The following is a 60280-nucleotide window of genomic DNA, read 5'->3' on the forward strand; positions in this document are numbered from 1 at the left end:
TTTTAATACTAGATCCCCCCCCCAAAGGCTAAAAATCCGTCAGCAAGAAGAAATGAAATACGTGGGCGAAAGAGACACTCGTGGGTCATTCGAGTTTGGTCCAGAGTGGCCACCACAACAACCACTACGACCACAACCACCACCCACCACCGGTCGAAAATTACCTCAGACGGGTTTTGCCTCATAAGAAGAGGATCATAGTCGAATTAGAAACAGGAAACAGCCGGCCACTCATGATTCGGAACGAATCAATCATCCCTTTTGCCCCCCTTTTATGTAACTTCTCCGTTACATGTTAAGCATGCAAGATGGCCGGATGACGCTGATTGGGAACGACGGCGACCCACGGAGAGGGGCTAGCAAGATGTATGATGCGAAGACTAGTGAGAGGGTTCGGCTACAAATAGGAAAGGAGGGGAACGGACCATCTCCACCGACAGGGCCGGGGCCCTTTCATGCATCCAACCAACGACCGAAGGCGAGACACTGATGGCTTGGAACGCTGGTTCTGGGGCGTGGTGGGCGAAGACTCTCTCCATCATCTCCATCTCCCATCTTCCGAAGCTCGTCTCCGGAAGCATCCATCCAAAAAGTTTCATTAACCCCTTCCGACACGAACGAACCATATTACGGAACTATACGGAGTTGATATAGTTACCTGACTCAGATCGTAATCCCCGACGCCATGATCGAGACAAAAAAGGAGGCAAGATGTGATTAGACTAATTAATGATATGCCCACAGTGGATCGCTTGGATGAGTCAACCCTACATGAATCCTGCCGACATACATACATACATATGTATACATTACATCTGGGGTGGAGGAGAATACCAGAAGCCCAAAAAGGGAAAATTTCTACATTTTACAATCTTATACGGAGTACAATTTTACCATTGTTGCCTTGTCGGTCACAAGGCAAGGATGTTTAAGAATTTGGAAGGTATGGAAGGCAACGGTAAAACTACGAGTAGTTCGTACCCTGCCGAGTGGCCCAGTGGCCCCAGTGGCTGTACTTGTTGATCGACTGCGGTAAGAGCTGTTAGCATACTAGCATGCTAGTAGTCACGTTGATTTGCTGCCTGGGGAATGGGGACCACCACTTTACGTAGCGGAGCCGTTCTGTTTTTGCCAGTGTGATGGAATGGTGGGGTCTTTTTTTTTTTTTCTTTTCTTCCCTTCGTCAGGATTCCGGCCTAAGCCATGAATCACTTGGTTAGGTAGGAGAGCGAGGCGGTGTGGGAGCGGAAGTGTGACAGGCCTGTCGCAGTTGCAGATTTTGGTTTCTGTTGCTCAATAGCTGGTCCGAGCGCATTGGCTGAACCCGGAAGGGATGGAAGATGAATCCGCCTGGAGAACGTCCTGATTGGAAAGTGTCACCTGGACCTGAAGGCGGCAAATTTGGATTGTCAACGATGGGTCGTCGAAAGGTTCCATCGTCTGGTCTTCTTTTTCTGGACGGTCGAGATTCTGATCTGACGGAAGAACGTCCATCCTTTCCTTTGGCGCCCCCCACACACAACCTCGCCAACCCCCCTTTCGGGACAATTTATGATTTCATGGGAGAACAAAGCCATGAAACTCTGTTTACTGAACCGGTGGTCATAGTGAGAAAGGTGACAATGAGGCTGGGGAGGGCGCCCGCGTTGACCCCACCGCCTTTGGACTCTATTGATGAGGAACATGGACGAAACGGTTTGTTTTGCCTCACTGACCGACTCAATGAAAGCCAAAAGCGATGTGCAACCCGAAGAAACCACCCACGGATGGGGTACGACGATGGAACCCATAGGGTACCTTGACAGCCTGTTAACCTTTCCTCTCCCGGTAGCCTGCCGTCCGGGAGCCTATTCATTCTCAGTGCCAAACGACACAAGAGGGAGGGAGAGAGAGAGAGAGAACGAGGGAAACGACACAGAGTGCCAGCTCATCTCATGGCTCCACTGCCGAAAGTAACTTGCTCAAGATGGATAACTTTCAATCTAGACCTCGGGGAAGGGGGGAAGTGTCCCAGATTGATCGATAGCCTCGACCACAACAAACATCGTCCGTCACCTATCAAGCCCCTCCCAGGCCATGACAGGGCCAGCAATCCGGACGGGAAAGGTTGGTCAGGGGGGGCGTGTTCGACCAGAGGACCGTTGGACTAATGACCTGTAATCGGCCAGAAACGGTAGTCTCTCGAACATGGGTTGGAAATTGGCGCTTAAATTCTACTCGTAGTTCGATATGATGCTGACTACATTGCGAGGCGTTTTCTGTTTTGCCTTGTCTTCCTTTCCCCCGTCGCCCATGGACTAGTAAGAATATCAACCGAGAGGATCCAACGCTACCAAGTATGTATGTACCACCTACAAGTCACTCTCGCCTCTCTCTCCAGTTTCGCTGTGATAGCGGAACATTTCCACTTCTCTTTCCATGGACTCCACCTAGAATGATTTAAGTAGTTAGACACAACACACCGCTTGTCGCAGAAACCTTATAAAATATACACAGATAATTAATGCCCCGTTTAGCATAAATTAGGCCCCTAAAGGCGCAGTCCAATGGCGAGCGCGCAGGACGAGTAAAGAAAGTCAAGGAGTGAGGCAAGTTCATCAAGCCCAATGACCGCGGATCTTCATCCACTTCGAGAACATCGAGTGACAGCCCCGGCGGCTGGTAATTGGCTGCTCTGCGCTGCCACGTTTGCCGTTCCGAAAAAAGTTCCAAGTTTCCTGTGGGCGGTGGGGATTGGTCGGTGAGATCCAGAAAGTAAGGCGGTCCGTGGCTCCTGTTTCTTGTGTCGCGCGCGGCTGCACGGGCCAGAAAAGCACACGCACTTTAGCTTAAGTTCTAACACTTCATCTCATGTTCAATATCAATCAATGCTCAACCTGGTCATGGTCCCCCGTCCACCGACTGACTTTCGGTGGTTTGGTCCACTCGATTTCATGATAGACGGATGCATTCCTACACTGGAATCACGAATCACTCTACTTGGTCAGAAACTGACACATCATCTCTCCCTTCGATTTTGCAACTCGGAAGCATAAAGTTGAGGTCGAGGGATGAGTTAAGACTTCCCCCCAGATCTCACATGATCCCTACTTCGACGCACTCAAGGCGGGACCTGAAAATTCAGGAAGCCACCTGAAGCAACTGGGAAAAGCATCCCTGTTGGCACTAATGGACAAGTCGGAGATTTCTTCATTGGCTCGGCGGAACTTTGATACTCGTAACTCGGTCCATGACGACGATGAGAATCAGAATCAGAATTAATAATAACGACTAGCCAAAATGATAATCTAATAATAAACCCCCCGATCCAAAATCTCGGCAGACATGAACATCCGAAATCACAACATACTCTGTAGGAACAAAAATAAATAAGGAAAATAAAAAAAAGATCGCCTCCACAGTAACACCGAGAAACGAAGAAAAAAGGAATCCGTTTAAGATTACGATCATCGTTCATCGACACCTTTTTGCGAAACTGACTTGCATTCTGTACCCCAGACACGATAAGAGCAGTCTTAAGAACGGATCCCAATCTAGGGTCCCTCCGCAAGGGGCCAAACAAAAGAAAAGAAAATGAATCTGCATTCCGGTCTGATAGGTCTGCAAATATTGTTGCTTATCCTTCTGACCTATACTCTAACGGTCGACGGATGAAGACCGAAGCCATCGGGAGATCCTGCAATGATGAAGTCATACTGACTGCGATGGCCTTCGTTCCTTCACTGGTCCCTCGTCATACCGACAGGCTCATTATTGAAACGAGAGAGGGAAGATTCAAGGGATAGACGTGTAACATGAACGCCTCCTCAACTGGGAGTTGCTGACATCATTCTGGACGGCTTTCTTGCATGATGATTTGAGTCTCTGGCCCTTTCCTTTTCTCCACAACTATTGTTTGCCTCGTTGCGCCTCGCGTGGATGGAGGAGCGAGACTCGTGGTGGTGGTGGAATCGAGGGATGGGATACTCCATACCGACCCTATCACCGTCTCACATTCACGTCGGATCCTTGCATATAGACTCACACAATAACAAAGACCAACTCCCCCTTTCGTCAGCGACCATGGATCGGGATCGGGATCGTCTTTGCATCATCCATTGAGTCAGACAGCCTGATGTTTGCCACCACTAGAGAGGAGGTGTTGGCCTGGACAATGCAAATCCCTGCTCCACCCGGCAATCAGATAAGTGGCAACTTCGCCCGATGGACATGGGGAACGGTGGTATATTCCCATTGGATTGAGTAGACACAAGTATACTACGATGACATTATACTATATACAAGGAACGGTGAGTCGGAGCTCCACTCCAGGCAACGAACTAAGCCTTCGGCCGCAAAATGAACGGATGCTTCAGAGCCTCAGCCGGCGTGCACCGCTTTTCCGGGTTGAGACTCAAACAGCGATCCAGCAGATCCACAAACAGTGCCAGCTCCTTCGCCTCGCTGTCCGTCATTCCGCGAGTACCTTTGCCCATCAGCCTCGTTTTCAGATCCCGAGTGGGCTTTTTGAAGTCAACCACCCGCGTGACCAGACGCCCTGTGATCTTGTCTTCTTCGGTGCTGTGGAAATTCAACATGTCGTCAAAATGCATGTGTGTCAGCGATCCCTTTCGCAGAAGCTTGGGCGGGTATTTGCCCCGACATTCCATTATCGACCGTAGCATCTGATTGTTATTCCGCCCCGTAAACAAAATCTTGCCCGTGTACAACTCGAATAGCGTACAGCCAATGGACCATACGTCAATGGCCTGATCGTAGGGGATACCCAGGATGATCTCGGGGGCTCGGTAGAACCGACTCACAAGGTACGGTGTAATCTCGTTCTCCGTAGTCGAGGATGCAGAGCCCAAGTCACAAACCTTGAGAACGTTTCGCTGTTCGTTGACCAGCAGATTGTCGGGTTTCAAGTCCGCATGGAGGATATTACACTTCCGAAGCAAACTCAGCCCGAGGAAGATCTGCTGGGCGTACGCCCGAATGGCCATTAGATTCAACCCCACATCTCGTCCAAATTTCTTCAACACCTCACGTAAGTTCATGCTGAGATTCTCAAAAACCATGCAGAGATGTCCCTTGTGATCGAAATGGCGCTCGAATTTGATAATGTGCTTTTTATCGTCGGGATCGGCTTCATGAAGCTGTTCCAAGATGCCAATTTCCTTCATACCAGCCTTCCTCATGGTGTCGTTTTGTCGAATAATCTTGACTGCAACCAGCTTACCGGTTTTCGAGTCGGTCGCGCGTACGACCGATGAGAACATTCCCTTGCCGAGGTTCTGCTGTACATGATATCGCCCGTTGATCAACTCACCAAGACGCACATTGTAGTATCCTTCCGGATCATCCCAGTTGTCCATCATGCTGATATCCAGCTCCTGTGGCTGAGGCACGGCGGGCATGGCCGAAGCGTGCGCTGGCTGTGCTGTATCCTGTGATTCTTCGGCAAACATGTCATCATCATCCTCTGCAAACATGTCGTATGGATCCTTCGCCTTGGGCTGTTCTTGCTGCACTGGAACAGCATCGGGGATTAGAACATCTTGTTTGGTCGTTTTTGTCTCGTCGTATGACGCCGCAGAAACGTCCGCACTGGTATGCCTTTCCCTCTCAGCTTTCATGTCAAGGGTGGGATCATAGTCCGCTGCAGAAGGTTCATCTTTATCAGTTCCATCCACGGGAGCATCATCATTAAGCAAATCAGCATCGTTGCCGATCTTGAAGTCGGAGAAAGCCTCTCCAGTACTGTTGTTTGGTGTTTCGGAAGCTGACAGCTGCGAGTCTGCAAAAGAAATTTCGTGTTAGTTTAACAATGCTCTAGGGCACCTCGGTGGAACACAGGTGAAAAAGCCACATACCTGACGCTGCATTGTTTGGTGCAACTGGCTCGCTATCAGGTGTAGACGAGCCCCCATCGCCTGCGATATGGAGTGCCTGTAAACGTAAAGGCGTAGCCTGGCCTCTATACTTAGCTCTAATAGCTTCACGCCGTTTCCGACGAGCCTCCAATTGAGTTGCTTCGTCAACCGGCTCGGCCGGTTGAGGCTCTTCGTGGGTGTCTTGCGTCGTTGCGTTTGTGCTAACAACAATCAGTAAGAGATACTCTACACACACAGCAAACAGTGACAGCATACCTTTCTTCAGTAAGCGACATGGTATCTTCAGAACCTTGCTGCACCTGATTCGTTCGAGTTTCAGTATCACCTTTGGAATCTCGAGCGACGGGTGTTTGCCCTCGTTCGCTCACTAACTGTTCAGTAGACGACCTTCTTCTAGCATCTCTGGAAGCTACACTTTCCTCCCTAGGGGTTTCCCACTCGTCGCCCGAGTATTGCCTAGGTTTCCGGATTTCGCGGTACGGCGGTGTTCGGCTTCGAGTACGAGGGCGCTTATCCCGGCGTCGGTCATAGTCATCGCTATATCGAAGACCTCCGCCGTAATCCTCCTCTCGATCATAGTCGTGATAGGGTCTTGGCCGTCTATGGGAGGAACCGCGGTTATAGTACCGGTCATCGTACGGATATCCGCCGCGTCGTGAGAGGTCGTTCCGGAACCGTCGATCATCATAATCATCGTCAAGTCGACGCTTATGTCCTCTGTAACTTCGGTAGGGAGAGCGGGAACGGGAACGCGATCTCGTCCTCGATCTCCGGCGACGAGACGATCTGCTGCTTAGAGATGCTGGAGATCTGGGCGCCGGTGATGTACTGGCTCTGGTGGGACGGTCAACGCTGTTGCCATTAAGAGGAATTTGCGACGTAGTTGCCTTCGTCTCTGAACCTGATTCGATGATCTCACCCTCAGAAGGGGTCGATGGAGACCTCGACCGACGTGAAGCCATGATGCGACAGGTCCTCCACTTGACGTATACAAGAACAAGACCAGAGGTGATTTGTATGTAGTACGACTGGCCTTTAGAGCAGCTTTAAAGACAAGAAGAATGATCCTCGGTTAGCAAGAATGCTTCCGATGATGAAGTTTAGGGGGAGTGTATTGAGAAAGTCCAACCGGCTAGAGATGCCACGAGCCCTTGCCAACTTCGACTACCGTCCCGAATTGAACATGAGTCTTCTCCAGGAAGCGATTTTATGTGAGCGTGAAATGATGACCTGGACGCCAAAAGGAACAGATAGAAAAAAACCAAAGCCGAATGACACGATATCGGGATGATAGGTCGGGATGAGAGATGGCTCGACGCGGTACTTTCCCGGTCACTTTATCAAGAAGTTGATGAAGGCGGTGTCAAGGAGGAGATTTTGTGCCTAACCAAATCCAGTACTAGTGCCACCCCGCACATGGCGGTAACAAGATAAGCTGTGTTTCGCGCCATCAATTTTTTTCCCTTTCCCCCCTCCTTTTGTTTCCACTTTCGATCAGCCACGTTGTTTTTTCGCCCGTCGGTTACTCTTACACCTTACGACCTATATCATTAAATCAAAATGGGCGGTGCAAGCAGAGAAGGTATGTCACACATTTGCTATCATCATACAGGGCGTCTATTGACTTGGAACTCCCAGGTGGCAAGGTCAAGCCTTTGAAGGCTGCCAAGAAGGAAAAGAAGGAGCTCGATGACGATGATCTCGCATTCAAGGAAAGACAGAAGGCTGGTATGGATGTCGAATTCCATCGTCTACATTTCGCTTGTCCATACTGATCGTCTTCACTACAACCAGAGGCCAAGGCCAAGAAGGAATTGATGGACAAGGCCAAGGGTAAGGGCCCATTGAACACTGGTGCTCAGGGCATCAAGAAGTCGGGAAAGAAATAAATCTCTCTTGAGGACGGCCCTACGCTATTTTCACGATATACAACGAGCTACGAGCTACGAGCGCAAAGGTGGAGGGTTGCCATATAGGCCTCAACGCTATTTGCAGTATCTGAACAAACTCATATATTGTTATTGTCAATTTCAATATACCTCACCGAAGCCAAAACCAAACAGGGTCAATGCTGCCCACTTGGTCGACTCGGCACAGGCTCGTTGATTAACAGAACCGACCAAACTATGAGGTTCCATTTACAACCCAACTCGTGGCCTTGGTGTTCTTTGAATACCGCATAGTAACTGCTGATCATGCGCCGTTTGTATTATTAGACTAATGTTCAAGATGCGAATTGGCTTTTTTTTTTTTTGTAAAACGCTCATTTAGGGTATATGCAACGCTAGGGGTATGGCTTCGCCGATAGATCTTGAATAACAGGAAAAGACAACTCAGCGCAGAGAGGGAGAGAAACGAAGGAAGAGAGATGCCAAAAAATTAAAAAGTACCTAGGAGAGAAGTATGTTGATGAGAATAAGGGAAAATAAAAGGAGAAGGGAAAGAATGTAGAAGACCCAGAGAACCGCCCTTCAGCTAGTCACTCGTTTAACCCATAAACCGCTGCTGCCACCATTGCATTCCTGTTCGTCACGCTTCCTCCATGCTCGGAATAGTTTCATGCCAATCTCGTGTTCTTCTTTAATGATATCAGCCAGCTCGTTGTTCAAGCTGGCGACCGTTTTCTTGACCTCGTCCCTTGCAGCCAGATCGTAAGCAATGGGGCTGGGCTGGATGACTTGCGTCAACTCGTAAATCATAGTATTGATGCTTGCTTTGCGGCGTGCAAGGTAGTCTCTCCTTGCTTCCAACATTTCGATGCGATTTTGGGTTTGTTGCGCTGGGGTACAAGGCAGAAGTTCGTTCGTTTCTTGAGACGGGGTGGGCTTGCGCGATGGCTTCTTCCCTGGAGCTACCGAGCTGGGAACGGGACGTTTTCTGGACATTATGGAAGGTTGATACTCGGTAGACTGGGAAGCAGCGTCGATACTCCCTCGTGGACTGCCTGTCGCGGTTGAACTGCCTGCTTCTGTGGGCTCGTAGGTAGTTACACTGAAACGGCTCGATGGTAGACCGAAGTCATCTTCGTTGGTGAGTTTTAAGCCAGCAAGGGTACTGGTGAGATCAGGCTCCGGTAGATTGACGCGTGGCGGAGCACGGCTGCTTGCGCTAGTCGCAGGAGGGGTCGGCTCCTCAAACACTGTTCGGTGGATATTCTTGCTTGGCGCATGCATCTCCGGAACATTCGTGTTTGCTTCACCACTCGAGATAGTCGTGACGATGGAAGGAAAACCCCCAAGGTATGCGCCACTGGGTGATGGGCTCTCTCGACCTCTTAACTTAGAGGAACTCCTCGACAAGTGCACACGAGATGATGATCTGGCTCTTGGCTTTTCCTGCAAGGGTTCCACGATCGGAGATCTTCCACTAGCACCCTTCCAAGGCACTCGCATATTGGGTGGGAGGAAGAGGTCACTTTCTTTTGGTCGGCTACGGGCTCCTGAAAGCTTTCTTTTCTGCTCCCTGCCCCAGTTGAGAACGTCCGAACTACGAGACTCTATAGGTCTAGCGTCCGAGGATATGTGAGTTTCGAACGTGCATCCGGGAGCCGCATGCGCAAATGTATCTATGTTATTCTGTTCACGGGAGAAAGTGTCCCATGCGGTAGCAGGTCGCGCGAAAGACGGAGTGGGATCTTCTTGATTATCTGCGTGCTTGCGCAAAACAGGTATGTGGCTGGTGAATGTCTTCTCCGTCTGTCCGCCCCCGAAGTACTGCTCGAATTCTTCCTCTAGGGATGAGACTCGAGAGCTGCCTAGACTAGCAGGTCCATGGCCAAGGAAAACCGGCGAGTCAGGAGGTGAGATTGAACGGCTGTCCGTTCGACCGGGAATGTCCGAGTCCTGAGGGAGAAAATGCGTTAAACTGATCGAGGGTTTACGTCGGCTGTCCGCCATGGTATCTTGCGAATATGGGCCTGCCATCCCAACCGTGTCCGGCCGGCGCGGATGAGAAGAGTTCCTAAAACGGGTTAGAGAGCGTAGAGTTGTGCTATTTCCTAGCTGGCACATACTTTGGCGGGGTTGGCAAGGTTTTTGCATGATATTTGTTGTTTTCTTTCTGCACACCAGAAACAAGAGGAAAGGACTGGTATTCATTATCATCCCAGGTCTTGCCGACCAAAGTAGGAGTTCCAATTACCGGCTTCTTCGACCGATGGAAATTCGATGAAACCTTCAACCACATTTTGATCTGAGACACCGCGAGCGATCTTGCTGCCGCTAGGGATCGCGATGATCAGTGGATACAGCTATGATGATGCAAGGGCGCAGTGACATACCTCAAATGCCTCCACTTATCCAAGGAGGATAGAAAAGGAAGAGTAGGGGGTTAGAAGAAAAAAGTCCAAAATGTCGAAAGTAGGACGTTGAACGTTAAAGGAGGATGAAGAAAATGATCCCTGTCACGAACAGGCTGGTCTGATTTTCAATGTGGATTACTGCAGAGACATGCCAGCATGTCATTCAACACTGAGAAGAGGAAAAGTCGGCCAATCCTTGTTCGGTATGCACTCCAACAAAGGGAAGGTTTGGCTGACAGGCACTCAAATGCAACACGGATAAAAAACCGCCCAGTAAGTAAAAGAGGGGATTTAAAAAGAGAGAAAAGAAACTCCGACACAGAGAGAAAGAATGGAAGCAAAGAAAATCCAAGAAATTACACAGTGCTCAACACGAGTGAAGGAACGAAGGAACGAATGAACAATTGCAGAAAGAATGAATAATAATGACTATCAGGCTCGCCTGATTGAGGGGACAAGCAAGAGAAAATGAAAGTCATGGCTTCGGAACAAGCACATGCCCTGAAAGGGTCCTGTTTCAGCGATTTGCAGGATTTCTGGTTGACTAACAGTTCGTGGTTAGTCTCCCGTTAGTTGGGTTCATCAGGTACTATCATTAGTAGTCAAGGTTAGCTCCATGACTCCATAACGATTATGATGATCTTCACCCAGACCATTGAAAGCCCCCCAAGTCGTCCGAGGTGTGGATTTCCTCGGTCCTGAACACTAAAAATAACAGGGATATAAATTAAAAGGAGGAGAAATCCCGTCTTCTCGGGTGTCTGTGCAACGGGACTCGAAAAAGATTTGGCATCTACAACAAGCCTGTGGAGTTGGATTAAAGATCCGTGAATAACCCTGGGTAAACCATGGATGAGTCGATGGCCTGAGCCCTCAGGCTGCAGTTGGGACTGCAGCTGCGAATGGTTCACGTGCGGTAAGTAATACCGCTGTCAGCATCGGCTTATATCTCCACCTTGGGCTGGGCACAGAGCTCCGTGAATTTTACATACGGTACCGTAAGTTCAAGTAATACCCAACGCTCTCTTCCGTCATCTCCAACTTGACCAACTTGACCCTCCGTCAGCTTCATCCTCCACATCAACTCCTCCTTCTTTCAACTAAAACCACCGATCTTCCTCACAAACAACTATAACCATGTCGTCTCCACGTATGTGTCTTTCGATATCATCCGTCAAACACATCAATCTATAATCCATACTAACACGATCTCCAGAGGACGGAGCAGTCCCGCCGCCCGCCGAAGTGTCAGTATCCCAACGCCAACGCAAAGAACGAGTCCGGTCCTCCACACGATCAGAAACTAACCCATATTCTCTTTAGTATGTCAATCGCATCGCCAATCAACCTGCTCCTCCTATCCCTCTTCGCTGTTCTGGTGTACATGCAATTCCGACCAAAAGCGCCCGTAGCTCTTCCCAAGGGTCCTGCGCCCATCGTCTTCCGCACGTTCACCCCCGCCACTCTGCTCGAATTCAACGGTGTTGATGGAAAGCCCGTCTATCTAGCCGTCCGCGGCCGCGTCTTCGATGTATCCCCTGGCAGGAACTTCTACGGACCGGTATGCATTACTTTGTGCCCATTGGGGTGACGAGAAGGATCATAGACAAAACTAACTCATTCTGGTATAGGGTGGCCCCTACGAGAACTTCGCTGGTCGAGACGCATCCCGTGGATTGGCCTGCCAGAGCTTCGATGAGGAGATGCTTACTAAGGACCTGAAGGCTCCGTTGGATGACCTCAAGGGTCTTGATGCGGATGCGATGGAAAACCTTCAGTCCTGGGAGGAGCGCTTTTTGGAAAAGTACTTGGTTGTGGGTAAATTGGTTGCTGAAGGCGATCCGGAGGCCCCGAAGGCATAATTGCCTTGTGATCACCCACCAGGGATAGTATCGAGTATTGATGATGGAATGCAGGGTTGAGGCTTCTACGGGGTCGAAAGTACCTTGATAGAAAATGTAGCATTTGGTATTTTCAAAAAGCGATGTGAGTGGTTTCTTTGTTTGTTTCGCATGAGACATGATTCGATTGACGCTCGAATGTGAGCCGCATATATTGGGAATTTCTAAGTCATAAAAAATGCCATCGTATTATAAGTACTAATGTTAAATCTGCTACCACCACAATTCATAGCACCCAGAGGCGTAGTAGGTAGTGATATTGTCAATACAACATTTTGCAGTTGAGCAGCACGGTCACTGTAATTACCACTCCATTTTCAAAATAAATCAAGAGAGAACGACAAAGAATCAAAAGGTACTGTTACAAGTCATCAAATCGTGGCCGAGATTGAGAACTCCTTGGATTTTCACAAGTTCACAGCTCCGCTCGCAATTCTTCCGCAGACTCCGCAGCCTTCTCCTGCGCCTTCTCAGCAGCCCGCTGACCCTGAGCCCGGCCACTGGCCGCTCCAATCTTTAACTGTTCCAGAAGCCAGTTGGTAGCATCCTGGATCTTGGCATAGATTGTTCCTTGCGGAGTGGTAGTGCCGTATCTGAAGTACTCGGCATTACGACGTACTGCAGCGCGTAGTTCATTGGGACTAGAGCCTTGATAGACCGGAATACCGTAGGAGTCGAGGTAAGCCTTAAGCTCAGAGTGAGACCAGGTGTCGAAGGTGGAAGACTTGACAGCGTCAGTAGCCTGCGCCATGTATGACGTAGCTGATGCCAGATTTGCTCCTCCAGCCTTGGAGGCTTTAGCGTAAGTATCTTGAGCTTGTTTCACAAGCTCATCCCGAGTCAGATCTGCACGGTGGGCTGCCTTGGCGTTCATGGACGACAAGTATTTCCTTCACTTGAGGTCAGAAAAAGGGTCCATAATTGGTCATTTGAAAGGTTGACTTACTTCAAGTGCTCAGTATCCCAGGTGTCGAAAGTCCAAGCGGTCCATCCAGTCGCTGCTTTGTGCTTGTGCAGTCTAACCTTTGCAAGAAGCTCGTCACGCTTGTTACTCTGCGGAACGGGGACGCCTCGTGCATCCAAAAAGGCCTTGAGGCGGGAATCGGACCAGGCCGTGACAGCAGCATCAAAGGCTTCCTCCCCCTTAAGCTGTGCGGCATCGGTTGCTTGGGCGTACTCGTTGCCAGCCTTAGTAGTAGCAGCGCCATACAGTTCTGATGCCGTCGAGGTAGCACTCTGGGATGCAGTAGAAGCTGCAGAAGAGGCCTGACTAACCAGGGAGGCGCGGTGCTTTCTGGCTAGTGCAATCAGCTCGTTCCGCTTAGAGCCTTGTGGCACCTTGACATTATGTTCGTCGAGGAACTTCTTCAAGTCCGAGTCAGACCACGCATTGAATAGCGCTTCACTCAGAGTAGCCTGAGCGGCAGCTGCGGATTTAGAAGCAGAAGCAGCGAGGTTTCGTGCTTGTAGACTGGCTAGTCGAGCGTTGCGACGCACCGTTGCGATTAGCTTGTCACGGGTCGAAGGCTGAGGCACCGGCCAGCCACGCTCATCAAGCCACTCCTTCAGATCGGACTCAGTCCACTGCTCGTAGACCCAGTTGCCAGGATAAGAAGCAGCCTCCCCGAGTCTTTTGGCAATTGCTTCGTAGTTTTCACGGGCCGTCTTGAGCAGCACATCGCGCTTGCGCGGCTGAGGAGCAGGGATACCATGCCGATCAAGGAAAGCTTTCAGATGGGAATCAGACCAGCTATTTGCATTTTCTTAGTGACGTGCATAGTAATGAGCACCTCTGTTCTTGACTTACGATTCAAAGATCCAGTCCTTGGCATGATGCCACTGATCAGTAGCCTGGTCCGCTGCTTGTCCCAAGGGCTTTTGAACTTTCGAGTTCCAGTTTACCTTCACAGCGTTTTCGAGGTCTTTGCGGTCGGCAGGGGAAGGATACGGGATGTCTATGCCTCATATTAGTTTCTTGTGGTGTATTAAGACATTTCCATTAGGCGGGTCGTACCATGGTCGTTGAGCCATCGCTCCAGTTCGGTCTCATGCCATTTGTCGTACACTACAGTGGTCCTTTTGTCAGCATATCCTTTGGTCTTCAGGAAGCATATAGATGGTTGTATACCAGCTTTGCTGAACCACGAATGTGCCCCAACCGCCTCCACGGTTGCGAGGGCCAGCACCAGACCCGAAGCCAAATTTAGCTTCATAGTCACTAGTTCCTAATGTTTGGCGTGTCTTCTAGCTGAATGATCTGGAGTCACTATCAGCAGTCAGTATCGCTCAGAGGAATTTGGGCTGTGAAATGAAGGACGTCAATCGAGGACAACTTACACGAGTCCTTGCAAGGGAGATGGAATTGGAAACAAAAGAATATGTGAACAAGTGTAGTATTTATTTATTAGGAAGGATGAGAGGACCAGAGGAGAGATGATTGCCGAGTGACGTAGTTGTTTGCATGGTTACTGGCGTCATCGACTGGGCCAACCTTGGTCGCGCCTCTTCTCGACAATTCGAGGTGACCATTTGCTCAGCTGTTGCGGATCTGCCATGATTTTCACTGGCCGATCAAACGTCCAAGTGCAGTGAATGTAGTTCAAATCTTGTAACAGTTCATAGTTCGATTGTACCCTCTTGATGGTGGAAACTCCCAACAGATAAGAACGCCGGTCTAACCATTTATAGTCTAGCCCAGGTGTTGCCTCTTTGGGCCATGCGGAGAACCTCGACTTTGAAGTGTTAAGGCGAGTACTGTGTATTTACCTCTCCGTACCGTACCGAACAAACAGTGCATACAGCACTTTATCGCTTATCGGGAGTTCGTAGACCGAGTGACAAGTCATCTCTCTCTCTCGCTCACTCCCCCCCCAACGCATCCACTTGACATCGTATTAGCTACAAATAACCTAAATTAAGGACGCAGCTTCGGGCATCCTTACGTGAGATGGCTCTTCTTTAGCCCCAACGGTTGCAACTCGCTGGCAAATTGCAGAGGAACTCACCATAGCTATCCTCTATCACAGGGCTTCGCCTCGGATGCTCTTGGTCAGCTGTTTATCACTGTCTTAATAATCCCAAATCGATCAGTTGCTCCTTAATCAATCAACCGCCATTATTAAATACCCGATAGAGTATTATTAGACACGACGTGTTCATCCTGTGCTTTACAAAACGCCAGAATGGATCTCCTGTCCAGCGCCCAATGCAAGCATCTGGTTTCTCCAGACTATATAAACTTCATCCTATCAATGTACAGTTTCCTCGTCTAACACCATCGGAAGTCTCCTTAAGGCATATACTAAACCGAACAGCTTGATCTTATTCGGTATACTGTTATCCTACCTTCCTCAGCATTACCGAATCATCTCCCTAAAGAGCTCCTACGGCATCTCACCGTATTTTGTCCTATTGGGAACAGTCTCTGGTTCGTCATCTTTAGCAAACGTGCTATCCCAACAACAAAGTCTGCAGGATGTTTCCTGTTGTAGTGAAGTCAACGGCCTGGCTTGTTTCGCAGGATTACTAGGCATCCTCCAGATTGGAACACAGTGCCTTTGCTTCTTTGTCATGTAAGCGACTTATCCATGTGGCAATTAACCTATATCCATATCACTAACAAGCGACTGCCTTCTAACTACTCTCCAGCCTATTCTTATACATCCTCTATTTCCCTCGAGATGTACAGTCGTCATCGCCAACCTCCAAGCCAAGACCGCAAGGCCCGACCTACCGGACCGCCTTAATCGTAGGCGCCATCTGTATTCTACACATCTCCGTAATGCTTATTGCCACTATCACCATTGGACTCAAACGGCCCGCCTCTCTGCAGTCCTGGTCCAACTTCTGCGGTATCTTAGCCGCGATCCTTTCCTCGATTCAATACTTCCCTCAGATCTACACCACTGTCAAACTGCGCTGTGTCGGTAGTCTGAGCATCCCCATGATGTGTATACAGACACCGGGTGGCTTTGTTTGGGCTGCGAGTCTTGCGGCTAGATTAGGCCCAAAGGGATGGAGTACATGGGGTGTTTTGCTTATCACTGCGACTTTACAGGGTCTGCTACTCGTACTGAGCGTTTTCTTCGAGTATTTGGGGCCGAACAAGGGACACAGTCACGGGGAGGACAGCCCAGTGGTGAATGATGTGCGCGATGAGCAAGAGTCGCGTCCCTCCGAAGAGACCCCCCTTCTTCAGAGCCAATGATCGGCTCCAGTATGAGAGTGATTGGACAACTTTCATACGATTGCTGCCCGTGTTTCGATTTTTCGGATATTGACCTTTTGGATATTCATTTTTCAGACGAGGAATGTAAGTATATATGCGGCTTGGAGCCTCGGGTACGATGCGGTAGACCTTTCCTTTGCTTGGAATTGAGGCAACTCGTCCACTGTACTGTTGGCATGGCAACAGGAAGACAACAAGACAGGACGCAGGGCAAAAGCCCCGGTAGACGATGTGATATAGTTTCAAGTCTAACTAGTGTATAACAGGAGAGTAACGTCCAATACCCACACTACTACCCCGCAACTAGGAAGTCGAAGCAAGTCATTCTCGCAGTAGAAGAAGTAGCAGCAGAGCTGTTATCCCCTCATAATCATAATATTCATAAGCTGGATCCCCGCCCAGAGCCTAACCTACAACATCGGCCTCCGAGATTCCGCACTTAACCGAAAACCAGACGGAAGATGTCGTTGAAAACGTAGTAGCTTCCAGCTCCGTCAGGCGAAAGCTGGAAAGTCTGGGAGAATTTCATGGGGGTCTGCTCCTCATCGACCTAAAAGTAGAAAGAAGCGGGATAGTTTAGCAAATAATCCAACCTCAACCGTCCATGGATGGGAGAGAAAAAAAAAACAAAAACCTACAAGTAGAACACCAGTCACCATGACAAGGATACCGCCATTCTCATTTGAAGGCTGGGAGTCAAGGGTGCTGACCTGGTGAGAGACCTTCTGGAAGGCAAGAGTCTGCAAGGAGCGATTCCAGTTAGCAGTGCTATTGACTACCCGCTCTGGTGTGACTCACAGTCAACTTCTCAATGATTCTAGGAGCGCCCAGAATGGAGTCATTCTCGAAAGTGAGCATAGAATTATCACGCTGTTATCCCCACAAGAAAAAAAGAAAGATTAGTTTTTCCCTGCTCTTGCGTTCAAGCCCTGCGCATAGCGGAAGACATACGTAGAGACCAGCCAAGTTCTGGCGCTGGTTATCGAAGGTGTTGTAGTAGAACTCAACGAACTGCTCTATTGGTTGCAATTGTTGTTAGAAATAGTCATTGCGATTTGTCTCGTCCCGTAGTCCGTGTTGATGGGTGGGGAGTCATGATCGTCGTTCAGCGCGTCTTTATCTGAGACGACGAGGGAACGTGAAGAAATATCACTCACTAGCGACGGTCTGGAAGTCTAGACGGTTGAGGATTCATGTGTTAGCTTTAACTATCTTCCCATGTGCGTTGAATGCCTGCGCTCCTCATCTTGGAGGGGTCATGAATTAAGGAGGGGCATTAGAAAGCAACCAGCAAAAGTAGGCTGATAGATTCGTCGTGAGAGGGATAACTATAGCACAAGCATGACTTACCGGCCATTTTGACGGATTGGGGGGATGCGATAAGACTGAGTATTAGAATTAAAGGGTATAACGCTGGAGTCGGGGACAGAGAGAGGGGAGGAAAAGCCGGGCTGATATCAACATCGAAAGTATTTCAGGCATTGTGGGGCTCTGGAATACAGTTTGGGCCCAATCATCGTCGCTGCCTCAGGCAGGGCGCCCATGGCAACCAATGACGCCTCCGTGGTTGATTGCGACTTCCATGGATGCGGGATTTGTTGCGCATATCCATTACTTTTAGTACTTACTACCTAGTATCGCGTCGAAGAAAATGGAATCCTCATATCTCTAGCGTTCAACACGGTGGACTAGAAGTGGTATCAAACCAAGTAGTTACTCCTACCTAATACTACATAGTGAAGATCGTATTCATAACAGGACATATCACTCCGAATCGGAATCCGCAAACATATCTTCCGCCTTTGGTCGAGGTTTGCGAACTGGCCGCTGGGGCTCCGGTTGAGCTGAGGGCTCTGGCTGCCTCTCTGGTTGCTCTTTCGAGCGACTTTCTTCCACAAGCGCGCTGTCTTCCTCCATAGGTTCGCCTTCCGGGACTTCCAGATCGCTGTCCTCCATTGGCTCTCCGTCAAGATCGCTCATCGGCTCTCCATCGAATTCTCCTCCGGGAGCAGTATGTTCTTGATCAATATCCATACGACTAATCTTAGCTTCAGGAGGCCGACCTGGGTCAAATTTCTGTGTCGTTGTGTCTTCTTCCACAGACTTCCAGCGATTTTTACTCCTGGAGAATGCATTGGCGGCTCGTTCGGCTTCGGCCTTCTCCTTTTCTTCTCGTATTTCTTCTTCCGTGAGCGGCGGTTTCTCGAAAACCCCATAAAATTGTTCCTGGCTCGATTGCGGGAAGACACACCAGCCTTCCCACAGATGCAACAGAGTTCCAACACTTCGCTTCCATTTCTCCGCTTTTAGGCGACCCCAATTGTAGTCTTTCTCCAATCTTCCAAGATGCTCGAAGATTTGATGCGCTTTTAACGATGACTCGAACAATTGCCGATACCGCCAAGCATGTCGCACGCCGCTGGTGGCAGAAGAGGAGAGGATGTCGGAGATAAGATAGAGGCCCACCAACTTCGCGGAAGACGTATCTAAATTGCCCTTAGAATGAGAGTGAGCTTCCTCTGCATCGTTGGCGACATCTGCAGCCTGTTCTCGCCGAGCCGCACCCTTTTCCATTTCGCGGTCAGGATTAGCCCCTGTATAAGCAAATGGTTCCTTTATATTTGAGACAATCATCTCCACAACCTCTTCTGCACCTGCCCCTGCATGTTCAATAGCAAAAGCAGTAACACGCGCGACGTCGCCTTTCCGTAGCTTCGCATGTGTCGTCGGGAGACGAGCGAGGAGGTGAGTTAATTTGGCCTTCTGGAGTGGATTCATATAGCCTAGCCCATCATTACTGGCACCCACACCATCAGCGGGAGGTGCTCCACTATGTTGACGTCTCTCATCTTCCACATCAGAGAGGTCCTCATCAGAAGAGTCGTAATCCTCGTCAGAGACAAACTCATCCATCTGAGTGGTGTATTCAAACTTGATATTGCCTTCCGGGGGGGCCCAGTGAGCGCCACCTTCGAAGATCAATAATGAATTCCTAGGTTTTCCTCGTTGGTTCCCCCTCGAACAGCTGTTGGTAAGGACTTCCCATAGCTTCCATCGGTAAAATACCCCACCGGCACTTCTTGCATCCCATATCCATGCCCATTTTTCTTCTCTTTGAACTTCTGGCCGACTCATGAGGAGAGCTTCGAATTCCGGACCATGGTTTAACAAGTTTTCCAATGTTTTGTGTATTAGTCTCAATTGCTTCAGGTCTGCCGGCGCTTTCACCTCGACCTGGGTGTTGGGACCACTTCTACCAAAAGATGGCCCGTACGAAGCCGGGGGCGCGAATCCACCGCGATGCAGCCCGGGTGGTGGAGCACGATTCAATCTTCCTTGCATTTCAGGAACAATGGACTTGGCACCAAAAGGAAGAGAGCTTGTGGATGATAGGCCAACAGTTACTGGCATCGTCGAGCTGATGGCAGCAGAGGATAGGTGTCTCGAGATCGACAGGTAGTATCCCCATCCCAAGTATTTGTTCTGAAGCGCGCTGACTGTGCTGTCTATATCCGAGGCGGCAGACTCGTTTGCCAGAGTCACGATGGCGGACATCGATTTCCGATCCGATGGTTGACCAGAGGGACGTAGGAGCTTGACATTATCCACTGACAAAACTGACGGTATTAACGACTTAATCACAGACGGGGAAGTGCCAGGAGGTAGCGACGCCAAGTACAGCGTGGGCTTAGCTGCAGCACGCTCGGCCTCTTTCGTATCAACAGTTGTATCCTCCTCATCGTCGGAGGTGCGAAAAGCCACGGCTGGCGAAGCAGTATTCTCAAACCCTAGCACTCCATGCGAAAAATCCCGGTTTCTTTGTAGCGGCTGGAACCCTTCATGCGTACGTTTTCGCGAAAGAGATGGCGGCGGTGGTCCTAAAGTACCAGGCCCGCTCATGCGCGGGCCGGAGCTGGTAAAATGCCGTTTTGCAGGCCCCCCCCCAAATCCAGAACTCTTGGGGTTAAACCTGTTTAGCCTTCCATCTGCAGACGGTCGGTCTGGCGCGGGAGAGTCATCTTCGAATGACTTGACGAAGTCTTCGTAAACAGCAGCGGTTTCAGCTCGTTCTCGGGCACGCTTGGCTTCGGCTTCGGCTTTCTGGCGCTCGAAGAGTGATTTCTTAGGTAGGGCCGAAAGTTTTGCAGAGACGTCTGGAAACCCCTTAGGCTTCGAATCGTCAGACATTGTGAGTCAGCTGCTACGCAGCGAATCTCTTGGTATAGCTCACTGGGACTATAGGGTTGCGGAGTGCTTAATGTTGGAGTTGCTGAAAGCTGTCGGGGCGGAGACGGGAAGTCTGTTGTAGCCTGAGGCAGCGAGTAACAATCAACCAACCAACGAAGTACAGCTTGAGGTAACTTGTTCAATCATTGCCTGTCAACTCCCCTCACGTTTTCTTTTCACCTCGCTACAGGAATTATTGATTGCTAAAGACATTGCATACGACTAAGCACATAGATAGACTGCCATGGCGTCCCAGGTACCAGCTTTACTACGATTCCTATCCCAAGATGCCAAGGTCCCTCTCGCAACTGCTATGGGTAAGGTCATGGAGCTTCAGAAAGCCGGCCTCACATCGTATGGATAATTCGACTCCCCATCCATAGTGAGGATGGTGTGTGACTGATATTACTTTAGTCCTGAGCAAATCTCCAAGTCAGACATCAAGACTATCCAAGAGATCTTCAAAAACGATAAGTTGGCGAAGCAGGTGTGGAACGCAGCGAAGAGAGTTTCCAGAAAGCGTGAAGCTTCAACCGGGAGCACAGAATCTCCTCGCAAAAAGGCAAGAGGCTCGGATCAGAGAGATACTACCACCCCTTTTGACATAGAATGTGCACTCGCTCTTCCGACCACCTCTGCGACCGAAGATGAGTTGTCAAAGGTTGTCCTACTCACGAATAGAGCACCTCTCGTGCTGGCTTTTGCAGTCTGTGTGCTGAAGCATACTATGCCAGAGCAGCCAATCTCTAGCAGACTTAGCCTCGCTCAGGCAGTTGTTAGCGCTAATAGTCGCTCCAAAGCTGCCAGTCTGGGTATTGAAAGTGAGAACCCCGCTGACCAGGAGGGCTGGGGAGAAGGACAACCTGTTGTCAAAGTCCTTGGAAGAGAAATCAAGGTTCTTAAAAGGTGGGACTACAATCCCAGGGAGGGTAAGTCCGTGGATGTGGTTAGTTCAGAACAAGATGAAGATATCTACCATGTGGCCGATGATATCTTAGGCCAGGATGTTTCGAATTCAGATACCTCAAACGGCATGCCACCGTTATGGGGGATTGACCTCGAGGCACTGCGAAGCGCACATCGTGGGAACTCGACTGGGGCCTCCACCACAAATGAACCTCTTCCAATTTTCACGCCAGGTGCTGCGCGGTCATATTTACTTAAGTCATTTACAGAACTACCAAAGGATACTAACCCAACACCAGACAAGCCGAAACGGAAACGCGTCTCTCAAACAGACGCCGAGAAAGAGACATGTTTGAGAAATCTACTGCGGTCCATTGACCTGGTATGTCAGTCTTGGGCTCCGTTTCTCAGCAAAGAGGAGTTGGATCGACGAGCATGGACCTGGTATACACACGTCAGGCCTGCTGTCCAAAGCGGAGTAGCAGGCTGGGGAGAGAAAGGTCAGGTGAAGTTATCTGACATTCTCGCTTTGAGGAGACAGCCATGACTGTGAGTCCGACTGTTTGGGGCTTTACTGTCAAATAATTACACCAATCAACAACGGGTCCATTTCATAAACCCGAGAACACTGACGGATTTCATGCTTGTGATCCACTTAGCATCGGATATCGCAAAATCTTTGTGTACCGAAATTGACACGACCGGTGTTATCCAACGTCTACTGTGTTCTAGAAGCTCGGTATCTGGATAAGGAAACTGCTGTGTGGGTCAACCGCTGTCGTGGTGAGTGGGATCTAGTCACAGACACCAGCTCTGCTAGACGAAAGGCTATTCTCGCCGTTGAGAGTTCACCATTTGATTGATAGCGCAAAACGCGTTTCTTTTACATATACTACTTGCATTCAGGTTCTGACCAGAATGGAACCTAGTAGGGGCCGATGCAGGTAGCAATTTCTGTCTTAGACCATATATGTAATATTTCTCTTGTCCTCCGTCTACCTCAGGACTCAATTGGGTGTCTGCTGGGGACGTCTTGCCGGGTGGGATCGTTAGTGGAATGATCATGAAGAAAGACCCATACATTAGTGGACTTGACAGGATGAATTAGTTCTCTTACAGGATATGCTTAACATTTCGAATGCTTATGATTCGTTACCCACTAGATGGTTTTTCTTTTTCTTTTTCTTTTTCTTTTTTTTCATCGAATGGGTTGTGTTTTTATTGATCCTTTAACCCTTGGTCCCAACCAACTACTCCAGAGTCGAACGCGGGCGGTCTGTTTGGAGAACCAAACCAATACCATGTTCGGTACCGAATAGCAGGGATGTTACTATGTGACTGTTACGGATATCTGCCTAAATTTTGGTACAGATTGACTCGGAGAGTATTGGACAAGCAGATCAATCATTTCTTTTTTTTTCCCTTTTTTTCTTGGCCCTCTGAGATCACCCGCATGTTCCCCCGTTGCCTCTGTCATCATTCAACGTCTTTTACGGAAGAGGATAAGATACGGTGGTAAAGAAAAATGCTATGACGCGGGCGAGGAATCCTCATCACGCCGATCATCGTTGAGGTCTTCCGCATTCGGCCAGATAGAGTTTTTCCGGTCCAGGCACTGCAGGGTGTTTGGAAGAAGGTCCACCAACCGTTCCATGATCCCTTATTTTAGTGCTAAGCGGGGGGCAATTTTGGATTTGGAATCTGTCGGTGGTCGCTAGGATGTTATGCCGCTTGCACCGGTACTGGTGGAAGTTGTCCGAGCCTTCACACCTTGGATATTCGGGAAAGAATTGGGGTAGAATGTCACTACAATGCGAATTGATAGGTGAAACTTTGGAATTTCAATAACTGGACAGTCAAATACTACTAGTAGTAGTCATGGATGGACGGGAGTGGCACAGGTATCCGAGCCAGCGGAGGGGCTTCCGGGCCCAACTCTGCCAGTGATAGGTCGTTGGGTATGTTTCAGCCCAGAGCCATTCGCGTGGTGTGGCCTCACGGCGCCAATCAATGCAGGCGAGGATCACCCGGTATCAGATTGTTTCATTGAAGCGAGGGAGTGAACACTGAACTCATGATTTCATTTCGGTAGATTTTTTATTATGTATTATATTATTAATTGTCTTTTATGTTCTTAACGAAGTCGACTAAGACTATATTGATGGGGTGCGGATCTAAAGACTGTTAGTGTCATTGTGGCGAGGCTGAGCAACCATCACCCGCACCTTGAATTAGAAACAGATCATGAACGGTTTATTGAGGAAGAAGGAAACAACGGAGATTGGAACAAATATAATCAGGGAGCAAAGAAATAAAAATTTACAGGTGTAAAAAATAAAAATAGAGAAAGAAAAGAAAAACACTGAGAAGGAAGAAGAAATGAAGGAGAATGACCGAAGCTAAGCACGAAAAAGTTCTGCCAACCATGGGCACGATCGGAAAAAGTAGTCAATCAAGGCACTCTCGCCTCCCTCCAAAACAACTTAGTGCAAAGTGACCACTTTTAGTTCACTTTCCCCCCGATTTCCCGCTAGTCCCTCTGGGGGTTCAGGCTCCCAGGCGTCCAACTCTGCCGCTCTCATCCTCTCACAACCTCTCTTTCTCCTCTCTTTTCCCCAATCCTTCAATCGCTCCAGTTCAAACACGACCACCGCCCAACCACTACTGAACTACCATCTCGACGTGATCATCGCCTAACTCCCCCCTCTTTCCCTCTCCCATCTACCTTTCCCCCCCTTCGCCTCCCTCCGCTCTCTGTGCGCCCCCCTCCGTCTCACTCGGGTATCCTTAATTTCGAATTTCACCCTCTTTCATCACTCTTTTAGCTCTGGGAGGCCCCCTGCCTTTTTCACCGCTTCTCGCCTCTTGCAACCCATTCAGTCCGTTAGCCTACTCAGTCGTCTCAGGTGACTGATTCACTCCTTTTGACGGATTGATCGAATAAGCCAGGAAGCCCGCCAGGGCTGTGCAACGCCATGCCGGGGCGTTTCTCATCCGACCATTCTCGCTCGCTCTCGCGATCCTCTCAATCCCCGTCTCAGCAGCATAATTCAACACAAGACGCCGAATCAATGCATCAGCGTTCTATGTCTGGTCACTCCTCCAACCCTAATGTCTTCTCCGATGAATATTCGCTAGAGCAAATTGATTCCGAACAAGCCACCCTCACTCCTCGAAGTCCATCTGTTTCATCAATCGCATCATCTAATACTCTCCGTTCGTCTTTCCCTCAACAACAACAAAAACTGTACAACACAACGCCAAATGATCTCGGGGTAACAGAGAATCCATTTGGGGATGATGCTCGGGTCTCGTTCGATGAATCACCAAATCGGTCGAGTCTGCCCCCAAAGGGGGTCGATTTCACCAACCGCAACTCTGCCTCGTCCACTAGTACCGCCCCGTCCATAGCACAGCGCAGTCAGAGCACTTCGTCACGATTTTCCATGCCTCCCCGGGCGCTGAGCCCTTACACTGGGGCTACAGGCCCGAGCCATCCGTATGCGATGTATCCACAGGTAGGGGTAAGTCGTTCGCCCAGTATCGCGACTACGTCTACAGTACGGCCGATGGAGCGACCGTTGGGCGATGCCAATGCACCCCAACATCCATATGCGATGTACCCACAAAATGTGGTGGCGGAAGAAGAGATGGACAATGCTATGATTCCCCCAGTGGGCTTTCCCGGACACCCTCAGGCATATCAACGACCTCCCAATCGTGCCGATGACGACGTAGGGGACTTGATCGGGCCCGATGGCCATAGAGAACAGCTGCCACCTTACTCGCGGTATCCCGATCCGGTGGTTCCCAAGGTTGAGGGTACTTTCGATCCTACTCCTGACGCAGGCGTCACTCTACGCGATAATACTCATAGCCCCAATGAACACCCCCCGCCGCCAGTTTCGGAAGTATCGTCGAATACGTTGGTTGCGGAAAATATGGCGAATAGAAGAGATAATGATGAAGAGCGGTCGACCGCAGCACCAGTCACCGGTGTCATGGCATTTGAGGAGAAGCTAAAGAGTAAAGGTAAAAAGAAGGCATGCTGTGGATTACCGGTCTGGACCCTTGTTTTGGTCGGTGTCGTGATGCTGGTGGGAGCATGTATTGGAGGTGTCATTGGGGGCGTTTTGGGAGCAAAAAAGGCAGCGAATGACGAGAACGATCACCCGAAAGGTCCGAAGATTGTCACCAAAACAGAAACCCCCCGGATGGACGCCACCCCCATATCCACGATTCCTACAAATTTACCAGCTGCGCCTACTGGGAATTACTGGATCCTGCGGATCCGAAGAATTCATCGAAATTTTGTATTGTTGAGCAAGATTACAATCCCTCGTGGAATTGCATGAAGTCGGGGAAAATACCTGTGTCCCTGACCGGAACAGAATCATCGCGTAACATCACCTTCGCCAGGGAACCGATTTCGTCGTCTTTCACTTATGGCGCTCAAGCACCATACTTTTCCAATCCTACGCAGTCACTTAGCCTAATGATGGATTCCAGCGACCTCAGTCTCGGTCCCGCCCTGACCTTCTTTTCCTTGTTTGATAAATTGGTTATTGTACCCCAAGACACCTTCTCGTCTAGTTCAGTTTCTTCAAAACGTGCTATCAGTGAGGATGATGTCATGGCAGGCGCATTCCATCGCTTGCAGACGGCGCGGGCGGGCGACAAACCCTGGTTTTGCTGGTGGAACAGCACCGTGATGGAATTTTTCCTGTACCTCAATCAATCCACTAAGGAAGCTCAATACAGTTCCAGTTCGACACACCTGCCATCTTCACAGGCTACGGATTCTTCGAGCTCGGTGTCCAACTACCCTCTTCGAATCAAAATGGATGAGAAGAGAGATTACCCAGAGGCCCAGTCGCCCTATTGCCAGCAGATGCAAGTTATGGACGACGGCTCCGTTAGCCCCATATTACAACAGACGATTCAAATCAAGGAATTGGAGCCGACACCGACGACAACGCTCAAGTACTCTGCGAGTGCGACACAGACTTACACGGCGACCGCACAGTATGAGCATGTGTGCTATTGTGTCGCATTGACGGATTAGCGAGTCATTAGAGAGGGTATCTACAATAAACCCCGAGGAGTATCGGTTGGTACTCCCTCGTGAAGGTAAAGCGTCGGCGTTACCAACGGTGGAAACGGTCCATTATCTTTCATGTGCATACGAATGATTGGTTCTCTTCTGCGGTCAGCATCTTGGCTGTGCTGAACGTCTCGCATTGTTTACAGAGTTTATGGCATGCATCGTACACTTTCGGTTCCCCTTGCGGCCTGTCTCGTGTCATTTTTGGTCTTCCATGATGTGCTTTGACGCCATTGTCTCCAGTGTCTTGTCCAGCATGTTTCGTGATTTGTTCCGGCGCAACTTTATGGCGTTTTTTTTGGATCGGTGCAGGTGGCCAATCTCAGTCCATCGTTTTCTTTTCATTGGGCCAACAGACTTTTTGGCTTTTTCTTGGACTACTTTTCTATATTTAACTGCTCGTGTCCCAAGTTAACTGTCCATACCGGTGGTCATGGTTTTATTTGTGACCGTATGACTTGACAGTTCCGTCGTCGAACTGGTTCCGGTTTCATGACAGAATAGGCGAATATAATTTTTCGATCATCAAATGATCACAACCTGATCTTCGTTTTCTCATTCGATTGTCCTTGGTTCACTTAGTAATCTAAAGAACTGGAGCATTCTCGTTCTCACCCAATAAGTCGGGTCCTGTAGAGTATGACCGTGTCAAGACGTCACCGGTTCCATTGCCGACGATCAACAGAGATTCAACGTCTGAACGAGTGCCACCAGGGAGAATTTCGTTAATTAGTTAAAAACCAAGAGGTCGCACAATCTTAGATTTACATCCGCGGTAATTAAATATTCCAAATCGAAATAATATCGCGAAACAACATCTCTTCACGCTCCATCCATCCATATTGATTACCCCAATTCCGATCCGATATGAATCCAATCTTGCGCAGAGGCTCCCTGTTGAGGGTGGTCAATCCATCGACCCCTTCACTCTACTGTTCCAGGAAGGTTTCTCCTCTGTCATGGCGGGCCTACGCTCATAGTTCCTACGGCGGGGAAGGAGAGACGAAAGCTCAACAGCCCAACAATCCGCGGAATACTCCCACGCGAGACATTGAACATCCAGGTACGTGAATTGGATAGAACCGACATAACAGTGGGCCGAATCTGACAACACTTATGTAGGACCATCTGCCCCAGATGTCAGCAAGGGCTCAACAGCATCTTCAAACTCTCAGCCCCGATCCTCTACATCCCAAGAAGATCGAGATAAGGAGGATTCAGAAGGTAGACCTATTCGGATGTCACCCTCCAACAACGCAAAACCAACGATTACTGACGGACGCCATTCACCCAATATTGACTCTGAAGGCAACGTGAAGTCAGATGTGCCCAATGATGTGAAGAAACATAACGAAGAGATGGAGCACCGGTACGATCGACCTTACAATCAACTTGGGAATGAAGGGAAACCATCGAAAGGGTTTTGAGAAAGGCCACAAGCCTGGACGGGTGGTGTGGCTCGTGGCGATATCCCTTATGGTCGGGTGGAATTGGGAAAGTTACTATATGATTAATTGAATGGGACGCGGTTTAGAAATTGAAACCCATTCGAAAACGGCATTTGGTGGATCTTCATCATTAGCATCCCAGTCTTGACATCAGCCCGAGCGCGCAACGGTGCTATAAGTTTTTACACCCCAGGGCCCTAGATAGATTCTTAGGTGCTACAACTTAAGGTTAGACGTTCGTACTTCCAAATCGTAGACACTCATGTGGCTTAAATTTTGTATATCTACTCCGTACGTCTTTCTGATCTTGATCACCCTGGGGAATTAGGTCACGGTTGTATTGCCACGGAGTCATGATGGAACCGCCACGAGGCTGGAGAAAGGCCACGGGTTCCTGAACGCGGATCTCCCGCGGTCGCCGCCAAGCAAACCCATCGCTCAGGAGCATCACTCACAGCACCTACGCAGCTTACTACTCTCTGACACCGAATAGTCAATTGCGGACGGAGTCTTTGTCGCAACGTATCTTCCCCACGTTTTCCTTGGAATCTCTCCCTTGCAACAATCAACATGGCCGCCGCAAAGAACAAGTACTCGGTCATTCTCCCAACCTACAACGAGCGGAAGAACCTCCCTATCATCTGCTGGTTGTTGGAGCGCACCTTCCGTGAAAAGTGAGCTTTAGCCTCCCCCTTTGCTATTTGACATATCCTCTCCGATACTCCATCCCTTGCGCCGATTACGGCTAACCGCTCTCCACCGATAGCAACTTGGACTGGGAAGTTGTCATCGTCGACGATGGCTCCCCCGACGGCACCCTCGAAGTCGCCAAACAGCTGCAGAAGCTCTGGGGCCCTGAACATATCAACCTGAAGCCGCGTGAGGGCAAGCTCGGTCTTGGAACTGCCTACGTGCACGGTCTTCAGTACGCCACGGGCAACTTTGTCATCATCATGGACGCCGACTTCAGCCACCACCCCAAATTCATCCCGGAGATGATCCGCATTCAGAAGGAATCGGACGCCGATATTGTTACGGGCACGCGGTATGCCAGTCGCGACAACGTCAAGGGTGGCGTGTACGGCTGGGATCTATTCCGGAAGTTTACATCGCGGACGGCCAACCTCATCGCCGATGTCATGCTCATGCCCGGGGTGAGCGATTTGACGGGCAGCTTCCGGTTGTACAAGAAGAGTGTGTTGGAGAAGGTTATCCATAGCACCCAGAGCAAGGGGTACAGTTTCCAGATGGAGATGATGGTACGGGCCAAGGCCATGGGCTTCAAGGTTCAAGAGTGCCCGATTACCTTCGTTGATCGGTTGTACGGAGAGAGCAAGCTGGGTGGTTCTGAGATTGTGGAGTACTTGAAGGGCGTGCTTACCCTGTGGCTGAAGGTCTGAATGGTTTCTTTGGCCTCTGTTGTTTGGGGTCTTTGTTCAGGGGCCGCTCAGTGGCCTTCGATATACTAGTATACCCTCCGTTTTCTTCTCGCTTGCGGCAAAGTTTTCTTAATCTTTCTTGTTGATGTGTTGGTCCTCGTTAGACCTTTGTTTCATGTACATTAAATACCAAAATGCTTGATTCCATCTTTTCATGTGTGGTTCGACCGTTCATGGTGCCCTGACCGTATCCTCTCCAGCACACTACACACTGTTCAGATACTGAAGGACACGCTCCACCAACCAATCCTGACCCTCATCCTTCACATTGTGCGCGGCCCCTGGAATGACGCCGCTATATTCACTCCATTTCTCCACCCCACCAGCATTCGTTGCCTCCTTCCACCTGCGCAAAAGGGCTTCTTTATCCACCGATGGCAGAGCATACTCATCATTTCCAGAATATAACGCCGCCAACTTGCCCTTCACCAACCCCCTCTCCGCAACCGCCCCAACGTCTCCTTCAACCTCTGATCCTTCAGATCGGAACTAAACAAATCATCCTCGGCAGGCTTCTCTGGACTGTCGGGGCTCGCGAGACTCAGAAATCTCCGACAGCTAATCCCCGTATTATCCGGCCATCCGACCACGGCGGTAAGATTCAGCGGCAACAGCGACTGTGGCGCCTGCGCCCTCGCAAAATTCACCAACTGCTCATACGCCCCGCGAACCTCCTGATTCGAGTTCGCCAAATGCAAGATATGCTCCCGATCCGACACAGGAGCCTGCATGATTGCCCCATCCAGCACCGGACGAGCACTTTCCTGCCCGGGGAGCGGATTCGGGGAGTGCAGGTAATGCAGGACGTCCTGGCTACCGGTTGAATGGCCCATGAGAACGATCTTGCCCTGGGGTTTCAGGCCCCGGACGAAGTTCACGCACTGCGCGATCTCGGTGACGTCCTTATCGAGACTTTCGACTCCCCAGCCGAGGTAGGACGAGGAGAGGAGGACGTTGAAGACGGTCCATTCTGTGGATTCGAAGGCCTTTGCGAGGGCGGATACGTAGGGGACTGTTAGGAGGCCGTCGGTGAGCCCACCGACGAAGAGCAGGCTATGCTGCTTTTGGGGGTTTGGATTGAATTCAAAGGCCGTTAGCTTGGGGCCTGGGTTCTCTGTTAGCGCGTTTGGTTTCGTATGGCTGGATGGGTTTGCGTACATATTCGTGGAGGACACCAGCGTGGGATTGAGACATGGTGTATGTATGGCGGGTTTACGTCTGTAAGCTTGGAAAGGATGGACGAGCGAGAGCACGATATAATTTCAACAGTCCAACTAGTCCAATTTATAATACCTTAGACTAGAGAAAAGCTGTGAGATTATAGTCCCATGAAATGACGTTTGACGGGCACCGATGCATAGTGATAGCGGCCCACCGAGGAAGAGGATAGGAGGTGGGGTCGAAAGCTGCTCCCATGCCTGTGATATTGAGCAGCAGCAGCAGCAGTGTTTTCCAATTCCCTCAATATAACTCTCACACTCAAACCAAAGATACAAACATATCTATCCTCATCGAAGACACAAATCTCACCAACAATCAACCAAATACCCAAAAATTCCCCGATTTGGTATAACATACAGTACATTGGTAATACTATTGTACAAACTTGAAACATACAAAAGTTAACCCAAAAGCGGCACGGTAATTTTCCACCCCCCCTCCCGTTCCACCAGCGTACCGGATGCCAAAAAAAAACCCAGGTAAAATTACGTACACAGTCCAGATCCGCCAAGACAATCCGCAAACTTCAAAGAGTATGAACGGATGGATGTCCGGCTCGTACCATTGAATGAATGTGGACTCTGTTCTCATGGCAGACTGTGACTATATTGGCTGTTTGAGCAAGTAGGACTGTGGAGCTAGCTTGTTGTGGGTTGTTTGTTCGATCCGGACATGACCCTTTCCTCAGATTAGTTGATATCGGTTATTTATTTTCATCTCTCTACTAGCTCGCTTTCCGAGGTATCTTTGACGTGAGAGTGACTTGAACGAAATGCCGCGCGCACGCAGATCCACCCGCTTCACGGGCGGTAGGACAAAATACACGAATGACCCCTTTGAGGCCGCAGGCGTGAGCGACGAGTCGGACGGGGGGCCCAAGGCGCGCAAGGGGGGGAAAGAGCCCGTCAGCGACGGGTCGTCCGACGAGGAGTTCCAGGCGAATGAGGAGCAAGAGGAAGAGGAAGAAGATGAAGACGAGGGCTCCGAGGAGGAGGTAGCTGGTGAAAACGACGACGACGAAGAAGCCGACGAGGAGGAGGATGCCGCTTCTGACGGCGGGCGCGGAGCTCAAAAGGCCGTTGTGGCTCGGCCGAAACTCCAGAGAAAACGGCTTGGGAATGACCTGGCGATGCTGTCAAAGGATGAGTTGCATTCGCGTGGCACTCATAGCTCGATGGAGCATATGGGCAAGATGCTCCATATGACGATCACGTTTGGCACTGATGAGAAGGATCTGTTGTCTGTTGTTTATGCGCGGCAGCGGTGGTCCATGGGCCTTGATTCTGGGTTTCCGACTCGTGCGTCGCTGAATGAGGCGCCGGATGTGCCGGATTGTGGCTTTGGGCCGACTTTTGGTGTTGAGCCGGAGGAGATGGAGAGGGAGAGGACGCAAGGGTGGGATTGGTATTACGATGATGATGTGGGAGGGAGGTTTAGGAAGCGCCAGCGTCTGGGGTCAATCTCTGAGAAAGAAGCTTTCTGGAAGTTCATACCGCAGGCTAAGGAGAAGAAGCATACAGTGCTGATTGGGCCCGTTAATGATCAGAAGGTGTTCACGTTAGGGCAGCATGAGTCTTTCAATTTTGGAGATGCTTTTGGGGAGGTTAAGGCTCGAGAGAAAGCAAAGCCTGCCACTGGAGGCAAGTCTAAAAGTAAAGCTTCTGCACAGGAAGACTCTACCGGTCGAACTCGAAAGAAGCGTGAAGGGTGGATTATCAACCTAGGACAGAAGGTTCAGTGTATGGCTTGGGCTCCAAATCAACCCGGCCTCACCCAGTATCTGGCTGTTTCGACGCCGATATCAAAAGAGGAGAAAGAAGCGTATCCGGACCCGTTCAAGGACCGTGGTGCCCGAGCGTTTAGACCCTCCCCTCCGTATCCATGTGCCTTGCAGCTTTGGATGTTCAAGGCCGAGAGGGAGGAGTCTCTTACAAAACACATTGATATGAACTTTGAACCAAAACTACGACTGGCCTTATGCACTAATTGGGGCGATCTAAGACGACTGGCCTGGTGCCCAATGAGTCGAGACCCTCGGGAAGAGGACGATGATGACGCCCTGCAATCTGTCGGGCTTCTTGCTGGTATATGGGGAGATGGATATTTGAGAGTCCTTGATATCAAGCTTAGCGGCGACCCCAATCAGGCTGAGTACTGTAAGTTTTGGTGCAAGTGTTAGCAGGACTATATCATATTAACATTGTCCGATAGACGTAGTACAGTCTCCAGTCTTCGAAGCAAAGCCACCATCGACTTTGTGTACATGTTTAACATGGCTCTCTCCGAGTGATGTCGCTGTTGGCTGTGCCAACGGGTTCGTCGCTATTTGGAGCATTGTGCCTTCGCCGAATTCTCCACCAAACCCTTTCCCTTATTTCTACCAACCAATCCATTCTACATACGTTCTTAATCTAGCGTCGGCTTATCCAACAAATGCTCATCTAATAGCGACCACGTCCATGGACGGAGAGACACGGCTCTGGTCGGTTTTAGACCCGCAAAAAGACATGGTGGACTCTAACCGTATGCGAGTGGGGTCACCGTACTTAACATACTCTCCTTTGCTACACTCTTTTCTCTCCAGCGACGAGAACGACTTCGCCCGACTGCTAGCTGTGCGACGATTCTATACTACGACGGCAGTAGCTCGGTTCCCTAGCACAGTCTCTTCGCTGTCCCCATGCAGCGTCTGGCATCCCAGCGTCATGTACGGGTGCACCAGCGGTGCGGTAGTCGCGACGAATCCCTTACGGCGATTGCTGCACGTCAAAGAAAAGCAATGGCAACAGACCTGGTTTACGCACGAGTGGGCGCGTGGTGACGACGCAAGCGGTTCGGGTATCAGTAGATTTCACGATGGCTACCGCGCTGAGAGCATCAGCCTACTACGGAACATGATGGGTGATCGCAAGATGGTGAACGGGGTTATGACGATCACAATCTATGAAGAGGGAACGCATGTCACCGCACTCTCTTGGAATCCAAACCAGGCATGCGCAGGGTGGGCTAGTGCTGGTATGGGCTGCGGGCTGATTCGAGTCGAGGATCTGGCTACGTAACCACTTTTTTACATAGTTGTTGTTCTCCCTATCTTACGCTGAGAACGACTGTTGTTATAATGATCGAGGTTCATGACCGCTAGTCTTATTACGTATGTCCTGCATGGTCGATGGGGTTCTCTGTATCGTGCACAGTTTTCCTGCATAATTGAGTACTTCAAAAAGTCAGTCGATAATCCTAGAGCTATAATTAGACGGTGTGTGTAAATAGAGTTGCAGGACTCGATAGATCCTGCGGATCTCTTGGTAGATCAGACGAGCTGGATAGGACATGTCAGAACCTTAGGGTTCATTCCGAAGATCCCTTTCAGGGTCCAAGTGACATGCAAGTTGCATACGGTTAAACCCGAACATTGATCGCAACTTACGTATACCGGGATTTCGACATTCCAATTACATAGTAGGTCTCATGATAACTGTACTCCGGAGTAAGGGAGCACAACTAGTCGAGAGCGCCTCGGCGAACCCAAGAATTCAAGAAGATCATGTGTCCAGGCAGTCCGGAGTACAGTTAGCAATATGCGAACCCTCGGGTCGCCAACGGTCGGATACTAAACTCGAGCATCGTCGGAGAAATATAAGGACATGCTGACGTTGGCCTTGACGTTGCTCCCACTACAATCATGTACTGCGTGTCTTGGCCATTGCGTGTTGAGCGTGATGCATCAATCTCATTTTCTAAACTATTCTGCATCATGCATAAGCGCATAATGCTTAATGAAAATACTGTACAAAGAGTAAATTAACTTCTGGCCGTTGGCCGTTGCTCGACGCCACAGGCGGCAAGTGGGGCTCTCCAGCCACAGATGCCGCAGCTAAAGAAGTCTTGGCACTGAATCAGGGCAAAAAAAGGTGTTTCTTATTTTATCTCGTCGTGTCCACCGAAGTATGTACCGTACGTACCTCCATGTGAATCCTGTCTGCCTAAACTCGAAGGGCTGCAGAGCCACACCAGACTTCTGCCGAATAAAAATAAACATCGGACATACATCATGGAAGTGATAGTGATTGCGTGGACGTCGATCGTCTCTAAAATTAATGTGGCTGGCGGTCCCTCGTGGGTGGACGAGGGTCTCCCAGCCTCCTTTGACGGCTGCCGCCTCGGCCATCGCGGATGCACCAGCCTGCATATTACCCCATCCGATGGGTCTCTCTGCCGTCCGATGATGAATTTTTGATATTGACTAAATCAATTGAGTGCTTTTAGTCTCTTCTAGACTACGGACTACCGGCTTTTCTATCTAGTTGCTAATCATAAATTAGTGACCACCCCTCCTCTTCTCAGGGTTGATATATTCCTCTTGCCTAGTTTATCTGGGGCATTATCCTCTGTACTATTCTCATTCTTCATTCTATAGAGAGCTTCTAATCTAATCCTTGCTTTCTCTTTTCACTGTTACAACTCCGCCACGTTCCCAATCCCTTCAATATGCATACCTCTACATTGCTCTTAGTCCTCTCTTCGCTTGGTGCTCATGCAGTTCCTCTCCTCCGTCTTAGGGCAAATGACACCCTCGCGCGCAGGGACGGTCAATATTCGGTTGTGAATGTTGGCGGTCTACCTAGTGCCGAACCGACCCCCGTCGTCGAAACCATTACTGTTGGCGCTCCTCCACAGCCCCCGGTGACAATTACTATCACCCACACTCCATCGTCATCCCCTTCCAGTACCCCTTCTCCCTCATCATGGAGCGTTGGGCCATTGTCAACTGGCATTCCCAGCGGAGGGTCCCCGATCGTGGCTCGAGGACTGAACGCAACTGCTCGGAGATTCCGGAGGTCTTCCTCTACCAACAGCACTGAGGTTCATGATCTTACTGCTCGTCATAATGGCACCGTGTCTCACCTTAACGCTCGAAGCAACAGTACTGCCATCTTAACTGCCCGTGGAAACAGCACAGAGTCCAAGATTGCCGCTAGGGGCAATGGTACTGCTACAGGTCTGGGTGCTCGCAGCAACATCGTCAACTCTCGTCTGGCAGTCCGTACCAATAACACTGCGTCTGCTGTTGTCGCTCGCAGCAACAGTACCGAGGCCAACGCCATCACTACGCGCAGCAACAGCACCAACTCCCGCATCAGGGCTCGCAACTTGCACATCACTGACCGTGCTGTTCTTTACCTCCGGGATGCCCTCAACTCCACCCGCGTTCATGACAGCAATGCTGTGGTGAAGAGGAGCTCGAACGGCACATTGCTTGAGGCTTAAGGCCGATGCAAAATGCAAAATATGCCTGGATGTGCGCGAGCGACAGATTGCGTCTCTTGGCCAGAATGATTGGCTACTTCATCGCTTATAAGATAAGCAAAGTGAACAATGAAATGACGGGTACGATATGAAAAGATTGATGAAAATGACGGATGATCACTGGCACGCTTTCCTTCTCATTTGCTGGTTTTGTTTTAATGATTGAACATGATGTTCGATGTGATGATGATAGACATATGCATATGGCGTTTTGTGTCTTTCCTTTGGCATATTTGTTTTTCGGGTGGGTTTACTTGTTTTTTTCTTTCGACCGTTGCTTTAACTACCAGACTAGTTCTTTATGGGTTGGCATATTTAGATAGTTTAGATGGCATGAAATTGCCAGTGAGTATATAGATGGGAATAGAATGATGCATATACTTGTATGATACTTGACCGCGCTAAACTCGAACGGGCACCCGCCGTACGGGGACTCCGTACGGTACCTTACGTCAGTTACTTCCCTTACATAAGACAACAAGCAGCGACCCCATCGAATGTGATCGCATGTTAGTCCAACTGCGCCTCTTCTTCGGCTGTTGTTGATTAATCTTTCCTCCCTCTCTCCTGTCTATGGACCAGGATTTCCCTGATCCTTTCTCCCTTAAGTGCTCTTACCATCGGCTCCCTTGCCATTGAAGCACTTCTACCTCTCATCTGCCATTTTTGACAGGTGTTGACCGCCGATACTCAGCCCCCCGACTCTCCCCTCTACTCTCCCACCATATCCGTCACGATGGCCACCCCGATACCCCCCTCCGAAGACCAGAGCCGTCTCCTTGAGGAGGCATTGGGAGTGGTGCGGCAGCAGTCACAAATGATGCGAAAATGCCTAGAGACCCCGGGAAAATTAATGGATGCGCTCAAATGCGGGTGAGCTTAACCTCTCGGTCTCCCCCCCCAGGCAGCAGTGGAACCAACTGGTGTAGGGTCTAACATGATTTGTCAATTGGTCCAGGTCGACCTTAGTCTCTGAACTACGGACGCCGAGCTTAGGTCCGAAGCAATATTACGAACTGTACATGGCTGTGTTCGATGCGCTGCGACACCTTTCCGTTTACCTGAAAGAGAACCACCCAGTCAACCACTTGGCGGACCTGTATGAACTGGTCCAATATGCCGGTAACATCATTCCGCGACTATATCTGATGATCACTGTTGGCACTGTATACATGTCCGTGGAGGATGCCCCGATTAAAGAAATCATGAAGGACATGATGGAGATGAGTCGAGGCGTACAGCATCCTATCCGAGGACTTTTCTTGCGATACTACCTCTCCGGACAGGCAAGGGATCATCTACCCACGGGATCCGGGGATGGCCCCGAGGGTAACATGCAAGACTCGATCAATTTTGTCTTAACCAACTTCGTGGAGATGAACAAGCTGTGGGTGCGACTGCAGCACCAGGGCCCCTCTCGGGAACGGGAAAAGAGAATGCAAGAGCGCCGGGAGTTGGAGCTTCTGGTTGGAAGCAACGTTGTCCGGCTTAGTCAGTTAGTTGATCTGGAGGGTTACAAGTCCGGTATCCTGCAGGCTTTGCTTGAGCAAGTTGTCCAATGTCGGGACGTGTTGGCGCAAGAATATTTGCTGGAAGGTAAGGGTACATTCGCCATTACATGATGAGCCGGAGTACTAAATTAGTGCTGTAGTGATTACAAAGGTCTTCCCGGATGAATTCCACCTTCATACGCTCGACCTGCTGCTCTCTGCAATTTCCCGGCTCAACCCGCATGTGGATTTGAAGAAGATCGTGATAGGTCTTATGGACCGCTTGTCGTCCTATGCGGCACGCGAGACCGAATCGTCTGCTGATCCAGAATCTAGAAAGCAAAACGAAGAAGAAGCGGTTACTAAACTCCTCGAAAACCTGAAACTCGCAGAGGAGTCCAAGAAGGAAGCACCTGCTGAGGCCGAAGCCGAAGCGAACGCTGCCCAGGAGAACGGCGTTGAGCAGACGCCAAAGGAGTCGGATGAGGCCGCAACTGCAAAGGAAGCAGAGGCAGAGCCCAGCCCCAGCACAAATGGCGACAAAGATGAAAAGGCTGGAGTCCCGACAGACGTCAAGCTTTACGATGTATTTTACGGGCAGGTGGTCAACCTCATTAAATCGCGTGGCCTCCCCATCCAAGATACCATGGCACTACTGGTTTCGCTCGTTAATCTTGCGTTGAACACGTACCCCAATCAGCTAGAATACGTCGACCAGATTCTCGATTTCGCTACCCGCGAGACTGCAGAGTATGCTGATCACGCAGATCTGCACTCTGCTCCGACACAGCAGAACCTTTTAAATCTTCTCGTCGCTCCTCTGCGCTCATACGTCTCGATCTTCACTGCATTGGCTCTGCCACACTATCTTCCCCTCTTGACAGCGCAGTCTTATACTACGCGGCGGTCTGTTGCGGGTGAGATCGCCCGCAGCCTGCTGAAGAATCGGACGCTTATCACCACTACCGAGAACTTGGACCGTGTATTACAAGCGTTGAGAGTCTTGATCAAGGAAGGAACACAACAAGCTATGGGACTTGGTTTGCAAGCCCAGCGCCGAGGTGAGACTGATGAGACCATCGAGGAACAAGGGTGGCTTGGGCGGTTAATCCACTTGATCCAAGCTCCAGAAAATGATACCCAATTGAAGGTAATATGGCCGAAGTTCAGATCACACTTGTTCCCTTTGCCCTAGCTAACTTGTTGATAGCTACTTCAAGCAACTCGTAAAGCCTATGCCGATGGTAACGAGCGTATCCGCTACACGACTCCAGCCCTCATCACTGCTTCGATACGGCTGGCGCGTAAGCTGAAGTCCCGCGAGCATTATGATGACAACTGGCAGTCGCAGTCGTCGGCGCTCTACCGCTTCATGCACCAATGTGTCAACAACCTTTATCAACGTGTGAACCCCGGATGTGCTGATCTGGCATTACGTCTATTCGTAATGTGCGGTGAGGTGGCCGACCAGACAGGCTTTGAGGAGTTTAGTTACGAGTTCTTCGCACAAGCTTTTACCATCTATGAGGACTCCATCAGTGATTCCCGTGCTCAGTTCCAGGCGGTCTGCATTATTGCTGGCGCTCTCCATGGTTCCCGGGGATTTTCTAAAGAGAACTACGACACGCTCATCACTAAGGCCGCCCTGCACGGCAGCAAGTTGCTCAAGAAACCCGATCAATGCCGAGCGGTGTACCTGGCCAGCCACCTCTGGTGGGTTGTCGAAAACCCACAACGAAACGATGAAGATCCCAAGAACGTACGTTTCCGCCCCAGACAATCCTATTTTTCCTCTATCAAAAGGCTAACTGGTCAACAGCTCTACCGCGACGGCAAGCGCGTTCTTGAATGTCTCCAACGTGCTCTCCGCGTTGCAGACGCCTGCATGGACACCGCTGTGTCCGTCGAACTCTTCGTCGAGATCCTCAACCGCTACGTCTACTACTTCGACCAACAGAACGAAACCGTAACCACCAAATATCTCAACGGCCTTATCGAGCTCATCCACTCTAACCTGCAAACGGACGAGGATGAGCCAAACCCCAGCTTGGAGGGTCCCAGACGCCACTTCGAGCGCACACTGGACTACATCCGGTCAAGAGAGTATGAAGGTGTTGTGACGGAGGCTAAGCAGTGAGAATGATTGTATGACATGATGCGTGTATACATTTTTTCTTCTCGATCTTTGTTCCATTTGAAGTTTCCTTTTTCCCCCTGATGAAATACCTGTCCGCTTATTTTCCGTGTCTCGTCTCGTCTCTCCTAGCATGCAAAACCTGTAAGATTCCCTTGCCCTCTCTCTTCTAATTCACAACCTGCTATTTTTGTGATACGATCGTATAGGTGTATCATCATCTGTTGTCCTTCGTCAGACTATCATACCCAATATTCACTTTTTATTATTGTCATAATAGAATTTGACCGGTTACGCAAGAAAAAAAAATTTAAACCAATGAGTGACGGAGAGGGTTAATATGCCATGTGACCACGGCAGTAGTTTACTTTGTAGTAACTTGTTCAAGCTCTTCCGATGCGGATATCTCATTACAGTAGGCTACTAGCAACTATGACGAGAACAAGCATGGTGAGATCAAATCGATCGTGCAATTGTTTGACACGGAGGGACGTTTGCTCCATGGGAATCTCTGCAATAAGCCATACAAGACATGATAATGCCCGTGCGCGAGGATTAACTCGAACAGGTAGTAAAAAAAAAAGGAACAAGAGAAGAAAGAAAGCGAGACCATCAAGTGGGAAACCGTATGATAAAGACGTGGAACACATGACATGACGCTTGGACAGAGGGGGCATTTCAGCGATCAATCATTCCCAAATCGCAAGTAGTAAAAAGTAAAAAGCAAAAATAAAAAGAACAAAGATTCCCCATTTCCAGTGGTAGATAGAATTGAATGCTGTGTGTGAGAGTGATAAAGCCCCGCTAACGCCTAGAACCCCGTGGGTGGAGAAGAAAATTGTCGTAGCACTGATGGTGTGCTGCCGATGCCGCCGAATGCTGGTATGCTACTGCTTGGAACAGGACTGCCGATTTCACCGGGTACAATGCTGCCTCTGTGGCCTGAGGCTGTGCTGTTGGTATCTGACTCGAACTTGACGTATTCGCCGGTCTCGTCGTTCTTGATTAAGAATGAGCCCCCGCCGTTTTGTGTGTTGCCTTCCGTGTCGCAGATGTCGAGCATCTCTTTGAGCGAGATGGAGGGCTCGTTTGGAGGCCGGAGCTGGTCAACCTGGCGAAGAACGTGGTTCACGTCATGGTAACCAGCTGCCCCCTTGGAGGGACTCATGGTGTTTAGTTGTTTACAGGCTTGGATCACCAATAGCCGGATAGCAACAGGTCGCGACGTGTGCGCACGATGATGACCTCCGGACCCGAACGCATTGTTCGACCAACCGCCCCCTGAGATTACCGTTAGCAGTGGAAACATAATAAGGTCGCTGGCCTCTGCTACTGACCGTGAACAGTTCCCCATGTCGAGGCGCCGGGGAAAGCAGAAGCCCCGAAGGGGAGTTGTGCTCCCCACGTGCTGCCGCCTACACTAGGATTGATAGGGAAATTTGTGTGTTTCGGTGCTGTGGGAGTGTTAGTGCCCCCTGCTACTGAGTTCATCGTAGGCTATTATGTCAATGGTTAGACTTACCACTAAGAGGGTCTGGGAACAACGAGGGCGCTGCAAAGCTGGCTCGTGCTGGTCCTGGTAGAGCCCCCGGGGCGGTTGCACCAGGGAGTGACTGTGACAAGTTCGATGTGAAAGGAATGTCAGTATCGTCAAGAAGGGCACTGCTACCCAGCTGGGCACTCAAGCTGTCCATATGACGCTGCATAGCGTGATTAGGTTCACCCTGTTCTTGCTGAGTACTGGATGGACGCTTGATGGGGCTCGGTCGGGAGATAGAGAACGGTTGAGCATGACTATCGAGGGGAGACCTCTCAAATGAGCCTGAGGGCTGTCTAGTATGTCCGTGTGCTAAACCACCTGGCTGTGTAGCGAATGGTCCTGATAGTGGCTGTTGAGAATGGAATGCAAGGCTGTGTCCTGGATCAAGCGGAAACCCTCGTCCAGGGGGTATCGGACGGGCTCCATTTATACCCGGGGGAGGCACAGGAATTCCGTTAGGTGCAGTAAATCCTCGTAGTTGACTCATGAGAGGCGTAGAATGCGGTGGGTACGTGGGCAACTCATGGCCGATTGGCGGTCGAGGGACAATCCCAGCCAAACCAGGGGGGTTTGGTGGTAGTCCATTCGAGAATCCGGGAGGGAAAGACCTCCCTATCGATCCAAGTGGCGACAGTGGTGTTGAGGGTTGGGGATGATGAAGCATCGGTTGATGAGCGTAACCTTGTTTGGAGGTTACACTCGAGGCTCCGGACGACTGGGATGGCGCCATCGACCGTGGAGAGATGGACACTTGTGACGGTTCGGTGCTGGCCGGTTGAGACCGTGGGGAAGATGTGTGAGAGCCTTGCTGGGATGGTTGACGGGGCTTGACAGGAGTAGGCGCCTTAGGTACAATTGGTGTAGCAGATTGGTAGTGCGGAGACTGAAGGTGACCTGGAAGTCCTGGAAAGTGCATAGTTGATGCAATAGGTACCGGTCCTTGTTGCGATGAACGTTTGCGCTCTTGAGTTTCTTGCCCAGCCTTCTTTGCTTGCTCTTCACGAGCCTTGCGCTCGCGCTCCTCTTTCGCCTTCTTCTCTCGCGACTCACGTTCCTCCCGCTCCTTTCTCCGGGTCTCTTCACGCCGTCTCTTCTCCTGCTCCTTCTGCTCCCGTTGTTTTCGTTCCGCATCCGCTTGTCGTTCTCTTTCTTCGCGCAGCCGCCGTTGTTTCTCTGCTTCTTTTCGCGCGCGCTCCTCCTCCTGGGCCTTCCGCTCGGCTTCTCGCTTCTTCCGTTGCTCTTCTCGCTTCTTCTTCTGTTCCTCTAACTTCCTCTCATGCTCAGCTTTGGCTGCGGCTTCCTCTGCGGCCTTCTCAGCTTCCCTTCGGGCCTTTTCCTCGTCTTTGGCTTGTTTCTGAAGACGTTTCTTCTCCTTCCTCTTCTCCGCTTCTCGAGCTTTCTTGGCATTTCGCTGTTCGTTGCGGGTTTGCTCCTCCATGAGCTCTTCAATCAGCTTCTGCTGACGTTGCTCAGCAACCTTCTCTCGGTAGGCAGTCAATACACGCTGTTCGAACATTCGAGCTGCAAAAATTTGGAACATTCGCCGGCCTTCCTCCATCCGTTGCTCCTCCGTCATAGCATCCTGAGAACAATGTGTCAGCTTGCACTGCAACATGTTGTCGGGGAAATAGTTGACTCCAGGACAGACCATCTCGTCCTCCTCATAGTCTTCTTCCTCTTGACTATCGTAGTCGTCGTCCTCTTCGTCATCATAATCCTCGTCGTCATAAGGACCATGGTTATGACCGCTATGGAGGGACTGATGTGCTGCGGCTATTCCGTACTGCGTATCTTCCTCTCGTTGCATTCGACGTTCGGCCAGTTGTTCCATCATATCGATAAAATGCTTCCCGTCATTCTTTAAGAGATCGTCTGCAACTGTGAGAATTCCGTCTGAGCCAACAAAAATTGAAATGAAATCAGCCCGCATACTCTAGAAGAAAAAAAGAAAAGAAAAGAAAAAGAAAACCAAGGGGGGGAGGGGAAACATATATAGGCAGCGATTTTGTCTTACCTTTGACAGTTAAACTGTTCCCAAAGGCAAAGAAATCTGCACGAGCTGCACGCGTTTCTTCGTCTTCGAAATCATCATCACTGTACGGTTCATCGTCCTCATCATCCTCGTCGTAATCGTCCTCCAAATCCTCATCATCATCCTCAGGTAGCTCGTGAATGCGACCTCGTGAGGGGTGGTATTGACCATGTGTCCGAGTATGTTGGCCGGGCGATCGCAGCGGTGGTTGATAGAGCCGGGGCGGGGGGACAATCGGTGCGCCTTTCTCGAACGACCCTTGATTGTTGTTGGCGTATTGTTCTAGCTCTTCATAATAGGCATCGTACAGCACCTCCAGCTCTTCTTCAATCGCCGTCCTCTTCCTTCCACATACGGTGCAGCTGCACGAATGTTTTTGTTGTTCCTTCATCTTCTTTAATACCGCATCTTTTTCCACTTTGACTAGCTGTCTTCGTTCCTCCTCGCCTAACTCGAGCCAGAATGTTTTGATATTCTCGCGTTCTTCTTGCGTGGAGGTGTTCCATATGCTGCGATCTTTGGACGGTTTGACAATTGTGCGCGGGCCCAGATGCGGGGGGAGAGGCGGGGGAAGAGGGTGTGGCATGCAAACGGAGGGGGTTGATAGTGGAGTGGGACTTTCATCACCAAGAGTTTGCGAGTTGGCACGGTTTTTCTTTCCCTTTTTCTTTTTTGATTTTCGACTCGTCGATTTCTGATCATCGGGCCCGTTCATGTCCGGCTGGAAATCTTGATGCGCGCTGAAAGCGTCTAGTTCATCATCGTGATACGCGTCTCCATTCACAGAGTGATCGATGTCCAGTTCTTCGGATATGTGACTTCCTGGCCCAGCGGGACCGAGGCCGTTTCGGTCTGCGGCATCCGGGGGTACGACTCCATTTTCTGACTGGCGCTCCGCGGCCAAACGAGCGGCCTGCTTCTGGCGGCGTTTCTGTTTCTTGCGGTTCACTGTCATAGGCTTCGTATCTATCGACGATGGGGGAAGGTTTGCATTCGGAGTGTGAATGTCGCCATTGGTGGGGCGTGGAGGTGCACTCGACATATGATCTGACATTGTGGAGCTAGGAGGAGATCGGGGAGGACGTGGGGGAGCCATGGGATCATATGTTGTCTTTTGTAGGTCTAGACAGATGGCGGAAGGTCTTCTAGCGTTCTTCCAGCCCAGCCACCATGCTAAACGTTGCGCGAACTGGTCAGAGGAAGGACGCTTATATAATCGCCAGTGACCACTCAACAGTTCACCAGCAATCTCTCTCAAACGAGTCCGAGCTGCTTATTTCCGGTGGGGGGAACAAAAGGGGACAATCGAGCTCCAAGTCTGGGTGTTCTGGTGGGAGTAAACGAGTGGCGGGTGGAGAGCAAAGGTTCGTCAAGGTCAGACGCCAGGCCGACACACGGGGAATGAGGGCGGAGAGGGGTGGAAAGGACCCGAGCCGCACGGCGAGGGGGCCCAGGCGTCAAGGGCGAGCGGAGAGGGGGCCAATGTGGCCGGAGAAACTTAGGGGATCGAGGAGGGAAATGGACAAGAACTACGCTGGTCGTCGGCGAACAAGCGCAGCCAAAGCGGGATAGTGAAATTGGTTCAAGATGATGAGCGTAGATTCGGATGGTGGATCTTGACGCCGGACTTTGGGCTCTGGATGGTTGCCGTGCCGCTGGCCGCAAAAGGATAGCCGCCGCAAGCGAGGCTGATGGCCTGAGAAATCGGGCATTCAATGGTAGGCCATTTATCAGGATTCCATGTGGTCATTCTGCCGGGCGGTAGACCACAAGCTGTCCATCATGTGATGTCCATGCTCATCAGCGTCATCAACACCCTTATTCAACTCGAAGTATGGAGCACTTTCTTTTCTTTTCTTCTCTATTGGTTTGCAATCATTAGCTAAGATTATATAATACCGGGATTCTACGTCTTTTACAACTAGAGTACATTGACCGATATGAGTTACAGGGCTAGAACCCATGTCCGGATAGTACCTTTTTTTATGATTATGGATTTTATTTAATATTCTTTAAAATTAAATTTGTTTGAACGTTACAACTCGGTGGGGAAGTTAGTTCCTGATCCAAATTATTAGGTTCAGCGATATGCCGTCGACCGTTGTAGAAAAACCACGGCTGATCTTGAAGATAACTGAAGTATATACGGCGGAAGACCGAGAAGAAGAAGAAGAAGAAGATTCAAGATGGTGATAACATGAAATAGTTTCGGCAACTCCGGGGGAAATGCAAGACAGGATTCCTTCGGTCTATTATTAACTGGATCCAAAGTCCCCCTCCTGTCGGCTGTCGCAGCGCATTCCTCCACTGAAAGGGAATAGTGACAGCGACTATACGGTAATTATGAACGTCTAGCCGGTCGATGTCTGAGACAAACCTCTAACCTTAGTAACAAGTGGATTGACCTTGGCTTTGCCTTTCAGCTGCGGCAACCATCGGCCGATCTCATCCTTTGCGTTGATTATGGACGATGGACGATAGCTATTAATATCAGTGACTGGTTCTAACTTCTCGGGCTTCCATGGTCCCGGTTTATTTAAACTTGGACTCTTCGAAAGTGAAAGTGAAAGTGAGTGAGTGTATATGTATTGTCATTATACTTACCTACCTATTTCTTTTCCCCTACTTCTTTCAATTGTTTTCGATTCTTACCAATTATATTGTTCGTGTTTCTTCGGGCCTGAATCGGTACCGTTACCCGTAAGGAAAAGGGAGCCAGGCACCAATCAGACCGAAGTGGCTCCCTGTCAAGTCCCGTGTAAGTGTAATTAAAGTGGATCTTCCCATTCCAGGTTCATTACCCATACTTGCGTACAATTGGATTGAATTTCTTGACACTGGCAGAACCCAGACCAAACATCCTTTCTTTCCTTTCTTTTCCCCTCCCCCAAAATGTGTGGCCGATCAATCTCATTGAACCTTTTTTAGTCTCCTCAGCCTCACCTCGACCGCCTTCCAGAACCACCGACTAACTACTCGTCTTTTTTTCCCTCCCCAAAACGCCCATCATCTTCAATCATCATTCCACTTAGTTACTTACTACTAGTTACCTGGTTCGGAGGAGGGGATTCCGCAACAATTTATTGTCCCCCTCTTTTTCTTAGGCTGCTATCAAAGAACACCACCCGTCAAGTCTTCCACCCCCAGTGATTTACTACAGCTGGTACCTGAAAGTCCAAAGCTCCGACCAGGGCATATCAACGCCCACCCTCCACTCAGGTCGCGTTCCTTGTCCCCCTTCGTTCAGCACCCCTGTGTTGTCTTGACGAAGGGATAACGAAGTGTCAGCCCACGTAGAAAATGGCCCAACAACAAAATGACAATGTTATGCGAAGGTATGTGCGACAATGTCTGCATCGGCGAAGTGGGTCGAAAACGTCCGACTATTCATTGCTATTTTTCTTTTTTTTTTACCGGAGTTCTACTCCTTTCATGCGCTCTCAAGATAGTCACTTCTACTGTGTCCCCTCTCGTGGCTCGGAAATTGAAACTGGAGCTTGCGTTCAATCCTGCTTCCGTTCATTATGATGCTGATTTGATAATTACCATAGGAAGTTGGTGATTATTGGAGATGGTGCTTGTGGGAAAACTAGTTTGCTGAGTGTCTTCACCCTTGGTTATTTTCCGACTGTAAGTACTGCCTGGATTACGTCAAGTCCGATAAGAGTGCATAAGACACAAGCTAACTGTTGAGTTTGTTTGACAGCATTATGTCCGTAACCCTGTGCCCTCTCAATTATGGTGTCTGCCTAGTGCATGGTCTGACTGTTGCGCGTGTTAATCCAGGTCCCCACGGTTTTCGAAAATTATGTGACGGATTGCAGAGTTGATGGCCGGTCGGTACAATTAGCATTATGGGATACGGCTGGCCAAGAAGACTATGAACGGTTACGTCCGCTAGCATATTCCAAAGCGCATGTGATTCTGATCGGGTTCTCGGTGGATACTCCGGATTCCTTGGAGAACGTCAAGCACAAGGTTAGTGCCTCACTTTCCCCGCCACTTACTGGACCAGATTCACCTAATTCAACTGCAGTGGATCGAGGAGGCCAATGAGCGGTGCCCAGGTGTGCCGATAATCCTAGTTGGCTTGAAGAAAGATCTCCGGGAAGACCCTCTCGCAATTGAGGAGATGAGAAAGAAGTCCCTAAAATTCGTCACATCGAAGGAAGGAAGTGACATTTCGACTCAAATCGGCGCCAGAAAGTACTTGGAATGCTCCTCCTTGACCGGGGAGGGGGTTGACGACGTCTTTGAAGCTGCTACACGTGCTGCTCTTCTCACGTTCGAAAAGCGTAAAAGCTCATGCTGCATCGTGCTATGATGCAACATCCATGGCTTGTGTTATATATGTCGACTAAGGGGGTTCGGCTCAAGGGTCTGCCAGCAGCAACGGAGATAATCACGCCGTCCTGGCATTATCAATATGCCTAACGGACTCAGCCTGGCCCACGCGTTCCGTCGAGTTTCTTAGATTGGATTACCAAAAGGGAGGGTAAAATCTTCGATGTTGATCGACATCTTTTGCATTACCGGCGTTTGGGTGGCCTTTTTCACTTTTGCCCGATTTGACACAACACCTTCTGACTTGCGTTCGTCGCACATAACTCATTCGTCGTATGGGCTTTTCTTTCTTTCTTTTTTTTTTTTAAAGACACGACACATGTTCACTTGTTTCCGGAGTACATACTTTGTGACTTTCCTTTATACTCGAGTGCACTCCGCAGTCTCTCCTTTGGTATGATACCTAGCCTTTTGGCGCATGTTTTCCGCTTCGTTATGAATGCTGTCTCTCCCTTTTTTCTTCCCTTCTTTCCCATGTCTTCACACTACCTAGCACATTTTCTATCTTTAGCGATTGATATTTCCTGCTTTACTGTCAGCCATCTTGATACTACCAATAGCTGTCAACCTGCAATATATGTCTTTAACAACTCTCGACTCTCAAATTACTTCCCTACCCGGCCCGTAGACCAGATACTCGACAGAGCATACCCTATAGACCAAACGCGTCATCTCAAAGAAATAACAAATATTGAACAATGTTAATGGTACAGTACATGCCAACAAGAATATCTTCATACCCCGCAATAGATATAATAAACAAGAGACACCAAAGCTCAGCGTATATCTCCCTCCTGGAATAAGTGCACACTAACCCTCCCCTTAAGTTCATTTCTTCTCCATCCTCTTCCATTCATGGTTCCAGCCCTCCTGACTCGGCGCTTCAGTCTGCAACCGACCATACTCAATCGGGAACAGATCTCTAAAAACACCGCGCTTGTTCATCGACTTCCGGAACAGCTTGCCTCCATCTCCCGCTCCAGTCCGGAGCTCCTCACACGCGGCGTTCATCGCCTGCCACTGGCGCTGAAGCTCCAGCTGCTCGGAGCGGCGCTGCTGCGCCTGGAACAGTTGCCAGGCACGGTGGATGGTCCAATGGCGGAGATAGCGAGTCCGGGAGAAACGAAGGGGACGAGGCGTCTTGGGGTGGTGCAGGAAATAACGGATCAGAGCTACAATGGCCTTAGTTAGACTTTTTTTTCCCTTTACTTGTCCATTGCGGTGATCCTCAATGTCATCACACGACCGATGACTTCAAGATCCCAATTGGGGATAACAATAGATGGGATATACATACTAACTCGGCGATCTCCGCGAGGACCATTGCCCTTCCTCTTGAGCAAGGCGTTGGTAGTCGAGAATGATCTGGCGGCCGGGGCCTGGACGGCGGAGGTGACGGGGCCGCTGGTCGATTTCTTCAGCAGGGCTTCATTGCACATGCGGGTCACGGACGGCCGTGTCGATGTCTGCGAGATGGGGATTCTGAATACGTTCGCCAGGGAGGCGAGCACGGGCGAGAGGGACCGCATGGCGTGAGAGTTGGGGGGGGGGGTGACGGAGGAGCGAGTTCGATGGTCTGGTCTGGAGAGCCTTTTCGGGGAAATGAATGCTGTCGGAGCGGAAAGTTTGGCTTAGCCGCGCGCTTATTTTTGTCCTTCTGTTGTTTTTTTTCTTGGCGCTGGTTTTTTGTATATGCGTGGGGTGAATTGGGTTCGATGGTTTTGTGTATCGTTTGTTTCAACTTTTTTGGAGATTGTTAGCGGATGTGCAAATTACATGGATTGATCCAGGTATTGAAGATTATCGAATTATGTTGGTTGGTGCCTGAAATGCCCTGGCTGCGAGACAGTATACTATTATTACTATATACTACTCCTAGAAATACACAAGCTAGTATTCACAAACTATGCCATGCTTTTATTTCTGACTATGATTACGATTCCTTCTATCGTCCTTGAAAGCTATTATGTATCTATTTTGTACCTTTTGTATTGTGTGTAAAGTGCAATATGACTAGCTACCACTATCATATGGGCAAGCGGGTATACTGTTCGCGCTGACATATTTCATTTATTTATATCTTACTAGATTTCAGATATCTTATAGCTTCTTAAGCTATATCTTATATTTACATCTCAATTTAATGATGTGACGGTTGGAAGGTCGCTCTATCGCCTCCCCTGTGTGTTTTCCCACAGGCAGTACCGCTATGCAAGGCCACAAAAGCCCTAGTTCCAAATGCGCATTTTGTTGCCCTTTGTTCAAAAAGATCACTCAGTGAGACGCTCTTGCTATGGCTGCTGTAGAACTGTGCTAGTAAGGTAGGCTGAGCTCATACATTCGCGACCTACTAGTAGTGGTTATAGCACGACACGAATACCTTAATTGGTCTTCTGCAAAATGCTCGCAGGTTCGGTTGGAAGTTCCTTAGTATGGATGGGGTCAGTGCCAGCCTCAGGGTCCAACGTCGCATTATAGGTCTGGCTGGCTGGAGAGTGGTCGGACATGGTATGCCATTCAACATTCTCCATAGATGGGTTGGAGTCACCGCGGCTTTGTGATAGACGCTCGAATCCACCCGTGGCTGTTTTATCCGACCATGATTCAAACAGAGAATCGGTCTGTTTATCGCTGGTTTTGCGTGCGAAAGCGAATCACACACTGAATAACCACCCCAGCAAGCACTAAGGCGAGGAATACTACGGTGGTGGATTCCTAGACCACGGCATGAGCAGACTGGCCACTGACACTAGATAGGGACTTAGGGAGACTGCACTATCCTTACCACGAAGGCAGTTTTAGGAATGCGGACATCGTGGTCCTGTTGCAATGTTGACAACGGCAGTGTTCAAGAGACACGTGTATCATGATGGAGGATTCCAGAGAAGAGCTGGGTCAATAGAGGGTATTCGAAGAATGACATGCATGCATGGAGGAGGATGGGCACATCATCATCCAAGGCAACGAACCTGTGAGTATGTTTACCTCCTTCCAATGTGTTCTGCGGGGGCCCGGGCCAAAAGGTTGAACTAAATCGAATCCCTGCAACAAACTGGGGCAGTGGATTGTTTTGACTCCGAATTGCCTGATCTCCCACATCGATCCCTGCTTATCGTTCCTTTCCTCCTTTTTCCCTCTTAGGGCTGCTTGCCGCTAAACTTCGCACCAGCCGTGTTTCCTTCTCTCTCGACCTTTGGATCTTATTTGATTTCTCTTTTTGCTTCCTTTTCACCAATCTAACTTCCAGTTATTTTTCTCTATGGCAGCTGCAATCCTCAGTCTGGCCACCACGTACGGGGCCCGAGTGGCTCTGGCGGTGGCCCTTATCTTGATCGTGCGATTTTTTCACGAGATGTTCAAAGTACGCCTGCTTTTCTATCGCTTGCGAAAGCAAGGCCTGGTATGCCATCCGGACGAGAAGAATCCCTGACGATGGACGGACTGGCTGACAGTAGCTCGCGCAGCCAATGCCCCAGTGGGATTTCGCAGCAGGAAATTTGCGGATGCTGCCCGATTTAATGAAGCGACATCCCAAAGGGTCCCAGCAGTCGGAAGCATTTACGTTGCTATCCTACGAGTTCCCAAACAACGATAATTGCTTTTATATTGATGTCTGGCCCTTTACCAAACCGTTACTGGTGGTCACTTCGCCGGATCTAGCAGTGCAGGCCTCTCAAACCTATGCGTTGCCAAAGCCGCCGGTCCTCGCTGAGTTTTTTAATCCTTTTACCGGGGGTCCCAGTATCTTCGTGACCAATGGCCCCGAATGGAAGCACGCCCGCGGACTGTTCAATCCTGCATTTAGTGCCAGTAATATTCTTGAGCATACTCCCTATATTGTCGAAGAAGCCGAAGTGTACGTGGAGATCCTTCGCGAGCATGCGCGCAAGGGAGATATGTTTACGCTCGATAAAATGACCTGTGACTATGTTATGGACATTATTGGATACGTTGCCATGTGGGTTTCCTTGGACAACCTGAGGATAGAAGAATCCAAACTAATATCGTCACTAACAGGAAAGCACATCTTCATTCTCAGCGTAGACACAATGCGGTAGCAGCAGCGATGAGAAGTTCGGTCGAGTGGCATTGCCAGGACGAGCAGATGAATCCCTTTATTCGATGGAATCCCATGCGACCACTTATGCAGTGGTACAATGGACGGACGATGAACCGTTACATTGGGATTGAACTGGACAAGCGATACGAAGTATGGAGACAACAATCTTCCACACGGGCCAATTCTATCATTGATATCGTGCTTGCTGAATTTATGAGTACTCGCACAGCCGGCGATAAACTAGACCCTGAGTTTAAGAAGTGGGCGACGATTCAAATCCGGACCTTTTTATTTGCTGGCCACGACTCTACGGCTGCTACGATTGTGTATAGCATCTATCTTTTGTCAAAACATCCAGAAATACTGGCAAAGGTTCGCAGCGAGCATGACGAGGTATTCGGGTCGGATATAACAACTGCGGCAGATAAACTGAAGCAGCACCCAGAGTTGATCAACCGGCTCCCATATACACTCGCGGTGATCAAGGAAACGCTGCGTCTCTTTCCCGCTGCCTCTGCGCTACGAGAGGGTCAGCCGGGGGTCTATCTACAGGATAAAAATGGTACCAAGTACCCGACAGATGGCCTATGTATCTGGATTCTCCATACCGGTCTTCAACGGAATCCAAATTACTGGCCGGATCCACACGCTTTCAAGCCAGAGCGCTGGCTAGTTGGACCAGAGGACCCATTGTATCCTCCGAAAGGAGCCTGGCGTCCCTTTGAACATGGTCCGCGAGACTGCATCGGTCAACCGCTGGCTCTACTGGACATCAAGATCACTCTAGTCCTCACGCTCCGAGAGTTCGACTTCCAAGACCAGTACGCCGAATGGGACCGTCTGCATCTCCGGCCGGGGCCCAAGACCGTCTTTGGCGAACGCGCCTACCAAATTCCACTGGGAGGCTCCCACCCCGCCGACGGTCTTCCGTGCCGGGTCAGCTTTCGAAAGCAGACCAGCCAGTGAGAGTTGAGCTTAAAATCGGCGCTGAGACGAGGGACGAGGACACGATGAGGGGGAAAATGACCGGGGTTAAGTGGGGCAGTGAAACACAGGTCAGATAGTCATACTAGGGAGAAATGGATGAAATTCGAACTTCTGAAAGGGCGATGTGATTCAAAACAATATGGTGTTGAAAAAACCTCATATCCCTGCTCCTATTACAACCAAGAATCTGAGGACCTGAGAAATCGACGCCGAAAATGACAGCCTCTGGCGCCAGAAACGGCTGCCTTTCCACCCAGTTAGGCTGAGGATAACTCTTATACTCTTACGATTTCATTCCCGGAAAAGGTATCCGTCATATTTCTGACTTCTTTCTATAATAACCAATGTATTTTACACTGAAACTTCTCTACGCACGCTAGTTCTCTGTCACTCAACTTCCTGACACTTCATCATGATTCATATAGAATGTAAGATACGGTAATTCTAGGTAACGCGATAGAAGGTGCAATCTAGATGCCCTCTCTCCAAGGAGATGCGCTTCTTCCAGACTGTTGCGCCAACATGTGTCATGAATACGGTATCGGCCAATATTCGCGAGGTTCTCCTATAGAGAACCGTCTCTGCTTTATGGGCACCATTGCCACCCTTGCTGTGTTTATAATTAGAATCCCGAATAATCGACACCGAGCTTTTGAAGAATTACTTACTCCGCTAGAAAGTTCGCATGTCGCTTGAGGCCAGTTAGGAAAGCAATCACCCGTATCAGTTCGAAGGCATCCCTGAGGGCACGTCGCACATGTAGCTTGTGCTTGTTGCTCAATGGGGCTGGCAACGCCGAAGCTGGTAAGGGAAAGAACACAAATTATGGCGAGGAACTTCATATCGGACGATCAAGGAGACGTGTAGAAGAGATGAGCTGATTCGAGAAGGCAGAGATAATAAGAAGATGCGAAGGTAACGGAGGAAAGATGACCACTTAAATAGTGGCGAAGTTTGCCTTTGAAAAATTGAGGGGGACTGAAGTATCCTATCTATTTATGCAGACTTTCCGTCGCAGAACCCCTAGCATTGTGTCTAGCTTGGCATTCACTGAGGCTGAATCGATCCTGCATACGGAGTAAGGACCCGGGAACTATCGATTGATCGACAGGTCGATCAATCTCGGCTGATCGATTCCCAAGAATGCACAGTCGCCCCAAGAATTCTTCGGTTCATCACCCTCGACCGTGGTGGATCTGTTGGAGGAGATGAATTTTCGAGACGACTCTGCGTCTGTCCTGTCGGCCAGCTCTGGGAAGGCCACCTAGGGGTAGAATGGTCCGTTCAAGTTAAGCTTGCGGGATGAGCCATGTTAGATTCGAGAAGTGGTAACGAATACACGAATAAGACGCGCCGCAGATAACAAGATCCACGGAGAAAAAGTAAATATCTTCCTTGCCAGGATTAGCTCTATACACCTCAAAGCATAGCGTTCTGTGTGATGACTGGCGGGCGTACAACGTTACATGAAATGCTGTGCTTTCACTCGAGAAGAATGAGGGAAAAGTGACAATATTAAAGCTTCTGCGTGGTTCTAAACAATATTACAGTATTATCACGATGACTGATGTTTCTTGTAAGGCCTGGTGAGATCTGGGAAGCATCGCAAACCAATGTAAAACCCTAGATACACGATGAACGTCAAATGCCGCAGATACATCTACAGGACGTTTGCCTCGTCCAGAATCAAAACTAGATAGTCATGAAATTTGTCCAGTAGGACCATTGTTCCCACCAAGGAGCCCGCCAATGGTCAATTTGTCCCCAGAAGGGATTTGTATAGATCCTATGATAAATGGATAATAGATGGATAGTGCAATTGAGTCAGAAACGTCGCACGTTCGAAGAATCACACGATTGTGAATGCTATGCTAATCTCGGGTTTACGGATATTGCCTCAAGAGAATAATAAAAGGATTGGAGGGTTATGCAATGGTAGAGAAGAAAAAAGAATTTCATGACACATGAAGACCAGACAACTGATGTTCAACCAGTCTCTCTTGGCCCAGGATGAACCCTCCTGCCTGGTGGTAGGATGATGTCAGGACAAGGTCCTGCAGACGAAGAACAGAAAGCTGAAAGGTACAACTGACTAGCGAGATAGGCCAGCAAAGCGTGGGTTAAAAAGGTATCGATGCTTGAAACCCGTCCTGGGCCGAATAGCGAGGCGTAGCCGTTCCTTGAGGCAGCAAGGAGGGCGGTAAAGCACGACCAGGAGATTTTGATCTTTGCGCAGTCTTACTTGAGCCAATAGCAAGTGCAGACGGTATATACGAGGTTCTAGAAGACTGGCAGGAGGACGGAGATTCGTCCTGGGAAAGCGGGAGCCCTTGAATACTGGATGAGGCTTTCAAGTTTGAGTCCGACCCTGAGCTCGACGGCGGAGTGGGCTCTATATTGGATTGTATACTCTGAGGTCGGCTGTTGCTTTTCGGGACGTAGGGCAGATGCTGGATCTGGAGGGCCTGGTTCAGCTGCTCGTCTGTCCATCCGCGGCCGATGTGCACTTCATAGTGGCCGTGTTTCTGGCCCAGGATAGATGTCCGACACCACAGATCGGCATCCTCTGATTTGGCGAAGCCAATGACAAGCCCTTTGCTACTGTCGCGCAGGTAGACCATGGACGGAGCTAGCGGGAGGTAAACGGCGCTGGGCTCGTTGGCGAAGATGCGGGATTCTCGATTGCGGTTTTGGTAGGATGCTGCTTGATTGGGCGAATTGAAGCTGAGCTTGAGTTCTTGTTTCTGGAAGTAGAAGAAGACATCAAGAGCAGGCTGTGGATGAGACATCGTGAGCTTCAAATGAACGATGGAAAGGGTCGGTGATCTACTATCAGCTCTTTACCTTGGGGGGAAGGGAACAGAATTTAAAGGAGCTAGCATCATCTGAAGCTTCGCTCAGCCTCTTAGCTACGAACTAGTTCCTTTAGCGGTTCCACTTATAGGGCGCACAAGTCTCACTTTGGGCACAGTGATTACTGGGGGCCGGATTGCCTGTTGTCTGTCCCGTCAATCAAAACACTCAGAGTGATCATGGTTTAGGGCTTGGCAGGTCAGCAGCACTGCCTCGTTGCCCCGTATTTGTCTCACAGCTGAAAAGAGATTCAGCTTGATGGATATATTAAATTCAAATGACCTAGAAGCTGCCTTTCTCAAATAGTTAAGGAGTATAAATAGATACAAGAACCAAAATCAAGCTTAAATTCTGCTTTTTTTTATTTATTTATTTTTTTTGTGGCCATGGAAAGAGTTGGATGTCACCGTTGCTGCGTTGGAGACGACCATCCCGGCTATATTGAAAGGGACGACTTGAAAGGAAACTAGAGAGCTGAGAGGCTGTAATATCTGGCCCAGGTATTTTGATCAGTTGTAAAGACTGCTCGGTATGAGTTGCCGTGCATTTCTTGACGTATTATGGGCATAAAACATTCTAAATGACTATATATTCTTCCCAACGTTCTACCATTGCTCCGCTGCCAGGGAATACTTCGTGCGAATTGAGCTTGCAGTAGGGAGATCTGGGTCGTTGCAACTGAAAGCGCCCCTCCATGTTGATAACTCGCTTGATTCTCCTGCAACCATAACCATCCATCTACCTTAATTCCGTAGTCCCTGCTGGAATTTGCTCCTTGCTCGAAGTCGATCCCCATACCGAATAAAAACAAACGGAATCAAAGTCATCAGAAGGCTCAAAAACCCTAGAAGACTACACCCCCAAGCGATTCCCAATTGACGAAACATAGGAGTGGATGCAAGTGGCAAAACGGCACCAAAAACACTACGACAACAGCTGGCTGCTGCCATAGCGCTGGCGGCGTATTCGTGATACGCGTCAACCAGATAATTGATGAGGGCGACAAAAATGAGGAAAAAGGCCATCCCAAACGGTATCCCAGCCAGCATGGGCACAATCCAGTGAATCCCCGCAGAGGCAGTCCAGCCCAGCCAGAACAAGGCCAGCACATATAAAGGACCCCCAAGACACGCCAGGGGAAGTCGTTGGTATTCCTCGATGGTGGACCAGCTGGCCTTTCTCGCTTTTGCACGCTGGAGTATCGCGTCATACCACAAGAAAAGCGCCATCCCGATGCAAGCTCCAACAGCAACTAGAATAAATGTTAGCTAGGGCAGCCAAGGATGATGGTTCTGGGCGATAAATGAATCTTACTCGGAATGAATGCTAGGCCGGCGATTCCATCGCTCATGCCATAAATGCCCTGGAATATCAGGGGATATGCCTCGAAGTACATGACTTGGATCGTCAATTTCATGTCGTTGTGATCGGAAACAATATCACTTACAGAAGATTGCACTGGCATAGGAGAGGTAGAGACATGTGAACGAAATGATCGGTTCGCAAAACAGCATGTACAGAGGTCGGGAGAGTGCCTTCAGGACGAATCCATCTCCTTGTTTCTCCGTCTTCTGCTTCGCAAGGGCGGACTGGGACGTCTCTGGGAGGAACAAAACGGGAATAAGGCTGACACCGGCGATGATCAGGGATATCCAGAAAATCCATCGCCACCCCACCGGACCAATGAATCCTGCTACAAGGGGAGCGAACTGAGGCCCGGCGGTCGTCACCATCATTGCCAGAGCCATGGTCCGCCCACGAGCCAGAGGAGAGCGATAAACGTCAGCGAAAAGGCCCCCCGTGACTGCAATCGGGCTCGATGCGCAAATTCCACAGATAGTTCGGAAGATGATCAAGGCAGTCCAGTTCGGAGCAATGGCACAGGCTAAAGTGAAGATGGTGAATAGGACGTAGGTTCCGACCAGCACGATACGTCGGCCATGAAGTTCGCTCAAGGGAGCAAAAGCAAGAGGCCCGGTCACATAACCGAGAAGATAGACCGAGGTAGGTAAAACCAGCTGCGTTTCGTTCTGGACCTGGAGACTGTCTGCGATGAAGCGAATCCCACCGCTGGGAATCGTCGAGTCGAATACGCTGTTGAACAGCATGAGAAGGCCAGTGATCACCACGAATATCTTTCTATGCTAATTATCGAGGTTAGAGTGTTTTACTCCTTTCTTAATGGGCTTTTCCGACTTACAGATTGCCATTGAGCTGGATCTAACGCACGTTGTGGAGACCCCATGTTCTGGGACTCTGTTTCCTCATCCTTGTCTTTTTTCGTTGTCGCGACGCCCATCATCTCTCAATACTATACCACAATACTTTTTCGAGGCGTGTACCGTAGGCGTACATCTTCCATTTCGATCAATTTATCCTTGGATGTGTCGCCAACAGTTACCATGTAATTCCTGCCGACGAGGAAGCCGAGCTACTCATACCGAGATACAAGATGCAACTCATAGCGAGATGGGCCATCTAATTTAGTGCGGCCGGGATTCCAATCCCATCATTGGAGGGCACGTTACTAGTGAAATTTGAGCAAGATCAGCTTGACTAAAATCAGACTAGAACCACCTTAGCCTTGATTAGCCTGAATGTTGAATGGCTCGCTTACGCCAAGGATCTCGAACACGGCTCTAGGGCAACTCTCCATCTTCGCTCGCGACGACATGCCCTCTTCATATATATTTGCTGCTAGGCGAGCATGGAAACTACTAGAAATGTTGCACGTACCCGAAAGCGACGGAGGGAATTTACGGTCAGTGAGATGAGCACGGCCATGACAGAGCTGCCCTAATATCCGGAACAGGGCTGTTGGCGCTGTCGTGCGCGGAAGGTCAAATGTGATGAGGGGTCCCCTTGTTCAGCATGCACGCGGCTGGGCCTCGAGTGCGATGGCTCCAGTATGCGTCTGGTCTGGCTTAACGGCAATGAGTCCTATCGGTCCACCGGACGGCGATACATGCACTGCGGTATGCCGTTTCTTGGATGTCCCGAAGAGCCGACTGACAGGGACATGTAGAGCGCACCTGGGCGAACTATGCTGCTCTCGACTCTCATGTAGTTGATTTCCTGATCGCGCAATTGGACGATGACGAGACAAACGAAGCCTCAGAGCCTCTGAAGATAGATCATAATCCCTTCTCTGTCTTCCCTGCTGTAACCCCAATGTCGTTAGTGTCCAATATGAACCAGGGCCTCGTTTGCAACAGCACGAAGATGTCAAGTAGTGGAGAGAAGATGCTTTTTCATCACTACGTCAACTACGTCGCATCTATCATGATGCCGTTTGAGCATCCCTGGAATCCCTGGAAACGGCACTACCCCGTCGTCTCGCTGCAGTACTCTGAATCCGGGGAGAAAGCACTGTACCACGCCATTTTGGCCCATGCAGCATTTAATTTTGCCAATTTAGGGCATGACAGACAGAAGATGATGCGGCTGGCCGCATCAAACTATAACGCCTCGATTCAATACGTGAATGACTCTATCCAAGCATCTGGCAGAGACTTTGATAGCACTCTGGCAGCGATTATGACTCTGATGATGGCAGAGGTAAGATATAACATCGCTCCTGGCTTTTTTTTCTTCCTAATAACGCTTACGCTACTCCAGGTCTACAGCGGCAATTCCAGCAAATGGAAGCATCACCTCCAGGGCGCATGGGCATTCCTTCTCGGATCCAATCGCAAAGAGCCATGGAAGGAATCCGAATTCGTCTGCTTTTCAACCCAAAGCTTACTGATCGTCAAGATCATCGGAGCCACCTGCATGACAGATAGCCAAACCCCAACATTGATGCTACCCCCAAGCAATGAATTCAGATCGATCACAGCAGCCAGACCTATTGAAGCAGATCCGGTAGTTTCTTCCTCCCTACATTCAGACCTAGCATTCGCCTCCTTGATCTCCTCGACTGCTCAGTTTGGATTCACCATCGGCGCGCAGCGACTTATCCTGGAGTGTATTTCCACCATCACGACGGTCAGCCAACAGATGCGATCAGACGCCTCCCCCAGAGCACACATTACGGCCGACCGGACTGTCTCCCAGGTGCTAACCTGTTTGAATCTCCTCCAGACAGAAGTACTCGATAGCTCTGGTGGAAACATCGAGCTGGAACCGAATTCCGAAGTCAATGCACTGGTTCCTAAATTGAAATCCGAGGAGTTAGCACGATACCAGCTCAACGCGTTCATCTACGCAACTTACATCTATCTCTACCGAGCGCTATTGGATGTGCCGCCTAAGCGCGTCGCAGCGTACGTGTCCCTGATATTCGATAACATTACCGCCTTTTCCGCGCAGAGCAGTGGGAACTTCTCCCTGTGGCCGGCGTTTATCGCGGCGGTCGAGGCCTATACGGTGCGGGACCTGGAGTCATCGTGCCGGTGGCTGGAGCAATCGACACATTTTGGACTCGGCAACCGACTTGCAGTCAGGTCGATCGTCGAGGAGGTGTGGCAGAGACGCGATGCCTTGTGTGTAGAAAGCGGGATAGACCCAGGGCTGGCGGCGGTGGATTGGAGAGATGTGGCTAGAGACCTCGGGGTAGATGTTCTGTTGGTTTGATCTTGAAGCCTTAAGAGAATAGCACTATCTAATTTATCTCTGCGCCGAACATTGCCTCTCTAGAGGCATACGTCTTGCGGGCTGGTGTTAAATTGCTGGGAGGCGACTACCTATATGGTATCTGCAAGGCGTGGAACTTGGTTCAATGAATGGTGTCTGGTACGGCTCAGATCCGAAATTAATGAATCTATATTGGACTACAATACTATATAAATGACAACTTAGGGCAAGCTAGTACATACGACCACAGGGTGTGGAGAACAGGGCTTCCCGTCCGCTCAGCCGTACTTAAGCCACACGCCGGGAGG

The 60280-nt window shown here is 49.8% G+C and overlaps 23 protein-coding genes across 23 annotated transcripts; 13 read left to right on the top strand and 10 right to left on the bottom strand.

Annotated features, from left to right (window-relative positions):
• Positions 1-4319: 4319 nt before the first annotated feature.
• Positions 4320-6838, bottom strand: ANOM_006538 (putative serine/threonine protein kinase (Prp4); the record flags this gene model as incomplete). Its single annotated transcript, XM_015551794.1, has 3 exons — positions 4320-5779; positions 5856-6076; positions 6132-6838. 3 exons carry the CDS (start codon positions 6836-6838, stop codon positions 4320-4322), a joined length of 2388 nt encoding a protein of 795 aa, XP_015405920.1.
• Positions 6839-7356: 518 nt separating this feature from the next.
• ANOM_006539 (uncharacterized protein) lies at positions 7357-8047 on the top strand (the record flags this gene model as incomplete). Its single annotated transcript, XM_015551795.1, has 3 exons — positions 7357-7458; positions 7515-7604; positions 7671-8047. A coding segment is annotated over one exon (255 nt), but the record flags the coding sequence as incomplete, so codon positions are not given.
• Positions 8048-8347: 300 nt separating this feature from the next.
• Positions 8348-10061, bottom strand: ANOM_006540 (uncharacterized protein; the record flags this gene model as incomplete). The annotated part of the gene is made up of 2 exons (XM_015551796.1): positions 8348-9836; positions 9889-10061. The coding sequence occupies 2 exons, from the start codon at positions 10059-10061 to the stop codon at positions 8348-8350; spliced, it is 1662 nt and encodes a 553-aa protein (XP_015405902.1).
• Positions 10062-11267: 1206 nt separating this feature from the next.
• On the top strand, positions 11268-12274 carry ANOM_006541 (cytochrome b5-like heme/steroid binding domain-containing protein). Its single transcript, XM_015551797.1, has 4 exons — positions 11268-11326; positions 11393-11423; positions 11500-11737; positions 11808-12274. Exons 1-4 carry the CDS (start codon positions 11314-11316, stop codon positions 12036-12038), a joined length of 513 nt encoding a protein of 170 aa, XP_015405903.1. The 5' UTR covers positions 11268-11313; the 3' UTR covers positions 12039-12274.
• ish1 (double-strand break repair enhancer MSC1) lies at positions 12255-14407 on the bottom strand. The gene is made up of 5 exons (XM_015551798.1): positions 14206-14407; positions 14092-14142; positions 13885-14032; positions 13024-13827; positions 12255-12967 (listed from the first exon to the last, which is right to left on the bottom strand). The coding sequence occupies exons 1-5, from the start codon at positions 14288-14290 to the stop codon at positions 12493-12495; spliced, it is 1563 nt and encodes a 520-aa protein (XP_015405904.1). The 5' UTR covers positions 14291-14407; the 3' UTR covers positions 12255-12492.
• A 722-nt stretch (positions 14408-15129) lies between these two features.
• Positions 15130-16508, top strand: ANOM_006543 (PQ-loop repeat-containing protein). The gene is made up of 3 exons (XM_015551799.1): positions 15130-15330; positions 15392-15649; positions 15726-16508. The coding sequence occupies exons 1-3, from the start codon at positions 15260-15262 to the stop codon at positions 16282-16284; spliced, it is 888 nt and encodes a 295-aa protein (XP_015405905.1). The 5' UTR covers positions 15130-15259; the 3' UTR covers positions 16285-16508.
• A 236-nt stretch (positions 16509-16744) lies between these two features.
• ANOM_006544 (nuclear transport factor 2 family protein) lies at positions 16745-17662 on the bottom strand (the record flags this gene model as incomplete). The annotated part of the gene is made up of 5 exons (XM_015551800.1): positions 16745-16855; positions 16944-17045; positions 17104-17175; positions 17257-17321; positions 17656-17662. The coding sequence occupies 5 exons, from the start codon at positions 17660-17662 to the stop codon at positions 16745-16747; spliced, it is 357 nt and encodes a 118-aa protein (XP_015405906.1).
• Positions 17663-18069: 407 nt separating this feature from the next.
• On the bottom strand, positions 18070-20493 carry ANOM_006545 (SWAP/Surp domain-containing protein; the record flags this gene model as incomplete). The annotated part of the gene is made up of 1 exon (XM_015551801.1): positions 18070-20493. The coding sequence occupies one exon, from the start codon at positions 20491-20493 to the stop codon at positions 18070-18072; it is 2424 nt and encodes an 807-aa protein (XP_015405907.1).
• Positions 20494-20776: 283 nt separating this feature from the next.
• ANOM_006546 (uncharacterized protein) lies at positions 20777-21985 on the top strand (the record flags this gene model as incomplete). Its single annotated transcript, XM_015551802.1, has 2 exons — positions 20777-20886; positions 20947-21985. 2 exons carry the CDS (start codon positions 20777-20779, stop codon positions 21983-21985), a joined length of 1149 nt encoding a protein of 382 aa, XP_015405922.1.
• Positions 21986-24413: 2428 nt separating this feature from the next.
• Positions 24414-26503, top strand: ANOM_006547 (uncharacterized protein; the record flags this gene model as incomplete). The annotated part of the gene is made up of 2 exons (XM_015551803.1): positions 24414-25779; positions 25830-26503. The coding sequence occupies 2 exons, from the start codon at positions 24414-24416 to the stop codon at positions 26501-26503; spliced, it is 2040 nt and encodes a 679-aa protein (XP_015405908.1).
• A 906-nt stretch (positions 26504-27409) lies between these two features.
• ANOM_006548 (uncharacterized protein) lies at positions 27410-27969 on the top strand (the record flags this gene model as incomplete). Its single annotated transcript, XM_015551804.1, has 2 exons — positions 27410-27605; positions 27665-27969. 2 exons carry the CDS (start codon positions 27410-27412, stop codon positions 27967-27969), a joined length of 501 nt encoding a protein of 166 aa, XP_015405921.1.
• Positions 27970-28372: 403 nt separating this feature from the next.
• ANOM_006549 (dolichyl-phosphate beta-D-mannosyltransferase) lies at positions 28373-29691 on the top strand. The gene is made up of 2 exons (XM_015551805.1): positions 28373-28664; positions 28757-29691. The coding sequence occupies exons 1-2, from the start codon at positions 28561-28563 to the stop codon at positions 29388-29390; spliced, it is 738 nt and encodes a 245-aa protein (XP_015405924.1). The 5' UTR covers positions 28373-28560; the 3' UTR covers positions 29391-29691.
• Positions 29692-29854: 163 nt separating this feature from the next.
• Positions 29855-30623, bottom strand: ANOM_006550 (uncharacterized protein; the record flags this gene model as incomplete). The annotated part of the gene is made up of 2 exons (XM_015551806.1): positions 29855-30526; positions 30588-30623. 2 exons carry the CDS (start codon positions 30621-30623, stop codon positions 29855-29857), a joined length of 708 nt encoding a protein of 235 aa, XP_015405914.1.
• Positions 30624-31422: 799 nt separating this feature from the next.
• ANOM_006551 (transcription factor TFIIIC subunit TFC6) lies at positions 31423-33709 on the top strand (the record flags this gene model as incomplete). Its single annotated transcript, XM_015551807.1, has 2 exons — positions 31423-32806; positions 32862-33709. 2 exons carry the CDS (start codon positions 31423-31425, stop codon positions 33707-33709), a joined length of 2232 nt encoding a protein of 743 aa, XP_015405913.1.
• A 1429-nt stretch (positions 33710-35138) lies between these two features.
• Positions 35139-35918, top strand: ANOM_006552 (uncharacterized protein; the record flags this gene model as incomplete). Its single annotated transcript, XM_015551808.1, has 1 exon — positions 35139-35918. The coding sequence occupies one exon, from the start codon at positions 35139-35141 to the stop codon at positions 35916-35918; it is 780 nt and encodes a 259-aa protein (XP_015405912.1).
• Positions 35919-36501: 583 nt separating this feature from the next.
• On the top strand, positions 36502-39715 carry ANOM_006553 (vacuolar protein sorting-associated protein 35; the record flags this gene model as incomplete). The annotated part of the gene is made up of 5 exons (XM_015551809.1): positions 36502-36830; positions 36916-37553; positions 37609-38597; positions 38658-39206; positions 39267-39715. Coding segments are annotated over 5 exons (2691 nt in total), but the record flags the coding sequence as incomplete, so codon positions are not given.
• A 677-nt stretch (positions 39716-40392) lies between these two features.
• ANOM_006554 (putative stress response protein Nst1) lies at positions 40393-44249 on the bottom strand (the record flags this gene model as incomplete). Its single annotated transcript, XM_015551810.1, has 4 exons — positions 40393-40862; positions 40919-41035; positions 41104-42993; positions 43136-44249. The coding sequence occupies 4 exons, from the start codon at positions 44247-44249 to the stop codon at positions 40393-40395; spliced, it is 3591 nt and encodes a 1196-aa protein (XP_015405918.1).
• Positions 44250-46167: 1918 nt separating this feature from the next.
• Positions 46168-47670, top strand: rho2 (putative Rho GTPase Rho 2). The gene is made up of 4 exons (XM_015551811.1): positions 46168-46488; positions 46705-46783; positions 46940-47131; positions 47190-47670. Exons 1-4 carry the CDS (start codon positions 46454-46456, stop codon positions 47475-47477), a joined length of 594 nt encoding a protein of 197 aa, XP_015405917.1. The 5' UTR covers positions 46168-46453; the 3' UTR covers positions 47478-47670.
• Positions 47671-48105: 435 nt separating this feature from the next.
• Positions 48106-49057, bottom strand: ANOM_006556 (mitochondrial 54S ribosomal protein mL40). The gene is made up of 2 exons (XM_015551812.1): positions 48795-49057; positions 48106-48669 (listed from the first exon to the last, which is right to left on the bottom strand). The coding sequence occupies exons 1-2, from the start codon at positions 49024-49026 to the stop codon at positions 48326-48328; spliced, it is 576 nt and encodes a 191-aa protein (XP_015405916.1). The 5' UTR covers positions 49027-49057; the 3' UTR covers positions 48106-48325.
• Positions 49058-50756: 1699 nt separating this feature from the next.
• On the top strand, positions 50757-52523 carry ANOM_006557 (cytochrome P450; the record flags this gene model as incomplete). Its single annotated transcript, XM_015551813.1, has 3 exons — positions 50757-50897; positions 50962-51455; positions 51515-52523. The coding sequence occupies 3 exons, from the start codon at positions 50757-50759 to the stop codon at positions 52521-52523; spliced, it is 1644 nt and encodes a 547-aa protein (XP_015405915.1).
• A 2141-nt stretch (positions 52524-54664) lies between these two features.
• ANOM_006558 (uncharacterized protein) lies at positions 54665-55333 on the bottom strand (the record flags this gene model as incomplete). The annotated part of the gene is made up of 1 exon (XM_015551814.1): positions 54665-55333. One exon carries the CDS (start codon positions 55331-55333, stop codon positions 54665-54667), a length of 669 nt encoding a protein of 222 aa, XP_015405910.1.
• Positions 55334-56140: 807 nt separating this feature from the next.
• ANOM_006559 (MFS transporter) lies at positions 56141-57696 on the bottom strand (the record flags this gene model as incomplete). The annotated part of the gene is made up of 4 exons (XM_015551815.1): positions 56141-56649; positions 56712-56795; positions 56845-57541; positions 57598-57696. 4 exons carry the CDS (start codon positions 57694-57696, stop codon positions 56141-56143), a joined length of 1389 nt encoding a protein of 462 aa, XP_015405909.1.
• Positions 57697-58305: 609 nt separating this feature from the next.
• Positions 58306-59972, top strand: ANOM_006560 (fungal specific transcription factor domain-containing protein; the record flags this gene model as incomplete). The annotated part of the gene is made up of 3 exons (XM_015551816.1): positions 58306-58372; positions 58423-58955; positions 59016-59972. 3 exons carry the CDS (start codon positions 58306-58308, stop codon positions 59970-59972), a joined length of 1557 nt encoding a protein of 518 aa, XP_015405923.1.
• Between the last annotated feature and the right edge of the window lie 308 nt (positions 59973-60280).

This window comes from Aspergillus nomiae (assembly GCF_001204775.2).
Source record: "Aspergillus nomiae NRRL 13137 chromosome Unknown contig00178, whole genome shotgun sequence".
NCBI classification, from domain to species: domain Eukaryota; kingdom Fungi; phylum Ascomycota; class Eurotiomycetes; order Eurotiales; family Aspergillaceae; genus Aspergillus; species Aspergillus nomiae.

Excerpts from the sequence above, each read along its gene's own strand:
- ANOM_006541 (XM_015551797.1), top strand. Across the intron at positions 11,424-11,499 it reads GTCCCGCCGCCCGCCGAAGT|TATGTCAATCGCATCGCCAA; the intron begins GTCAGTATCCCA and ends TATTCTCTTTAG. Across the intron at positions 11,738-11,807 it reads GCAGGAACTTCTACGGACCG|GGTGGCCCCTACGAGAACTT; the intron begins GTATGCATTACT and ends ATTCTGGTATAG.
- ish1 (XM_015551798.1), bottom strand. The coding sequence starts at position 14,290 with ATGAAGCTAAATTTGGCTTCGGGTCTGGTGCTGGCCCTCGCAACCGTG. Across the intron at positions 13,828-13,884 it reads AAGGACTGGATCTTTGAATC|CTGGTCTGATTCCCATCTGA; the intron begins GTAAGTCAAGAA and ends AAATGCAAATAG. Across the intron at positions 12,968-13,023 it reads TGGGATACTGAGCACTTGAA|GAAATACTTGTCGTCCATGA; the intron begins GTAAGTCAACCT and ends CCTCAAGTGAAG.
- ANOM_006543 (XM_015551799.1), top strand. The coding sequence starts at position 15,260 with ATGGATCTCCTGTCCAGCGCCCAATGCAAGCATCTGGTTTCTCCAGAC. Across the intron at positions 15,331-15,391 it reads ATAAACTTCATCCTATCAAT|CTTGATCTTATTCGGTATAC; the intron begins GTACAGTTTCCT and ends TAAACCGAACAG. Across the intron at positions 15,650-15,725 it reads TGCCTTTGCTTCTTTGTCAT|CCTATTCTTATACATCCTCT; the intron begins GTAAGCGACTTA and ends ACTACTCTCCAG.
- ANOM_006549 (XM_015551805.1), top strand. The coding sequence starts at position 28,561 with ATGGCCGCCGCAAAGAACAAGTACTCGGTCATTCTCCCAACCTACAAC. Across the intron at positions 28,665-28,756 it reads GAGCGCACCTTCCGTGAAAA|CAACTTGGACTGGGAAGTTG; the intron begins GTGAGCTTTAGC and ends CTCCACCGATAG.
- rho2 (XM_015551811.1), top strand. The coding sequence starts at position 46,454 with ATGGCCCAACAACAAAATGACAATGTTATGCGAAG. Across the intron at positions 46,489-46,704 it reads AATGACAATGTTATGCGAAG|GAAGTTGGTGATTATTGGAG; the intron begins GTATGTGCGACA and ends TAATTACCATAG. Across the intron at positions 46,784-46,939 it reads CCCTTGGTTATTTTCCGACT|GTCCCCACGGTTTTCGAAAA; the intron begins GTAAGTACTGCC and ends GTGTTAATCCAG.
- ANOM_006556 (XM_015551812.1), bottom strand. The coding sequence starts at position 49,026 with ATGCGGTCCCTCTCGCCCGTGCTCGCCTCCCTGGCGAACGTATTCAGA. Across the intron at positions 48,670-48,794 it reads TCGCGGAGATCGCCGAGTTA|CTCTGATCCGTTATTTCCTG; the intron begins GTATGTATATCC and ends AGGCCATTGTAG.